Source organism: Platalea leucorodia, assembly GCF_965183815.1.
Source record: "Platalea leucorodia genome assembly, chromosome: W".
Taxonomy (NCBI): domain Eukaryota; kingdom Metazoa; phylum Chordata; class Aves; order Pelecaniformes; family Threskiornithidae; genus Platalea; species Platalea leucorodia.
The window spans coordinates 24,582,971-24,644,621 of NC_138859.1; the positions used below are offsets into that span (position 1 = coordinate 24,582,971).

A 61,651-nucleotide genomic window follows, 5' to 3' on the forward strand; every position below is an offset into this window, starting at 1 on the left:
TTTCCCGAAAACAAAGAGAGTTTGGACTTAGACAAAACAAAACAACCTGACACGAGATATTAGCTCAGCAGTTTAGACTCACTGGGCTTCTTGGAGGGATGGCGGCTATGGTAACAGATCCGAGGCCAGCTTAAATTACATACTGAATATTCAGATAGTTGTAATGAAAAAAGCCAGTCGCTACCACTGATTTTTCAGAATTGAAGGGAACAGTGTCACTGAGAGAAAACTCACTGAAGTATTGCTTGCTCCTTGGGGCCCAGCTCTGCTCTCCAGTAGGCAAAAGAGTGATTAACGTATTTTATTGCTTCTATTTCCTTGCTTTGCAGGGAAGTATAAAACAGGACAAGGCCATAACAGTATTTTTGCAGCTATGCCCTCCTGCAGGGTGCACCGTTGGGACTTCTTGAGCCAGAGATGGTATCTGCAGCTTGGATGGACTTTGCTGCCTTAAAAGTGTCTAATCCTGCTTCCAACCCATTGCCACATCAGGGAGAGAGTGTTAGAAAGGAGATGTGTTCCCACTGAAAAGACCTTTTTAAGTCTCCGATTTGGCACTTTTACATAGGATTTCCACCCACATAAACAGCAAGGCAGCAACTGTTAACAGCGGGGAAGGCAGCTGGAAAGGCAGGGTGTGTGGAAAACAGCTGGTATTTATGTTGTCTCCCTCCAGTTTGCAACTGCTGCATTTAATAAGCTAAGTGGTTGTGTTGTCGGTGCAAAATGGATGTGCTCAGACTGCAGATGCTCCAGGAAAGTATAAAAAAGGACAAGGCCATAACAGTATTTCTGCTGCTATGCCCTCCTGCAGGGTGCACTGTTGGGACTTCTGAGCCAGAGGTGGTATCTGCAGCTTGGATGGACTTTGCTGCCTTAAAAGTGTCTAATCCTGCTTCCAACCCATTGCCACTGAGACCAATGTCATTATGTCCGTTTTTTTTCCCAGTTTCATTAGGCACTGGATGAAAAAGGACCTTCCTGATGCACTTTTTTTTTTTTTTTAAGCTTCTCCCTGGTAATTTAACTTGTTGCCCTCCTGTACTTGGGTTGCAAGAGTGTGGATGCAAAATAGGCAGCTTGGGCATCAAAATGGGATCTGCAATAATCTTTTTAATACTGCACAAAAACATGCAGTTGCATCTGAGTTTTTGCAGATGCACCTTCTAATTACATGTAGATACTAACTATAAACTTTTACTCCTTGTCCTGGTTTCAGCTGGGACAGTTAATTTTTGTCTTGGTAGCTGGTATGGGGCTGTGTTTTGGGTTTAGGATGAGAAGAATGTCGATGATACACTGATGTTTTGGTTCTTGCTAAATAGTTGCTAAGTGGCGCTCACACTGGTCAAGGACTTTTCAGCTTCCCATGCTCTGCCGGGTGCACAAGAAGCTGGGGGGGGGGGGGGGGCACAGCCGGGGGGGGGGGGTGCTGACCCAGACTGGCCAAAGGGCTATTCCATACCATATGACGTCATGCTCAGTATATAAGCTGGGGGAAGAAGAAGGAAGGGGGGGGATGTTCGGTGTGATGGCGTTTGTCTTCCCAAGTAACCGTTACGCGTGATGGAGCCCTGCTTTCCTGGGGATGGCTGAACACCTGCCTGCCCATGGGAAGTAGTGAATGAATTCCTTGCTTTGCTTTGTTTGCTTGCATGGCTTTTGCTTTGCCTATTTAACTGTTCTATTTTTATTTTACTTCAATTATTAAACTGTTCTTATCTCAACCCATGAGTTTTCTCCCTTTTATCCTTCTGATTCTCTCCCCCATCCCACTGGTGGGGAGTGAGTGAGTGGCTGCGTGGTGCTTAGTTGCTGGCTGGGGTTAAACCACGACACTCCTGAGCATAGTTACACCACCTTTCTTTCTTTTACGGCAGTTTCCTTGTTTCCCTTCGCTGCCAGCAGCTACAAAACCCTGCATGCAGCCAGACATTTGCAATGTTCCTCTAAAGCTGGTGTCCACGTTGGAGGTGCATCTTTCCATGCTAAGCTTTGCCATCTTCATTTTGAGTGTCCAAATGGAGTTAAGAGTCTTGAGCAGGCACAAAGCTTTCTTACATCCCAAGACACACAGCAGCCATGGAAAGTTAAGGCTGCAGCTTTGAGGTAGGACCACAGGGATCACGGTGGGGAAAATTCAAACCCAGCATGAGCAGGTGCTATGTGGCCAACTTCAGAAGATCTGTAGCTGTTTATATCAGTGGTGAGGTTTGGCAAAAGCCATGAGATGTTAAAAGGCAGAATGGGTTCAATTTAGCTGATTCACGTGAAGCTTAATGGGAATTGAAGTCACAAGTACCAACAAGAATCTTCTCAAAGGTGTATTTGCTGCTCGTTGACTCACACTGCTTTGGGTAAGCAAGGCACAGTCAGGATTTTGGGTTACTCTGCTCCTGGGTTTTGTAATTTCTTTTCTGGGAGACAAATACCCGATATGAAAAATTAATTTTGTAGAGGAAAAGGGTCAAGACGGTTACTAAATAGCTGTGTGGTGCATGTGGAATACCAGCTTCACAGCACACCTCATACAGTACATCTTACTATTCCATTTATATGCCAGAATAAAGGCTATTAAAGACTTGATGAGAAATTATAAAAATGGAGGAAGGGGAACACATGAAGGATGAGGGGGCAGAAGGTCCCTCAACACTGAGGCTATGGCATGTTCATCAGGAGGAGTGGTGAGAAGTTGGACAGTTTTCCAAGTTTATTCCTGCTCTGGAAGAGGTCTGAGCCCAAAGTAATGGCCAAACCAGTGGGAAATGCAAATTGTGGTGGCTTGTGGGTGTTTTTTTGTTCTTTGGTGGTGTTTTTTTTTTTTCCCAAAAATACTTTTTTTAAATCTATATTTTTCCATAGGCCTTTTGTTTCATAGACATTCATACCAAAGGCAACTAAAAATAGAAAGATACTTGGTTTCTCTAAAACATAGTAAGAAGGAAAGAAATTCTTCTCTTTTCTGTAATGCTCCACACAACAACAAAAAGTGGTCAAGAATCCCAAAGTTTTCTATGAACAGGTTTTTTAAAAACTAAACCATTATAATTATAAGACCAAATGGATATGAGGACTTTTTGTCTTTGAACTCAAAAAATGTTTGGGCTAGCCTGAATTTTACTTTAGCTAACCTGAATAATCTGGAGTTTCAGTCTCTCAGAACTTCTTGAGTGTCACGCACTGAAGCTCTTTAAGGCCTTGAATGTGCCACACAACCCTCGGCTCTGCAGAAAGAAAAGTGATGTTTCTAGAAGATTAATAATATTGCAAGGGGCATGATTCAGTAAATCTCAACCCATTTATATTTTCAAGTTACCCATTTATATTTTCAATTTAAGTAAGCCTGTATGCCAGTTAAATGCAGGGGAAACACCTAATTTTGGGAATTGCTTGGCCATGAAGAACTCAGTTGCTAAGTCAGTGCTAAGCTACTGCATTTAATTCCTCTGGATTTTTATGGGGTGAGGGTGAAAGCCAAAAAGGATGGTATTTAGGAGTTTTGCTACACAACTAGTTGGTTTTCTGTTGGATTTGAAGTTGGTTCTCCAGCATGGTATTTCTTAGTACACGTGTTTCTTGAAGCCCTGATTTCTTAAATCCAAAAATTCCTGTATATAATTGCAGTGTTTCCAGGTCATGGGTTTCTTTCATAAGTCTTGCAAATTGCTGTGATGCTTTTCTAAAGCCTGATTTCTTGTGTTTGTCAGAAACTCAGCTTTCATTAAATAAACAAACAAAGCTCCTGGCCATCTTGACTGTAAGAAAAAAAAAAAAAAAAAATCTTGAAAAACATGACCAGAGTATAACCTGATGGTGTGGGTGGATCCTCCGCCCCAGGAAGGAAGCAGCATCCCCAGGTTTGCAGAGATGTTGTGCATTACTGCAAGGGGGAGCTGAACCTGTTGTTCAGATGTTGGGGATTGCTCTCTGCAAATAATGAATTGGGTTTTCTGGATCACCTTGAGGTGCAACAGCTCCCAGAGGAGAGATGGCTCCTCGAGTCCTGTCGTGGTTTAACCCCAGCCAGCAACTAAGCACCACGCAGCTGCTTGCTCACTTCCCCCCCCAGTGGGATGGGGGAGAGAATCAGAAGGGTAAAAGTGAGAAAACTCATGGGTTGAGATAAAGACAGTTTAATAGGTAAAGCAAAAGCCGTGCACACAAGCAAAGCAAAGCAAGGAATTCATTCACTACTTCCCATCAGCAGGCAGGTGTTCAGCCATCCTCAGGAAAGCAGGGCCCTATCACACGTAATGGTTACTTGGGAAGAAAAAAGCCATCACTCTGAACATCCCCCCCCCTCCTTCTTCTTCCCCCAGCTTATATACTGAGCATGATGTCATATGGTATGGAATAGCCCTTTGGCCAGTCTGGGTCAGCTGTCCTGGCTGTGCTCCCTCCCAGCTTCTTGTGCACCTGGCAGAGCATGGGAAGCTGAGAAGTCCTTGACTAGTGTAAACTCTACTCAGCAACAACTAAAACATCAGTGTGTTATCAACATTATTCTCATCCTAAATCCAAAACACAGCCCCATACCAGCTACTAGGAAGAAAAATAACTCTATCCCAGCTGAAACCAGGACAGGTCCCCTCCAAAGGGGGGACCTCTTCTATAGCCTCCCTGGCAAAGCTATCCATAGGGATTGAGGGAGGTATGGGTCAGCTGTTAAACCATGACACAGGGTAACATGCAGAATGTACCCATAGCCCATGGAGGGGAAAGCTACTGGGTTGGTAGTCTCCTTTCTAGTGTCTGTCTGGCAGCTGATAGGCAGGAGACATTCAATGCATTGAAACATTGATGCCTTAGAGCCAAAACTGCCTTTTTTACCTCCGTTGGTGGCTGCAAAGATGTAATGGAGATGTAGGAAGGGCAAAGATCTTGGCAGTCTCCTAACCTTCCTGGTCCTCATAGGATCCAGGTGCTCTCACCGAAGCAAGAGATCAAGACTCACGCATTGTTTCATCACAGCGGCTGTGCTTTAGGGAAAAACTCATTTCCTGTGAAGACTGGTAACTCCTTAGGAATTGAGAGGGGCTTGGAGCTGTTCCTTACCCAATCCTTTTGCCTGCAAGTATCGGTATCGTTAATTCAGAAAATACATGGGAAATCTGTTGTTGCTCATAGCTAGAGCATGATGGATTGTGGAGTCCTGCCAAACCTAGGTATGTGCAGTCTGGTAACGAATCTCTGTGGTGCAAAAAGGAATGTGCAAGATTTTCCAGGTAAAGTTTGGGAAGCAATCAGGCAGGAAGTTTGAGGCTGTGGACGCCTGAGGTCCTGTTGCATCTGCGCAGAGTGAGTCATTCCAACCTCATGGACTCTGAGAAGTATTTCACAAAATTCTTTCTTCAGCTGAACTCACCCCCTACAGTGACCCTTTTATCCTGGATAAATGGGAAGCAAATCTCCATATTATGTCTGAATTTTTAAATTGAAAAAAGTACTGACTTTTCTTGTCCAACTACCTTGGCATTTCTACTCTAAAATATTTCTGGACTTTCTGATTAATTTTTGTCTTGTATTGAATAAGAAAACTACTGTACTTTAATGTTATGAATACTTATTTTTGGTATTGTTCATCTGGAGGCCTTGTCAGAATTGGAAATTTATTGCACTCGATGCTGGGCAAACACATGGGGAAGTGTAGTCTTTCTCTTTAAAGAACTAACTGATTTAGAGATCCAGATTTGGCACAAGTAGTGTCCCAGAGGTGACTAAAATGGCCTGATGATACTTAGGGAAATGCCTATGTACAGTGAATGGACAGACACATCCATCACACACCTATTGACTTTGGTGTTTCACTTGGTCAAATGACCATCTGCTGCGATGGAAACATGACCCTTTGGCTTCACGTGGGCCATTGTGTCCTCCTGCAGGACACCTGCCAAATGCATGTATACCCATTCTGGCTGATTTAGAGGCTGAAGCTTGAAGAAGCATTTTTAAGAAAAAGTTTTAGACCTTGAAGTGATTAAAACCAACAAATAATCGCTATGTTTCTGTTGGCATGAAACTGGTACTGTGTTGGGGATGAGGAGGATTAGCAGTCCAGCAGTGATTCTTCATTTCTTCTATTCTTTGATCCCAGCCTTAATGCATTTCTGAGGGTTATGCTTTGGGCAACTGTAAGGTTTTGGCCCTGGTACAAGGGTGACTCGATGGACGGAGCCTTCCAGAGCAGCTTCCAAATTGTGTGCAGTTCAGCTTCATGTTTGGATGTCATCCACTGTAGGAGTAAGAGCCACCCACAGAGATCTGATCTCATTTTAAACTTTCCAGGAGTGTTCAGAGGATTTGACAGAGATTCTCAGTTGGGGTTTGAAGCAGAGGGATAGAATATATACATGAGCTCCATGGTCGGATAAATAGGATCCTAGCAGGGAAGGTCCATCATGACAAACACATATGCTCCTTCACAATTAGATATTCACTGGGGCTATTTATGTCTGTCTGATCATTTGTGCAAGTCCTAAAACACTCTGAAAAAGCAAAGGCTGCGAAGCAGGGTAAAGCAGAGATGCCTGGTTAACCTGACTCAAAATTACCTGCAGCAGTCCCAGAAAGCTGAGGAGAAGTTGGCAAGTGTCCATTGGAAAGAGGCTTTTAGGAGGACCACGTGATGGAGGCTGGATGGAGAAAGATCTGTTGCTATTGTTCTGATGCAGTGAGTTTCTATAGGCTTCCCATAAACAGAAGTTAGTGTTCCTGTTAATGTATGTACTTCATGTGTATGCTTTAAATCCATAACTCATCACCAGTTAAATTTTTGGCAGGAAAGAATGAGTGTCTTGACTGTTTCTAGATTGTCAAAACTCAATTCCTCAGGGTTGAGCTGTCTTTATTGTTGTTATTGCCTGTAGAAGAGACTATGCTCAGAGTCCCGCTGGGCCGTCCTCTATACATACACCAAAAAGAGAGTCTCTGTCCCAAACAACTTGCAGTCTGAATACAAGAAAGAAAATGGACAGATTGAGAGTGCCAAAAAAAGTGAAGATACACTTCTAGGCACAGCAATAGTGAGCAATCTACATCTGCTAACTGCTGAATTCCCCTTAGCAAAGATTTCTCCAGCTGGATCCCTGTAAGTCAATGCGGCCCGATGGGATTCATCGGAGGGTACTTAAAGAGCTGGCTGATGTCATAGCGAGACCTCTCTCAATGATTTTTCAATGCTCTTGGGAATCTGGAGAGGTCCCAGTTGACTGGAAGCTGGCAAACGTTGTCCCAATCTTCAAGAAGGGCAACAGGGGTGACCCTGGTAACTACAGGCCTGTCAGCCTCACCTCTGTGCCTGGCAAAATCATGGAGAAGATTATTCTGGGAGTTATTGAAAAACACCTGAAAGACAACGCAGTCATTGGTCCCAGCCAGCACGGATTCACGAGGGGAAAGTCCTGCTTGACCAACTTGATTTCCTTCTATGACAAGGTTACCCACCTAGTTGACCAAGGGAAGCCAGTCGATGTAATCTTTTTGGACTTCAGTAAAGCCTTCGATACTGTCTCTCACAGTATCCTCCTGGGCAAAATGTCCAGCATACAGCTGGATAAACACAGAATGCAATGGGTGAGCAATTGGCTGACGGGTCGGGCTCAAAGGGTTATAGTAAATGGGGTTACATCGGGCTGGCAACCAGTCACTAGCGGGGTTCCGCAGGGATCCATCTTGGGGCCAGTGCTCTTCAATATCTTCATAAATGACTTGGATGCAGGACTTGAAGGTTTGTTATCAAATTAGAGAGCTGGGCAATCACCAACCCTATGAAGTTTAACAAGGGCAAGTGCCAGATTTTGCACCTGGGACATGGCAACCCTGGATGTACATACAGACTGGGGAACGAGAGGCTGGAGAGCAGCCCCGCGGAGAGGGATCTGGGGGTTCTGGTTGACGGCAAGTTGAACGTGAGCCAACAGTGTGCCCTGGCAGCCAGGAGGGCCAACCGTGTCCTGGGGTGCATCAAGCACTGTATTGCTAGCCGGTCGAGGGAGGTGATTGTCCCGCTCTACTCTGCACTGGTGCGGCCTCATCTTGAGTACTGTGTGCAGTTTTGGGCGCCACAGTACAAAAAGGATACGAAGCTACTAGAGAGTGTCCAGAGGAGAGCCACGAAGATGGTGAAGGGTTTAGAGGGGAAGCCGTATGAGGAGCGGCTGAAGTCACTTAGTCTGTTCAGCCTGGAGGAGACTGAGGGGAGACCTCATCGTGGTCTACAGCTTCCTCACAAGGGAAGGAGGAGGGGCAGGCGCTGATCTCTTCTCCCTGATGACCAATGATAGAACCCGAGGGAACAGCAGGAAGACATGCCAGGGGAGGTTTAGGTTGGACATTAGGAAAAGGTTCTTCACCCAAAGGGTGGTGGAGCACTGGAACAGGCTCCCCTGGGAGGTAGTCACGGTGCCAAGCCTGACAACATTTAAGAAGCATTTGGACAATGCCCTCAGACATATGGTGTGATTTTTGGGGTTGTCCTATGGAGGGACAGGAGTTGGACTCGATGATCCTTGTGGATCCCTTCCAACTCAGGACATTCTATGATTCTGCTCAGCAGCTGTATCTGAAATGTTTTTATCAATCCAAATTATTCTTTCCCCTTCCTCTCATGCAATCATCATGATTTTATCTTTTTTTGCCCCTCAATTTTGCTGAATTTTGTCTCCTGCTGTTTCGATGTTTAGTATTTTGATTGTTTCCCCTTATCTCCCCAAGTCTTTTTTTTCCAAGACTTTCTGAATAGCCAGATTCCAGGTGCTTAAACTAAAGAGGTGGCCAGATGAATAGGCCAGCTCCTACCACTAATTCCCCAGAGTCTGGTGTAACCTGAGTCCCCAGTGCAAATTCTGGATAACAAACTCCTTGGGGTGGTGCTGTCGGACTTGTGCAGAGCCCGGTTCAGCGTAGCAAGCCCTTTAGCTGACCTATAAGTAATGGCAGCACACACACTGGATAATAATTAATAGATGGAGATGTGAATATCCCAGCTAGATTTTACTAAACCCCTGAAACTGTACTGAGACTATATTTTGTGGTATGGGCCTATTCCAAGCAAAATCAGAGAATACCAGTAATACAGGCAGTGGCTCTTGCCCAGTTTTGCAGGTTCAGGACATTTGGAGCGCTCAGGCTCTCAGATGCTGATCCAACCTTTACGACGCAGTCACTCTGGGGTGCATTTCCAAGCATTCAGGCAACATTTTTCAGATGCTCAGGATGTATAATGAGGGCCAGACTTAGAAAAAGCTCATATTGCATTTAGGCAGTTGGATAAATCTAAGCAGCTCCTTTTAGGATGTACCAGTTGCAGAACTGGGTGCTCCACCGTATGAGAAGAGCATTGGTTTTGCCAAGATCTGAGCTACTGCAGGGCTATGGCTCCCAATATATTGTCCCAACCAGTGCAGTGCTGACCTGAGAAAAGCAGCTAGATATGGGAAATCTGTGTCTCTACACTAGAAGGAACAGATGGATATTAAACAACCAGACTCCTCCAAACGTGTAACTGATAATATTCCAAATTAATGTTCCAGGTAGAAAGTCCAAAAGCAAACAGAGTATTTTATTTTATTTATTTTTTAAGCTCAGGAGAGTGGTCTCTGTGCATCAGTGTGCTGCTGGCCGGGGTCCAGGACTGGATGTCTCAGTTTTCTGCCTGTGTATTTGCACATGGTTTTAGATTTGGGAGGAAAAGCCCTTCCTCCTGTGACACAGCCCCAGCCTGTGCTGGATTTTCAGCTGCCGAAGTACTGCAAGTTGGAATGGATTTTAAAAAGTGTAGGTCCTGTTTAGACTGCTGAGGAAAGGCAACTTCAGTTTTGATCCTTTCAACCAGTTTTTATGCACCCCTTGGTATTTTTGTATTCCTTTCAAGATCCAGGGCCTTACTTTGATGTCTCAATAACTTTCTTTGCAGCTGAATTTGATATCGGTGGTCACTTTTCCATGTGCCTGGGCATCTGATGAATTGATGACTCTTCTTTCCTGGTACCTCTCTTATTTCAGTCATTTGTCATCCGAAACAACTGCTTTATATTTCCACATTGTCGTGGTTTAACCCCAGCCAGCAACTAAGCACCACACAGCCGCTCGCTCACTCCCCCATCGGTGGGATGGGGGAAAGAATCGGAAGGGTAAAAGGGGAAAACTGGGTTGAGATAAGAACTGTTTAATAACTGAAGTAAAATAAAAATAGAACAGTAGTAATAGTAATAATAACAATAATAAAAAAATAATAAAACCAAATAATAATAATACAATAGTAATACAAAGCAAGTGATACACTGTACAATTGCAAACCACCCACCAACTGATGCCCAGCCTGTCCCCGAGCAGTGATCACTGCTCCCCGGCCAACTCCCCCAGCTTATATACTGAGCATGGCGTCATACGGTATGGAATAGCCCTTTGGCCAGTCTGGGTCAGCTGTCCTGGCTATGCCCCCTCCCAGCTTCTTGTGCACCTGGCAGAGCACGGGAAGCTGAAAAGTCCTTGACCAGTGTGAGCACTACTTAGCAACAACTTAGCGCTACTTAGCAAGAACCAAAGCATCAGTGTGTTATCGACATTGTTCTCATCCTAAACCCAAAACACAGCCCCATACCAGCTACCAAGAAGAAAATTAACTCTATCCCAGCTGAAACCAGGACACATAGTGTTCACCCTGTTGAACTGACCTTCTCAGCTGTTTGACTGCACTTGACTTGTTTCTATCACACGGGAGACTGGTGCGAGGACAGATCTGAGTGAGCATAAATATATTTAGGAAGCCGATAAAGCTTTATTTTGAAATCCTCTCACTTGCTCCCTTGTTACATTCCCTGTTAGTGTTGAGGTTTTTCATGCGTGTTGACCACATCCAGCTTCCACCCTTGTCCTTGATCAACCTCTCATTTCTGGTAGCCTCTGGGCCACATCTCCCTGGGACTGTTTGGTTGCCCTATTTCATCATTTTCTGTCTGCTCAGCTCCCGCCAGCTGAGGCTGGTGGTATTTCTGAACCAAGACTCAAAATACCTTGGTTCCTACCATGCGCTTGCTTCCTTCTGTGTTTATTTTCTTGACATTTACATCTGTCCTAGCCTTTCTTGATTATCTTTGTGGCAGGGGGTTTAACCCTCTGTTTTAGAGTCTGTCACTTTGCCTTTTCTGCTCCATCTCGGCTTTTCCATGCTTTGCTCTTTCTTATCTTCACCAAGTAAATGAGGCCACCAATCCCAGCTCAACAAGCTGCTCAGGTTCAAATTAAGTTGTTTTGGTTTTTGGTTTTTGAGGGGTTTTTTATCCTTTTTGGCTGATGCCTCGCATGTTTTAGTGCTGTGTTTTTGCCACACACAGTATGACCTTTGAAAATCAACTAAACATCCCTGTAGGTATTTAAAGGATGCATAGACATGGCGCTTAGGGACATGGTTTAGTGGTGGACTTGGTAGTGTTAGGTTAATGGTTGGACTTGATGATCTTGATGATCTCAATGATCTTCCAACCTAAATAATTCTATGATTGAAGGAGCTTGGACCATTTCTGTAGGCGCCTTCTGGACGGGGGACCAAAATCTTCGTCCTTACCCAGGCAATACCAGCTGAGTAGTTGCGCATTGGTGGGAGGTGTTGCTCAAAAACTGAACTGCCACGTCCCTGGGAGGGGAAGACATTTAACCACCATCTTCTCTGTAAGTGCAAAATGTTTCTTTTCAGTAGGAAACCTGCAGTTTGTAAACACAGAAATTAGAAGCCTAAAAATGCAAGGTTAAAGTAATCTCCTATTCTCAGCTGCTTTTCAGTTGCTGTCCTTGCTTTTCCACTGAACCCTGACAGTTTCTTTATCAGATCTCTGAAACTGAATCATTAGTGGCTGGTTCCTCTACTACTGCTGGTGAGTGTGGTGTGTTTTTTGGGTTTTTTGGGGAGTTGGGTTTTTTTGTTTGTTTGTTTTAAAGATGGGGGATTTTGTAAAACCCTTCAGGAAGATAACTGGTGACCTGGACAATACCCTGTAGATCTAAAACTGGTTTTGTGACAACCCCTCTCACACACACATACACACTCTTGGTAAACTTGTTGTCATATCTTCACAAGCTTTTGGTGCCTTGTGTGGACAAATATGGTGACTAGGAATTTGGGCATGCAAGTTGCTGAGATACTGAAGTTGATATTCCTCTGCCCACAAAAACTATGTAGCATTGAGTATAGTTAAAATATCTTTAGAGAGGACATCTTATATTGCATGTGTGCTATACTAGCAGAACAAGAATATCATGGCAGACACCTATCACGTAGATTGCATCAAAGATTGCAAGCCTAAGGACAGTGATCTTCCCAATACCTGTTCCAGCTTTCAAAACTGGCTAATGTAAAAAGGATTTTACAGTTTTTCCCAGAGTAGGAGCTCTGTGGTGCAGGCACTTGACTTTTTAACTTCATGAAAGCACTTACTACCTAATAGGTAAAGAGTGAGTACAAGTCCCACCTAGGTTGTTATTTGGTCAATGTGACCTTTTTGTTGAATAAGAAATTCTTTACTTTTGCACGCATGTCACACGCTTTTTGTCTTAATTGTGCTTAGGGCAGTCACACAGAAATTGAGAAGCTGGGACTCTGTTTTGGACAACACGGCCTTAGCTAATGCTAAAAGATCAAGGTCAGACCTGAGAACTTAGTGCTGACTGAGAAGCAAGTGACACGTAGCAGAACCACCTTTTTCCAGGAGCACAAAAGCCAGAGTTTCACACCCAGCTGCCCATACTTAAAGATGAGCAAGTTCCTATATAAATAGTATATTTACTTCTGACAGAGTGGTATCTTAAAACATGGTTAAGGAGAACAACAAACAACATCACTTCTACCCAGAATGCCAAAAGTGCTCAGGAAAGTCTTCAGCTCTTCAGAGTATCAGTTACAGAGGAGATGACCAGGCTCAGGAGGTGAGAAGTCCTAAGGAGCTGACACTCCTGTGCAAACCTGCAGCCACCATCTTTCTATGTGGTCTCTGAAAATGAGAAGCAGCTCGCGGGGCTGATGTCCTCAGAGCCGCCGGTGAATACGGAGCCGCCAGCATGTGCCAAGTCTGGTGGTAAATAAAACTGAACTGCCCCTCTGCTAAGCCATGCATCAAGTAAACCTCCTGGGAATGGGATCAGTGACTCGCTTCAAATGCAAATCACTGTTCATCCCCAGCAGAGGCGTGGATTCACGTGCGCACACCACAATTCTTCTAGCCCTGAAAGCCAGACAAGACTTAAATGAGCAATAAAGTGCCTAATTGGACTTTGACCTCCAGCTGCAATGGGCCTGCGTGAGTCTGTGTGTGTGCATGTGTTTTGCCCTCCTTGGCCGGATTCTTCCCTTGGGTAGCTGCTGCTGTCTAAATGGTGTGGGTCTGTCCGTCATGGTCTGCTGCCTCTTGGCCAGGTTCCACCTGGCAGCCCTTCAAACAAAATAGTTCCTCTGTAAGATCTTTCTTATTTTCTCAGGGGCTGGGAGCAGCCAGAGAGGACCCCAGGATCACAGTGCTACAGCAGCAGTGAGAGCAGGAGAGGTTTGCACCATCACCCACCATGTGCCATGAGCATGGGTCTATCTCATTCCAGTTCTCTGCCCCCAACGCAGTCCTTGTCATGAGAAAAAGGTGTTTGAAACTTTAGCGAATCCCACAGTGGATGTTTTGGAAAAGAAATTCCTTGATTCATCTAGACAGAGAAAGAAGTTGGATTAGAGACAGTGTCAGTGTGTTGGGCTTTTAAAGGCAAAAATCCTTGAGTGTGCCCAACTTCTGCATTTCGTCTAAAACTCATGGAGATCTGGGGAAAACTCCTGGCAAAGGAGTTCCTCACGGTATCCATCAGTGAACGCACTGGGGAGATCTCTGAAAGAGAAATGGTGCCATCTCTGCTCCTCTAGGTGAAACCTTAGCAGATGTTCAACCTCTGCAGACCCACCAAACAAACCTGGTTGTCGGCAGAGCAGTGTGAAGAAGTATGTGCTTCACGCACAGGGTTTATCACTCCAGTTCCGCAGCAAATGCAGCAAGCCTTGCATGCCATCAGGGCGCTGAGCCTTCGGCTGACCCGGTGCTTCAAACTAGAAGGTTTCCTAATAATTTCTAAAAGACTTCGGTGTTTCAGGAACATTGCATGTTATGTTAGTGCTATGGGATCTTTGTTCTCTTAAGGCACTGCATGTGGACAGACCTCAAGCTCTTGAGACTGCCTGGAGGGTGCGGGAGGAAGGCTGTGCTTCCCTGGGAAGATAATTTAACCTGTGCTTGTGTGAGTAGGTATTTAGTAGGTACCGCAGGGGACTGGGAGCTATTGATGAGGTTTGTGACCTGGCTGATTCACCTCACTTTTTCTATACCTTTAATTTCCCTTCCCACACTTCATATGGCTGCTTTATGCAATGTGATCCCTGGGGAAGTGACTCTTTATTTAGTGGGTAGCTGTACAGCACCTGGTGAAATGGGATTTCAATCTATTTTGAGGCCTCCAAGATCTACTATCTTTCCCGTACCAATTAAATCCCCTGGAAGAAATTCTGCTCTATTATGCAAGGTGATCTACAGCCATCTCTTTATTTTCTCTGTATGCTGAGCAGCAGGAATAAAGAAAAACAGAGAAAACAAATAAGCCCTGCCAGAGCCAAATGGGCTTCATATGGAGTTAATTCTTGTTTTGCTGTTGCACACACTGAAGTGATTTTTGCCCTCCTCTAATTCATATCTCTCTCTCTCAACCAGCACGGGCTTGCACAGATACAGCTGAAACTGGAGTGAGGCCCATGGTCCATAAACATTTCAGCCAAGATGATTAAAGGTACTCCATAAATGCAGAGTATGGTGTTGTAAGGTGTTTCCAGATGAGAGAAAAATGGATTATCCTTCAACTCAGTCAAGAAAAATAACATATTGCAGAACCAGACTCTGGAAACCTGGTTTGAAACAAAACAAAACTGATTTATGAGAGACAAAGAAAAATATGTCTTGTTCTCCTTGGTAGCAAATGGGGTTCAAATGCTACAGTGTTTGATACAATTTCTTCAAGATTTCTTCTTTTTTTACTGCATAGCAGTGATGACTTTACTAGCTAATTCCTCATTTGCCCTTCCCCTGCTTTAAATATGGAAAACCAGTAGTTTTGCTCCTATTCCCAGTCTTCTGCCAATGTGGACCAGTTCACTGGCTTAGTGAAGAGCTGATCATATCTGCAGGTGACAAATAACCAGCAAACAGTAGTGGGCAAACTAGCTAAGTAAAGAGAAAAGTGGTGTTTTCTTGTGATGCTGAAGCATGCTTGATCATGACTGAGCTGTTGGGGAAGTTTCTTGTGTTTAAAATGCAGAGCAAGGATTTGGCACTATTAATGGTGGGCTCCCTGCTGCCATATGGCATATTTTTGTCAAAACAACCCTATTCATTCCTTTAAGAAGATTATGGGTTTGGTAGATAAAGGCAATATATTGATGTAAGATGCTGACTTCAGAAAGGTCTTTTTGTGCTACGTGGAAATTGATAAAGCTTTCAGTGCTGTTCCCAGTATCCATAAAGAAGATTTTTAAGTGGGCTGTAATTTGGGTGAGATAGAGGAGCCTTGGTTAAATTCCAAAAAGTTAGCTATTACATCCTCATCTTAGGTGTTCAAGCTGGATCTAAAATTTCACCTTAGGTGTTTAAGTTTGATCTAAAATTTTGCTGTCATAAGAGCTGAAGAGTTGACTGTGACTTTTTAATTTATTTTTTTTTAAGGAAAAAGGGATAAAGACCTCAATATAGACACTGCAGAGGAATTATCAGGGGTAATTGCTTTTTTTATCGTTGCATATAGTGATAACTAGATGGATATTTCAGCTCCACAGACCATACTCTACAGGATGTTGGTAATTTAGACAAGGTGCGTGCATACACCTTCCCCCTTCTACTGTGCTGGGGGCTGAGCGCACATGGCCCATGTAGCCACATGCTCCAAAACTCATCCTAAAGTGTGCTCCAATTTCTTTTTTTATTCTTCCAGCCTGGTTTCCATACCTGTCAGTGAGGTCTAAGGGAAAAAAAGAGAGAATATGTGCTTCTTGCAGTAGTCATCAGTTGTTTGGGGAGCTCCCTCAGGTTATGTTCTGTCCCATATGCAGAGAGCCCTGGCTGAGGGCAGGACCCCTTCGTGGTGAGAGGATGACAAGAACATGGTAGGAGGTACTCTCCACCTCGTGAGGCTCTTGGAACTCAAAGCACCTTTTTAATAATCTGAACTCGCTGATTTTCACACCAAAGGCAGGGCTTGCTTACAGTAGTTTGATCTGCTACAGTGTCCTCTCACTTTGCTTGGGCCAGTTTTTCCAGGAGGTATGAGAAAGAGGTCATGGGAGGGTTGACATAAAGTCCAGGTCCTGTGCAACAGGTGAGTGTAGACTTGAGAAGAGGATTTATCTATAGATCTAGAAATCTGGGGTGCTCCAAGACCAAAATTCCTGTGTATGTAGAAACTCCTGTGCAAAACCTGTGTTTCTTGTCTCTTGATAAGTGAAAGCATCAACCACAAAGTCCATAAAATGCCAAGTTTGGGCAGGAGCACTTGCAAGCATACTGGAGAACTGGTCTGGGGCCTCAGGTTTAGGTATGGTATGGTCTCCTCTGCTGTAGGAAAGGGCTTTTTTGCAGGGAGTATTACCACCTTAGATTTGGTTTCTGAGTGTTTTGAAGAATAAGGGACATGATAACAGCAGATGACGAATACAAAGGGGAGGTCATCAAGGGGCAAGTGGGGGGGTACATCCTATGCATGGCTGGGTGCATCCTTTGAAGACAAAGTGGCTGGTTTAACCCCAGCCAGCAACTAAGCACCACACAGCCGCTTGCTCACTCCCCCCACCCCAGTGAGATGGGGGAGAGAATTGGAAGGGTGAAAGTCAGAAAACTCATGGGTTGAGATAAGAACAGTTTAATAATTGAAGTAAAATGAAATAGAATAGTAGTAATAGCAGTAATAGTAGCAGTAGCAGTAGTAGCAGCAGTAGTAGTAGTAGTAGTAGTAGTAATAATAATAATAATAATATACAAAGCAAGTGATAGCTGTACAATTGCTCACCACCTGCCGACTGATGCCCAGCACGTCCTCAAGCAGCGATCACTGCCCCCCAGCCAACTCTCACCAGTTTATATACTGAGCATGGCGTCATACAGTATGGAATAGCCCTTTGGCCAGTCTGGGTCAGCTGTCCTGGCTGTGCCCCCTCTCAGCTTCTTGTGCATCTGGCAGAGCATGGGAAGCTGAAAAGTCCTTGATTAGTGTAAACTCTACTTAGCAACAACTAAAACATCAGTGTGTTATCAACATTATTCTCATCCTAAATCCAAAACACAGCACTATACCAGCTACTAGGAAGAAAAATCAACTCTATCCCAGCTGAAACCAAGACAGGAGAGCACACTCTGTTCCCATCTCCTTCCTTTGGCACCTGAACACCTTAGAAGTACTCAGCTGGGTTATTTTAGGACCCTGAACTGGACCATAAAGGCCAATATGGATAAGACCAGATGTGTTGTCATGGGCAGAGAAAAATGCTTTATATGTGGTCTTACTACACAAATTCTTCTTTCAGACTCTTTTGTGTCTTTGTCCTCTCTCGACTTTCTGTGTGATTAGAAAGTGGTTGAGCTGGATAAAGGATGAAATCCATTTTCCTAACTCTTCCTCGCTTATTTTGCAATGCCAGCTATACTTAGAGAGCAGTCCAGGAATGCCACTGGTCTGTAGAAAGTTACTCCCTTCCTAGTCACAGTCTGTCACCTCTTTGGCTTGCAATCTGGCAGCAAATGGCCCCTCTGATTTGATGCACCCCAGCCTGAACACCCCTAAACTGGAGGTGCTTGGGGAATGCATCCCTCTGCTGTTACCCAAGAGGTCTGGTCAGGGATGAGTGGAGCAAGTTGGTTTTACTCCAGTAACTGGTGGGAGGTTGCCCTGCAGCTTTACAGGATTAATAAGGGACCTCAACAGCAATGTTGTCTTTCTGGTGTGCTCCCTTGAGGGTGCAAGTAACATGCTGGGGACCAGATTGTACCCAGAAGCTGGGAATTCAAAGCTACCACTTGATGACCCAACATCAGGGACTATTTATTCTGCAGACTTCAATGAGGTAGGAGCTCTGATAACGTTCTCCCACTGTGGAAGAAGGCTGCAGTTGCCAAAATAAGCATGCCTTTTTTTCCACCCTTGGTCAACGTTGGTCCTTGATGTCACGCATGGGGTTGAGAGGGACTGTGTCTTTCTGCTTATTCTAACCTGTGCTTATACACAGCTGTGTACAGGATTGCCACATGGATAGCTGGGGTCGCACTTGGCACATCATAAGACATCCCTTGGTAGCCTTCATACACTCCGCAACATTGCCCTGCGTTTGCTGTGGATCTGCAATATTAATATCTGCAGTCTTAAGCCATCAGACTTTCAGCTCAAAGAAAGAAACCACAAGCTCAACATGGGACCAACATAAATGTTTGTCTTTAAATAGATTTCACCCTTGAAAATCACCTTCAACCAGGCTTGCTTGCTGGTTACATCCTTTCCCACCTCCCAAGCCTCAACAAGCAGCTCATGTCCAGACCTGAAGCAGTTTCACCTGTACTTGTGGACATTAGGTGCAGCGAGTTATGGGCATGCTGTTGAGGGATTTCTGAGCTGAAGACCTGAATACCTGGATAGGCTTCAAGCATCCTGCAGGAACAGAGACCAGCAACCTCAGAGTCCGGTTTTGACAGTTTGCCGAGGGGTTTATAGCATATTTGGTATGTCTGGCCTAGTCTGTGACCTTAAGGTTGTCCTTAAGTATCAGTGTTGATGACCAACCTTGGATCTACTTTGCTGTTCTGTGCTATAACCAGAGACCCTTTTTGTGGTCAGCCAGCCAGTCAAAATATTGTATCTGTGATTGCTTCAGTGTCATCTCCAGAGACTCTGGATAGTCAACAGGAGTCCAGTAGCCAGGAGGGAGATGCTTGGTGTGTATTTTGCAATAGGTCAGCTCTAATTGCAGTGGGTATGGAGACCATCTGCAGTTTAACAAGCACTGTGAGTTTTTTGTTGGCTCCTGTGACTTTCCCTGGACCTTTCCACCATGGGGCGGTGGATCCATTCAGAGCAAAATTCAAGTTAACAGCTCCTAAAATCTGCAACCCACTGGGCCCCAACTGCTCCATGTTAACAATTATTTTTTTTTCCCCAAAAGCAGGATGAAAAAGCTACATCAGTACATGCCCAAGCCCGGACTCAGTCCTTTGCTTTGTTTCTTGAGCTCAGTCACATTAAAGCTATGGGATGGGATGTTCTAGGCAGAGCAATCTGGGTAAGCTGGCACAAACAGCTTCCTGGCTTGTTGGAGCAACAAAATGCCATTGAAGCTGCATAAGGAGGTAACTCAGTGGGATTAGAAAAGCAGATTTTGCTTCTTTCTTAAATGAAAAGCTTTTTAATGGAAGTTAAAAGCTGATTCAGCAAAACTGGGAGAAAACACCACAGCAGGAATTTAAAAAACAGTTTCTGTCAGCCACAGAGTAGAACAACGTGCATCTTTGTTCAAATCACAGATTATGCAGGAATAAAATAATAATTAAAAGGTCTGCTGAATGGGGCTGACATAGTGTGCCTTCTGAAGGATACTGAATTAATAAGAGGAATAAATCATCCTTGGTTTACAAACAAACACTTGCTTGTGTGCCCATCTCCCAAGGTGTAAATCAGCTCCTGCTTGCCCCTGACAGTGAGCAGCTGTTTAAATTCTCTGGGTCAGGTCTGGAGCTGGTGTAAAGCAGGTGCTGTAGGTGGCTTTATCCTGCTTGAAAAAAATCAAATTGATAGAGTGAGCAGAGAGCAAAGCTCTGCTATTGTACAACCACCGTGAATTCCCCCCCTGAGCATGGCAAGGAGCCTGGCTGGGGAGGACACAGTCCTTCACCCTGAATTCCCAAACTGGTCACAAATTTAGGTAAGAGCTGGATACAGTCACCAGCAGATGATAGCTTAGAAGCACATGGGAGGAGAGGTCTCATCATATATATCCTTCCCAAGTTGCTGATATGACAGCAGAGCACGGGAGCCAGCACTACAACACCAGCTTATCTCATGGACTTCCCAGGAAAGGTTTCTCTTGCTGTGAGTAGTAGCTGTTTCTTCCAGATGCTCAAGCCAGGATCCATAAAGATACTGAGGAGGGAGCCCTGTAAATGCCTTTGACGTTCAGGATGTGCTGTTTGGCTCCTATAGCATCTTCTGGTGAGGGGAGGCTGATACTTGGCAAAGAAGCTTAACCTTTGGTGGCCTCCACCATGGCTGGGTGCACCATGCCTGCTGCTGTTATCACAGCTCCTGGTGGGTACTTCCACACCGTCTATAATGTGTTTATTGTGTTGGCTTTACAAGGTGGCTGACATGGCCAGCAGCAGCATGACCCAGCTGAGAGGGATGGGGCCCGGCAATGCACCTGTGCTTTCCACCTCTCTGTGGAAATTTAGCAGAGGTTTGCCTTTATAAGATGCAAGTGAGGAGGGACTCCTAGCTGTGCTGCTTCTGAAAAGTCCTAGGAGAGGATGCAGATTGAGAAGACCAAGCTCCAAGTGCCTCTGCACAAGCAGAGCTAAAAGGGCTGCATCTCCTCCAGCCTTGCCAGCACCCAAAGGGTTATGGCAAGGGAGCAGATGGTGGCCTGGCTGGAGCAAGCTCTCCTCCATCACTGTGTATGGACAAACCTTATAAAATCACTTCCCTGATCTCAGCTGCTTTGATGCATGGCTCTGGAGTTGCAGGGACATGGGAACCCATGTACACTGTCCACTTGCTAAGGCAATGTCATTGCCCATCTCATCCCAGGTGTTACTGGGGCCATGAGCGGGGTTTCTGCTCCAGGGTGGAAGCAACTCATCCTCAGGTACTTCAAAACTTGTCCTGGATGCTCTTCTATACCTGGCCATTCTTCAGCTAAGGAAGGGGAGAGGGCTCAAAGTCTTCCAGGAGCTACATCTGGGGGGGCTGAGCACATGGGAAGAAGATGAGGAGGAGCTCAGGATGTTGGCTGAGCTTTGGAGCGAGCTGACATGTAGGTTGTCTTCGGCTGAGCTCTGTGCTGTGAGGTTGCTTCTCAGCAATGGTGGTGGGAAGAACCTCCTGGGTAATGTTAATGGATGGGTTGGGAGTGGTTAGGTTGAGCCAGATGGATAGAGCATAACTTACTTTGTGGTGGAGAGGGGTTAAAAGCAGGTGAGTAATGGGAAACAGAGAAGGTGGAAGGAAAGAATGAGAAAGAGGTGGGGTTGGAGGGGGAGTTGTCCCCAGGGGTGACCCCAGCCATGATACTGCTGGTAGGATTGCACTGGCAGCCACTGGGGTTTTTAATTCTCTAGCTAATATTTGGGCCTTTGGAGGACAACTGTGGGCTCACTGTTTCTCCAAATGTAGGCAGCAGTGGAAGAAGACAATTCTTTTAAAGCTTGGCAGAAAAAGCAATGAGGAAAACTGATATGGATCTACTGGGGGAGAGGCAGTGGCTTGTGGGTGGGAGCCAGCCCCAGGATGTGGCTGCAGAAACATGGGTGCAGGTTGACTTTCACAAGCTGCAAGGTGAGAGGAGTTGTGATTATGCAGAATTAACTAAAAAAGTTGTCTTCTATATGGTTTCCGGAAACTAATGGTGAACAGCAGAGCTTGGCTTTGGTTCCAATGGCCTGTACAGGATGTGATTTGAATTAACATGGTCTTCATCAAAATGTTTTGGTTTTGTTTTTTTTTTAACATACAGTTTTGGTATAAGTGGAAGAATGGAAAATCTTTCTGGGTACTTTCTCCTGTCCCAGTTATTTCCAGTATTAGTGACTATTATCTTAAGGAGAGAGTATCTGTTTAAATATCATAAGCCTATTTGATTTTGTCCTTGCCTCCCCCCACTACTTAATAACTTGTAATAGGACTAGAAGAAAAGGAAACACAGATATTTTTTTTGTGGTTTTTTTTACTCTTTTTTTTTTCCCCTTGATCATTTGACAGCATTTCATTTACACAATCAGGTTCATTGCTTCTCCCACATAGTTGGCAGGTTTTCTCCACTTATTTCTCATGGTCTTCCAGTGGGGAAGGGGAAACAACTCTAAGGAACACTAAAATCACATTACAGAGCAGCAAAAGTTAATTGAGGATCTTTGGATCAAACTGCAAAACCAGAGCTTCTTTTGGCTCAGCTTTGTAAAGATGTACTAGATATAAAGTTCATCATGTCCTGTTAAGTAGCTGTCGGCCAGAACGCAGAATCAGTCTAGGTCAGGACTTTGATGTTGTTACTGGAGCTGACTTGGAGGCAGCATGTGGCTTGGACTTCAGACAGGAATTTAGGTCAGTAACTGAGGATGATGGGAAGAAGAAACAGGAAAAAAATGTGTATGAAGTTTAATTTTTCTAAATTTATGCCTTTTGCAACCAGTCTTGCAAAGTGCAGAGCATGTTCCTCACCTAGGCATTTTAGCAACAGGTCAGCTTCTGTCACCTCCCTGGACCAGCATCTCTTCATGGGTTAAAACCCACCAAACTTCTGCTGAAATCTGAGGAAAAGCTCCTGCAGATTTCAAAGGGAACCCAGCTGGAAGACTTGTGCACGTGCTTAGCTGCGTTTGTTGCGTGTGTCCTACCAAGCTGTGCCCTGGCAGGTGAACCTGAACTTGTGCGAAAGTGGCTGGTCAGAGTTCTTGAGATGAGGACTCTGGAGCAACCACCTTCTCGGCCAGGAGGAAGCTTTTCAGACACAACTCGCAGAAAAGCTAATGTGTCCCTGCTTTTGCAACTTTGGCTTTGCTTACTGAAATCATTAAGGCAAATTAAATATGCTGCTTCTTTCCTGAGAATAGATGTTCTACCGTGATAGTCATTAGGAGTGTCCTTCTCTCCCTTTTAATTTTCAGTTCCCTTCACCTTCTGGCATATTATATGGGGATGGGGTTGTAGACCATATTAGACCAGGCTGAACAAGCAGAAGAATGCTTCAGTAAGCAAAAGAAATTCTTCAACTATTTTTCTGTGCATGAAAACTGCTCAGAAGAGAAGACCATGCACCCTTCTGGTGTGTGTGCTGAGCAGTTATCCAAGGACAAGGTATGTGGGGTTTGTCTCTGTCACTGACTTGTGAAGCACTCTTAAGGCAAAGCTGTTAATCTTCTTGTGCTATCAGTTGATTTTGTTGTGTTTTAATTTAGTTATTTGCATGCTAATGCATTGAGGATTGCAGCCTTGCCTGATCATGGGAAGGAGAGTTGTGCTGCTCTCACTCCCAGGCTTCCTTGGTTTGTGCTCTGATGTTATTCACAGCGGTGCAGGTTAGTGATGACTATCAATCACGTGGATTTGTGTTCCTCAACAATAAAGTCAATGCTAATAAACTCTTTGTATAGAGAGCAGCAAGCTTTCTGAATAACCTTAGTCATCTGTAAGCCAGCCAGATCCACCGTTCTGAAATTTAGAGAGAAATTTCAAGCTTTATTATCCAACTGATATTTCAAGATCTGTCATTGGAAGTTCCCTCCATTGCAATGCATGAATAATATATGATCCAGCTTTTCCATGGGTGTTTAATGGGTTATTCAAAGAACCGACAAATTTGGCTGTTTCACAGAGATCTGCAGAGCAAGGATCATCTTCTCATTAACATCTGTGGATTTTATGGCATGGGAGTAAGATTGTTTCGGTATACTTGCTTAGCTCCAGCTAAGCTGAATGTGGCCTTTCTCTTTATAATTTGATAGGATACATCTGTTTTCAGCCAAAAACAGGATATGGAAAGCCATATGGAAAGGAGGAAAAAAAATCAACCAGATTTGCCTTAAGGTTTGGTCCAAGTCTTGTGTCATTTCTTACTTTGTCTGAACTGGTTTGCCTGTTTGCAATAATTAGGACAGCTGGCTAGGAGAGGTGGAACAGCATGGCCTTAAAAGCCTTACTTTTATTGGTCCCTTTTCCTTGTTTTTCAATCTTATTACAAGTCATGTCAGAAGAAAAGGATTCTGAACGTTTGCACTTTGCATCTTTTTTATACGGTTTGCCATAAACATCCTAAAGCTTTGAAACAACTGCAAAACAACCTAGAACAGAAAGGACAGAGATAGATAGGAAAAAAAAAAACAATCGAGCAATAAAAAGTGAGCTGACTTTTGTTTTAAACTTGGGTCAGCTCTGGGTCAAGCTGCTTTACCCATCCCTCTGGGCAGCGTGAGGTCTCCTGATGATACTTTTGCATGGATTTGCAAAAGTTGCCATGTTCTTTGTGTTTGCTGCTGGGCTGGATGGGATTGCTGGGAAGGCAATGAGCTGTATAATTTATGTTGGAATGTCAGCATCTGAACAGGCATAAAATTACAACTTGTTATCGTGGTCCAAGAAGCAGGATGTTTGGTTTCTTGGACAGTCGCAGTCATCTTTCCATGAGGCTGCTTTTGGGAACTGCTGAAAAGCTTTACCTGGTGGAGTGGGGCTGCCTCGTTATTTCAGCACGGGAAGCCAGCAAAGAACGTGCTGTCCTTGTTCCTGAAAGGACTGGCTGGTCTTTCTCTTCCTGAACACAGCTGTTGTGTTGAATTTATTCTGCTCAGATTTTTGTAGCTTGGAAACTGTTTATGTGAGACAGCTGGTACCTCCCATGTCAGGGACTTCTGCTGACCAAGCCACGATCTTACAGCACCAGCTGAAGGAAGGGGTGGTGTTACACTGGGAAATGGGGGAGAAGCAAACTCCAAACAGACTTTGTGTTCAACTTACTTACCTTCAAAAGCAGGGATGCTGGGGTGTACCTGGTGAAAATGCCCAATTGCTGCTGCTTGCGGGAGCTGATGCTTGCACTCAGATGCTGGAGCAGTCCCGGGTGGGGGGAGAAGAGGGTTGTGAAGCATTCCCTGTGTGGGGCATAGTGTTCCTCTGGAGACACAGCCTGATCTTTGGTGGGACCTGAATGGAATGGCTGTGAAAAAGAGATCCAGAATAAATTGGGGGGGTGGGGGGGGTGGGGGGTGGTGTCCAGGCAGCTAAGAGCACAGCGGTCAGCCCCACAGCAGGTCCAACCTGCAGCCTCAGCCCTGCCTGGCACAGATTTGGGGGGTGCCTGCTGTGCCGATGCTAAATTAGAGACTTCAGAAAAATGTCCCCTTCTCTTTGTTTTTTTCACTTGTCTAATGCACAATCAAACTCATAGCTGTGGGGAACTGTGCAGGGATGCATGTCGACGTGCCAGGAGGTGTGATGTTAGTCTCAATATTTGGAGCAGCAGGAGTGATGCATTTGGGAGCCCATATTTGCTGTGTGAAGGACCAGATGCCTGGAGGGGATGCCCATGCATGTCAAAGAGCTGCAGCCTGTTTCTCCTCTCTTGTGAGCTTATATTCTTCACCCTTTTCCTTGTAGAGAGCAGTTGGATGTGAAAGGGGCCAGCACCTGCTTGTCTTTGCAGGAGAATTGCCCTGCAAGAGGCACCAGCCCTTGCATGGCAGCTGTATCCAAGGGGTACCATGCAAAAAATGAGTCCCAAATGGTTGGACGCACTGCTTCTCTGATTTAACTGGGAACACATCACTTGCAGGAGTGCTGCAGCTGTAGTGCTGTAGTCCTGTAGCCCATCACTGCTACAGGAAGGGATCTCAAACCAAAATAAGCAGCCATTCATGTAAATGACTTCTGGTATCAGTGTCCCCCCACCTTTGCACAGGGTGGAAGGTAGCCCCACAGGAACACATCAGAAAAAAATCTCCAGCTCTGGGGTGCAGAATAATTAGGAGCCCTACAAGCATCAAACAGCCTCCCCATTGCTCTGCTGAATCTAAAAAGGTAGTTTTCTTTGCAGTCCAGCCATTGCTGGGCTTTTCATAGGAAAAGGTTAACTAAATAATTTCATGTAAATCTTCCCCAGCTTGGAGGTATTTACTTCGTTTGCAAAGTCCTTCTGTTGCTGCTGGATTTGTGTCACCGATTTGTGTCAGGGATAGGCAAAGCACAGAGAGGTTTCCTTAAATTTGATGGTGTGGCTGCTGGGAAAACCTCAGTTAGCAATCAGATTTGGGTAAGTTTTCTTAAAAGTATTTGCTAATGGGCTAACTATTGAAGTCAGGCAAAGGTGAAGCATTTCGGGGGGGGGGGGGGGGGAATTACATTTAATGGAGGAAAAAAGCATGAATGTAGGAAGTCAACAGAGAAGAGGGAGTTTGTCCTAACTTGTCCTGGCTAGCCTGGCACAGCAGCAATGGTCTTTCCAGAGTCCACTGTGTTCACTGTAATAGCTGTAGAGAGCAAGTAATACAAAATCTTGCTTTCCCCCAGCCAAAAGCAGTAGTGGTATTGCTATGGCTGAAAGAAAACAGGGTGGGAAGGAAAGGTTAATGATTTTTGGTAGTCTCCCCTGCTTAAGTATGTCTTATAGCCAGTGTGGGGAAGGGGCAGACAGCAAACCCCTCTACTGCTACCCAGACAGGGATTTTTATTTTGTAATATTTACTCTGCCAAAAAAGATGATCCCTTGGGCACTGTTGAAATCATGGTCTCACTGCTAGGCTAAAGCTAGAAATAAATCTGTAATGTTGTATGATGGGCATCTCGGGAGCTGCAACATGTGAGTAGATATAGAGTGACTTTGGTCCATTCCTGAAGATACTTGGTGCTGCATGGGTGGAGGGACCAAGCTTACCTTGGCAACACAGCCTGGAGAGGACTTGGAAGGAGGGTGCTGGATAAGGGCACCTACTTGCCAGCACCTACCTGGTTGTTCTGCTTTTGTGTCCTCTTTCTGCTAGTCTCAGTGACCTGCAGGAGAGGGAGAAGATGCCCATATGCTGCTGTTCTGGCAAGGCATGTCAAAGCTTGTGGTAGATCAATAACAAGACTTCAGTGATTTTTACAAAGCCCTTTATTTTTTTTTTTTGTCTTAAGGCTTATAAAAACTGTTACTCAAAACCAAAATGTTTAAAACTTTACATATGTACAATATGAGAAATAAATTATGTTTTGTCATACAAAAACTACAATATACAAATAGGGCTTTGAAACTACTCTAAGTATGGCACAGTGACAAGTCACACATACTTACCAAAGGCTTCAGTTATTGAAGCCTTTGCATAACAGGACTGCCCAGGGAAGTGGTACAATCACAGTCCCTGGAAGTATTCAAAAAACATGTGGATGTGGTGCTTAGGGACATGGTTTGGAGGTGGATCAGGCAGTTAGGTTAACAGGTTGGACTTGATCTCAGAGGTCCTTTCCAACCTTAACGATTCTATGATTCTATAGAACCATGGAAAAAAAGATCTCCAACTGTGCTTGCTTTGGTTGGATTGAAGCTCTACAAGAACTCAGAGAATTGCAGGCCTCAAAAGGACTTGCTAAGTCTTCAGAACTCAGTGCACCATTGGCAACACCATTTTTTGAGATTGCCTTTCTGCATGCCAAAAGTTCAAGAGTTGTTATACCAAGTCTCCTTCCAAAAAGAAAAAAAAAAAAAAAAAAAAAAATCTAATTCACCTCTGACAAGGTCCACTCTACTGTAGCAAACAGGACAGCTGTAGGGAGTCTGTCAAACAGTGCAAAGCCAAGTTCATCTGGCATCAAGGAATCCAACCGGGACATTGTGACAATGAGGGTAGGATGTTGTCTGTTTGGCTCAGTTAAGTACTTTGCACAAAAATAAGATCTTAATTATGGGTACTACAACAGCATCTGAACAGAGGTGAATGCATTCTCAGTAGTTAAAAGGACTGGTGCAAAGCTCTCCTGAAGCAGTACAGTTCATTACCTTCCTCCTCCCCTACAGTCAGTAGAAGGGCAGCTGCCATTTGCCTCTTACAAAAAGAGATCAACACATGGGACAGGACAGTCTCGCTGCTGACACTGACTAGGGAGCAAGGAGCAGCTGCCAACACCATCACCTGCCATCTGCACTGTGCTTTGCCCTAGGTACAGGGAGGATCGAGTACTACCTTCTTCAAAGGTAATATATAGAGATTTCAGTATCAGCCAGACACAGAATGAATTATCTTTAAGGCAAGCAAAGGACAACTTGAAGTTAAGTGGCATCGTGCTTATTCCCACCCCCCCCGAACAACCCTGTACACTTGACCTGTGCTGGTCTCGTCTTCCCACAGCCCATAGTGCTATTGGACCCATGGTAACTCCTACACTAGATGCTAATTTGTTCTTGGCAGCTCTGTCACCAACAGTCTGATAGGCAGTTAGCATGGTTATCTTCTCAGCTCCACTGGCAGGCAGACCAGAAGATCATTGCTGAGGTCTAGATCTGTGAAGATCTCATCTGTAGCCCTGATTAATGGGAGCAGGCAGGAAACGCAGTGTGTAACAGGTCAAGGTAAGGTTAAATGCACAAACCAGGCTCCTTAGGGAAGGGAGAATGTAGTTTTAGTTATTCTAGGTCTAGGACCACAGTCCATCAATTGCTCCTCAGTTTCTTGCATCTGATCCAAGATGTTTTGTCCTGAAGAGCTAGTTGCTTTAAGTGCTACCAAGCCAGATTTTTGTCAGAGCATTTTTCCACCTGTGTGGTCTTCATGCATCTAGGTTGCTCAGTTGTGAGTCTTTAGAGAAGTCTTCAAAGCAAATTTGAGACAGATCTGGGAAAAGCAGAGAGGAAAAAAAATCTAGTTAAATGTAGAAGTTAGGAGGAGTAATAAATAATTCCTAAGAACCTCTAGGACACTAAGAGCAGGTTTAGACAGTACAGGTTGGTATTTTATTCTGTCAAAGCAACACTTTGCCCAGTAGCTACTCAATGAGAGCCTGAAGCAGACATTATGCATGGAAGTAGGCTGCAAACAGAAGTTACAGGTCTTGATGCTAGACTCTGCCTGTTCAGATCCATTCAGGGTGGACAGATGTTTGCAGACTCAGTCTCCAAGTAGGGAGATTATAATCTTCCAGTAACTTGGCAGGAATGAAGAGCTGAACAGCAAGTAATTGCTCATGATCTCTGGGAAGAAGGATCATTTCCTAGAAACCATAGTGCTTTGGAGCTCAGATCTACTCCTCTGCCTCATGCAAAAGCTGTACTCCATGAGTAAAGCAGGAAGGGCACATCTGCCAGCAATTCTGTTTTATTAAAGAGTAGCATATCAAAACAGCCTTTTATTGTATCTATCTGCAGGAATAGTTACTTGATCTTTCAAGACTTGTGGCAGAGCAACAAGTTATTGCACAGGGGTTTCATTCACAGAATTGTTTGCTACTGTATGTAGTACAGCTTCCTAGTTTCTGCCAAACCTGGAACGGTACCAGCTTGCATTTCTGAGCTGAGCTCTTCCACCCAAGAGGGTTGTGCAAAGCATGACTTCCACAGGGCTTTGCTAGCCCTAACAAGCACTTTGTCTCCAGATTAGAAGCTACAAAGTTCTAAGTTTACAAACTGAAATTTAAGAGGCCAAAAGGCTGGGCTTCATCTGAAGGAGACAATCATTTAGTCAAATGAACAGGGATTCATTCAAAACATGACTAGAGGCAGTCTGAAGCAATCAAGCTGTTACTGCTGGGACCAGACTTACTGGAAATCATGCTCTGAGGACTGATCCTAGGCATCTAGAAAGTCCCCCAGAGGTTAAGCAGGGCTGAGATGCTCTAGCAGTGGCTGAGTTTGCACTCTCCTGAACCAGAAGAGATTAGCCTAGCTGGAGATGAAGCAGGAGGAGTCAGTACTGTAACATCGTGGCAAGTCCTCAGCTGTGTCTTGCTCATGTAGTTGAGCCCAAACTTGATTAAGAGATTTCTTGGCAGCTTAAGATCTTCTACTAGGCTGAGACAGTCTTTGAGGCAATCCCCTGCACTCCCAGCTTTCCTCTGTTTTACAGGGCAGTTAATAGATGCCTCTAATTAGCCCTCCACTATTGCAAGGATCTTGGGTATTGTTAGCACCTCATTTTTAGCATCTACCACAATAGCAAGCAGACAGGTTCTTTAGGCTCAGGGATCATGTTATACTAATCTGGGAGTAAGCATGTAAAGGTACAAGATGACAAACCAAGATCAGAAGTGAGGATAATATCACCTAGTTAGTGATGGTCATGGCATACATGAAAATTAAGTCTAATAGCTGGGAATCTTGGGCTAGACTTTATTAACTTTTTTTTTTTTAAAGAAAAAGAGGTTCCAGGAGTCTAAACAAAAAAACCTGGCTCCACTCATCCCAGCACAGCCATGTGCATCAGACAGGATTTCTCTTAGCTGATTTTCCCTACCTTTTTTGCTATTCCTCTGTGCACTTTGCAAACCAGAGCTCTTTACCAGGAGTTATACTGGTCAGCTGGGAATCCTCCACACAGAAAGCAAACCTAGGAGGAGGAATCAGAAGTCAAAAGAAGGTACCTGTTGTGTCCATGATTAACAAATAACATGTCCTAGAATTAGCTGCAGTCCATATTACAAGTTGTTTGATTTGACATCCTTCCTGTGGAGCATCTTGATACACCATTAGCCTGTTGAATGGCTGTTTTATTTCCTACTTTAATATTTTATTTGGGGATCTTTGCTTCTACTACCCCTATGTTTCATAGATTGTAGAAACTAGGATGCAGAATACCTTACAGATAATAGGTGATGCTTATTTAAAGCTCTGAAAAAGGTGGGAAAATTGTCAATATCAACTGCTGTTCTTTGACAGATCTGGGTTACCTTCAGAACAACATTAACACAAGATTTGGGAGTGCAGTGCTACATGCTTGGCAGCTTTACTTCTTGTTGGTTGCTCAGGTAGCTTTCCAATTACAGAGATCTCAAAAGGAGCAATATAGTGCTTAAGGAGTTGGTGTCACCATGTTACTGGTTGCAATTTTAGGTCTAGCTTGTTGTGCCAAATCAGCACATTATGTATGTAAATAATAGCCATACCCATCTATGTTTCAGTATTTTTGGCGTTGTCAGTACTTTAACCCTTCAGGTATGATCTAAACCATCTTGAAGTAGGCTAATCTAGTTCCCAAGGGCAGGCAAGACAGTGTCACAGTATCTAAATAAAGCAAAAGAACATCTTGGATCTGATCTGCAGCAACTAGTTTTGCTTAAAGCCTAGTTTGCAACCTCCTGCTGGCAAGTAACCCACTCTCCTACGCTATGAGGGAGCATTAACTGAAAACACCAAAAAGGAAAGACAGTTCAAGGTACCAGTTAAGTTCAAAACACCAACTTTTCTTGCTAGACTCTGAACATTTCCCCTTTTGATCGAAGTTTTGAGTCATCTCACATACAGTCTAACACAATTATTACCTCTGTTGTGTTTCCCCAGATTTCACACGTATACGTCTGACATGCAGTTCCTGGGCAGACTTCACAGGCCGATACCAGTAGCTCCTCAGCTCTTTCCACAGATCATACCATGACTGAGATGTTACCTCCCAGGTGAGCTTTATTTTTAAAAGTTCACCCATATCCTCTTCAGTATAGACCAGGAAAGTGTTAGTAACATTTAGGCCAATTTGATCAAGCCTGAAAGACAAGCAGAAACTCAACATTTCTTCCTTATGGAAGTATGCCAGATGCTCATTCATTCCATGCAAGAAGTTAAACAGAGCCCTTTGCAGCTTATCAAGTGCTCCACATTCAGCTGTCACCAGTTAGTTACTGATGATGCTAAAGAAAGTGAGCTTGGATAGCTGGTTCAATACAATGCATCATGTATTCATCTCAGCCATCCTTCCATAGCTTAAAGGTGAATTTCATGCCTTGTGTTTCTTCTGGGAGAGGCTAAAGGAGGTCAACAATGCCTCCAGAGATACAGGTGCTTTCAGACTATATCCAAATGGGGATATAGGGAGGAGTGGCTGGAGAGCTGCCTGGCAGAAAAGGACCTGGGGGTGTTGGTTGACAGCCACCTGAACATGAGCCAGCAGTGTGCTCAGGTGGCCAAGAGGGCCAATGGCATCCTGGCCTGTATCAAGAATAGTGTGGCCAGCAGGACCAGGGAGGTGATAGTGCCCCTGTACTCGGCACTGGTGAGGCCACACCTTGAGTACTGTGTTCAGTTTTGGGCCCCTCACTACAAGAAGGACATCGAGGTGCTGGAGCATGTCCAAAGAAGGGCAACAAAGCTGGTGAAGGGTCTAGAGCACAAGTCTTATGAGGAGAGGCTGAGGGAGCTGGGGTTGTTTAGTTTGGAGAAGAGGAGGCTGAGGGGAGACCTTATTGCTCTCTACAACTACCTGAAAGGAGGTTGTAGCGAGGTGGGGGTCAGTCTCTTCTCCCAAGTAACAAGGGATAGGACGAGAGGAAACGGCCTCAAGCTGCGCCAGGGGAGGTTTAGGTTGGATATTAGGAAGAACTTCTTCACTGAAAGGTTAGTCAGGCACTGGAACAGGCTGCCCAGGGAAGTGGTTGAGTCTCCATCCCTGGAGGTATTTAAAAGAAGGGTAGATGTGGTGCTCGAGGACATGGTTTAGTGGTGGACTTGGCAGTGATAGGTTAATGGTTGGACTTGATGATCTTAAGGGTCTTTTCCAACCTTAATGATTCTATGATTCAAATGGTAGAGGGGGGAAAAGCAAAACAAAGTACTTCAACAATGAGCCATGAAGGCTAATACAGAGAGGACTGGGCATATTGAATTGCTTTCTCAGCAATAAATTAAAATTAAGTTAGTGGATGAAAAGGTTTTTGAATGGTGATGAAGCGAGGCTGCTAGGCTCAGATGCAATGCTAGTGTTACCAGAGGAGAAAGAGTAATGACACCTTGTCTAGTCCCAATGGCTACCTTACCTAGAGCAAGCACAACAGGCCAGCTTACTTACATTTCTAAAGAGAGAGGTTCAGAGTCTCCATTGGTGCCATGAAGGGTGACGGAGAAAGTGGGGTCAGCCTCCCCCAAGCTGTTGTAGCTGAAGACATGCATTTTCATCTGATAGTGGTAGACTGGAGAGAAACAAGGAGAGCATAGATGGAACCAGCTTTGCTGAGAGACAACATTGCTCAGCATCGCTCTTTGTGAAATAGTGTTGGCTGGCAAAGGCTAGACCCTGTATTTATTGAGACATCATTGATCACTTTTTCCTGCCCTTACTGATTACAAAGTTGACATTTACACAACAGCAGCAGGTCCGCTCTGGGGAGGGCTCCCCAAACCTTACACTGCTCTAAGGTTGGGGTGGTCTTGCAAGTATGACATGCATAAGCTGTAGTCCTGCTCAAAAGGCAGGGCGTCCTTATGGCCAGAGCCCTGTTGATTTTACACAGAGGAAGGAGCACAGCAATGCAGCCAGGTAACAGCAAAAGACTAATGCCTGGTGCTGCACTGCTTTGAGGTGATGCTACTCTTCTACATCTTTCCCAACATTGACTTTGGGAGTCTGCTCCTAGAGATGAGTTTATGCTCTTTTTAAGAGGGAAAGTGTACCTTTGAACGGCATGTCAGCTCTTGTTTTTAAGTACATCTTGCTGTTTCTTTTGTTCCCTGTTTTCCTAGCATTGTAGCCAATGATGTTGCAGCGGTTCTTCCGGCAGCTCAGGCAGATGCCCTTCTTGAAGCGACTGGAATCGGTACATTGAAATGCGAAGCTTTGTTTATCTTGGTTCACAAGGGAGTCCACGAAGAGGTGCACAGACCGCTCGTGTTCACATTTAACAACTTCACCGATTGCTAGAAAAGCAGAGTTGCAAGGGATACATTTTGTTTAAGCATTTGTCACTCCAGCAGCTGATAAGATACAGTGAGCTATACCTTTTTGTAGCCCAACATGAGTTGAGCATGGCCAAACTTGAACATTTTTCAAACACTAGCAATTCAAGAGGTTAGTGCAAGACACTTGAGGAGGATTTGTCATTTAATGTCTACCATGAAAAGAGATTTAAAGAGGATTCTAGACCTAGCATAAGAAGACCATAGTTTATGATCAGGTGTTAGAGTGAGGACATGCTACTTCAGAATTAAAAGCAGGTCTAGTTTCTAGCAACTATCTTGAGTAGTACAGGCAGTTTAGAAGGAAAAAATAGTTTTCTCTGCTCTTGTAAATCAGATCACCCCCGCCCCAGCATCAACCCAAGTCTATTTGTGAGGAGTCTACACTGACCAGAGGCAAAATAAGTAATGAGAACTTACTCCCATAGGCAATTGCTCCCAAGACATCACTTAATCCACAGCCAGGCTGGAAGTCTCCCCCATTGGGGTAGATGTCAACATGGCCTACAGGCATCTGGATCCCAATGCTAACACCTAGTGTTTCCCTTGTGTAGGTGTGTAGGACATCCACAAAGTTAGCATCATCAGGGGAGAGGTGCTTGCTAGGGACCACTCCTTCAAACATAGGGCCAGCTGGATCTAAGCCTGGTGTTAGAGACAGTACACAAGATACCAGGTAAGAAATTGGGTTATTTCATACAGAATATAGCCAGGAGCCTGCTGCTAGCAGCCCTTCTAAACAGGTGCTACGCAGACAGTCCCTGCCTCATTGCAGATACTGTCCCCCAAGATTTCTTCACCATGGGCTCACTGAGGGAACAAACAAAGATGTCCCATACCACTTTTGGTGTAATACAGTCCAGTAGTAGCACCAGTTTGCTCTACAGTAATGGCTTCAGATTGCCTGTTGGAAGCCATGAGTCTTTGCTAGATCACAGTGAAGAGATACTTCAAGAGGTAGCAGATGACTGAACACCAGAAGAGGTCTAGCACCCCACAGAGACTGTTGGTAGCCAAAGCTGCCTTGGCTACATTTAGTCTATTTTCAGACTGGACATACGGAGGGACTAATACAAGTTTAAGCAGCAGCCAGGTAATTCCTGCATCTAAGATCCCATGATGGGTTTGGGACTTTCTATTAACCTCTGAGCCTCACCCACAACCTGAAGCTGTGCTCCTGAGCCATTCCCCAACTTGACTGTTAGGCAATTTTCCTGCTTAACTAAATACAGATATTTCTTGCTAGGCTCCGAGGAATTCTCACTGCCAGTGTCACATTTAAATGCTTAATGCAACCCCTTGTACTATGCCCTAAGTTCTCACACGTTGAAATCAGCTTTCCTCTGGAGTCAGAAGCACTCTCAAAGATATTTTCAGAATGAGGGGTTGGGTTTGGGTTTTGGGGTTTTTTTTTGACCAAACATCCCATGGGACAAACTGCACCCAATAGCTCTCACTTCCCTTAGTTTATGAGCTATAATTACAAAAACAGTATCACTCAGAGGCTTAGGATTTGGATAGTAAGAGCTTGAGCTGAACTTGTTTTGAACCCACATTTAACTTCAAATATATTCAAGATCAGGTTGTCCTCCGAAAGGTTTTTTCATTGAACCTCCCCTACATTTGGGGTTCAAAATTAAGATACTTTCTCATGTCAAGAGACTCCTACTCCCTACTGCTGCCACAGATAGGAAACTTGTCATTTCTGACTAAGCAAGCCCAAAACAAAATCGCAGCAACACAGGAAACGAGCCTCTTCGGGGAAACTCGCTGCCTCTAAGGAAAGGTAAGAGACTGCTTAAAAAGCCACTCGCCTGTAATTCTGCCTATTGTCCCATGGATGTGGTTACCAGCAAAGCCAGCAACGTGGGCACCCAGGCTGTACCCGATCAGGTGGACATTCTTGAGCTGGAAGAGCGGGTTCTCCTGCAAGGAAAAAAAAAAAGATATGATAATTTGCCCCCCCACCTTTCAGGGCATCTGGCACCGCTCCTATCTGCAGGACTCTCAAATCCAATTCTAAGAATAGATTGGAAAGATGGGGCAGACAAGCATGCTTCGTTCTTTATTTTGTCAAGACAAGTAAAAGTTGAATGGTTTGGATGGCACTTGTGGTGTGCCCTCAGCTTCCAACCCCAATTATGATATTCTTTGTTTAAGCAGCATCTGGAGCAGCCTTTCCCCAGGGAGCTGCCAGCAGACCTCAGTACTGGCCACAGACTTAAGTGCCAAGCGTAGCACCGTGGACCTTTTCCTTCTCCTTTTCCACCCTCTTTGAATGCCCAACTCCTAAGTTCACATTGCTCAGACAGGACTCCTAAATTTGAAGTCCGCTTCAACATCACTGATTCGAGCACACTGCAAAGCAGCATCTCCTAGGAAAGGTCGCACAAGGGCTGAGCGCAGCACCTTAGCTATGAGCCATTGCCCCACCAAGCCTTGAGCTTTGGATTACACCAGAGCCTTCCCCACTCATGAGCGTTGGAGCTGGTGTATGCTCTGTTCTCTTGTGCAACAGTCCCTCATGGAGCATTACAACAGAAACTGTTCTTAACTCGCATTACCTGTAACCAGTCAAGCAGCCTGGCTATACTTTTTCCAACAATCTGTGTGTTGTTCACAGCATCGGTATAGAGCTGGTGGGCAAGCAAAAGCCAATCCACCACAACCATGTTGGCATCCTTCTCCCTCTCCTGAAGAGCAGATATCAAGCTGCCCAGCCAGGTTTCCAACATGCCACTCATCTAGAAAGAGATTCAGGTGGTAGTTTCCAGCTCACAGGACCCAGATTACATATTCACAGTTGTTACTTGTATATCATTTACATATTGTGCTCCAGCTATATGCTCCTCTGCAAACCCCACTACTTCTCAGCACTGCACTAACGGTGTAAGAAAAATGGGTTTTGAGAGACTCTTGATGTAATTAGCCACCTTGCTTTTTAAGGCAGGAGGGAGAGGCATTTGTTACATGCCACCTTATTGATCTTTTTCTCAAGAGTTTCAGAAATTCTGATGGATTGCACAATTATTTTCCAGTCCTGCCACCACCGTTTGCAGGTAGAGTTGCTAAGTCCCCTAGTGTCACATGCTCAGCCACATCAAATGCAGAAGAAGAAAATTTGATAAAGTCTTCCCTCTTTCTTTATTGAGGAGCCCACATAGCAGAAGTCAAGACTGCAGACACACAGCTAAGATTACAGAAAGTCTGTGTGTCAAGTCACGTGGTCATAGTATAGTGGTCAGTTAGTTGGATTTTAGGGAAAATATCACCTTCTCTTTACCATGTTCATGTTATACAGACATGAAGTGATCTTGGGCAGTTGTGAATGAGTTGGGTGATTTCACAGAGTTCTTAAGTATGACCCACATCACTTTGCTCCAGAGACCTCAGGTGCACCTACTAAGAGGCCATAGTACTCAAAACATGAAAAGTTGTCCCAAATCCTACATATTCTAGAGATTATTGCACACAGACCATTTCCAGGGCAGTTTGCTCTCTCCAAGTGGATCGATTGAACACTAAGCGTTGCCTAGAGCCATGCAGGATCCTCCATACTTACTGTCCAGCTGTGAATGATGAAGAAGATCTTAGCTGTCACATTGAACCTGCAGTCCTCTAGACATTTTTGCCAGCTGATGGTGAGCGTGCAACCGTCCTCTTCAGTGTCCAGCGAGGAGCGGAGGTTGAACTTCACCTGTGGCTTCGGTACCGGCAGAGGGCCCTGTGTGTCCTCCAGCAGCTGGGCTATGGTGGCATCTGCAAACCAGTGAAGGAGGAAGGGTCAGCAAAGCGCCGCTGGGCTTCAGCCTCACCTGCGAGAGGGGAACCTGCTCCGCGTACCCCGCCGCGGCTCCCCGTGTCTCACGTGGGACCGCGCTCACCCACCTCCTCCCACCAGCGCACCCTCCGCCACCCGCGAAGCGCCTCCTGCCGCGATGCAACAGGTCACGCCGGTGCACAGCAGGAGGACGAGCCTCCTCATCGCTCGGACGGACGGCGGGCCGGAGCTGTGAGGGCCGGCTGTGCTCGGCGGGGCGCTTTAAGGGGCCCAGCGGGGCGGTGCTCGTGGCCCGATGGGGCCGGCCCGCAGCGCCGCTCCCATTGGTCACGCCCTCCCTGACGTCACGGAGAGCTTGAATGGAAGGGCCAAGCGGGGGCGTGGCGTGGTGCGGTGCTCACGCGTGGTGCCGGCCCGCGGGAGCGCTCGGCGTGGGTAACCCCGCGGTGTGTTGCGGAGGGTGCCGGGCCAGGTGGGGGTGTTTGGGTGGGTGAGCCCGCCGGGGTGGTCACGGGTGGGTCCCGAGGGGCAGCGGGGACGGGCGGCCCCGCGGAGGCACGTTCTTCGGGTGGGCAAAGTGGCAGCGGGACACGGCAAAGGGCCGGGTGGGCTGGCAGCATTCCCCCTCTGCACCCACCGCCCCAGGTGCCAGCATGGGTCTGCGGTTTTCAGCTCCACCCGTGGGAACCCCCCAGCTCTTTGCCACTCGGGATGCTCTGGACCTAATGGGTACAAGATACTTCCCGAAGGGCATCACCATCAGCTTCTGCAGCCACGTTAGCAATACTGTAAATAGTTTTGAACCCTCTGTTGTGAAAAACTAACCATTTATTCCTACTTTTTTATTGCCTATATTTTTACCAGTTACTGATCCATAAGAAGATATTTCATTTTATTTTGCTGCTGCTGTCTCACCACATGTGGTGTAAGGAGAAGAGGTAATGCTCTGGGACATATAGCTTTCCTGGTCTTTCTTTCTTCCCCTTCCTCGGCCCCATGGCTCCTTCCCTTTCCCTCCAAACTCACAGCGGAAAGCAAGGATGAGGCACCAGGGTCTGTGATGTATAAAAATGGCAGGGGAGAAGGCAGGAAAAAGGTGCAGGCAAATGATAGGCAGAAACGAGGAGGAAAAGATGGGAGGCCTAAAACCAGTCAACAGCAAGGGAAATAATGGGAAATCGGGTATGGGCATTGCTTTAGCCCTCACTAGTAGATATTGATGGAGAGAATTAATCTGACTTTCCAGCAGTGCTTTCCCAGAGTGCTGAGTTCGTACTCCACACCCCTATGAGCCTTGCTCAACCCAGCCACCTCCTGACTCCACGTGGTCAGTCAGTTGGACTAGATGATCATTGTAGGTCCCTTCCAACTGAAATATTCTATTCTATTCTATTCTATTCTATTCTATTCTATTCTATTCTATCCTATCCTATCCTATCCTATCCTATCCTATCCTATCCTATTCTAAAAGGTTTTCTCATAGCTCTCGTACATGCAGCAGGTTGTGGCTGGGGACTGCTGCTCTTCTCTTGGGGATCGTTCCCAGAACCTCTTAATTTCTGACTCTGCAGAATGAATACATGTTCTGGGAGCTATTTGAGCACCTCCTGTTTCAGGAGGTTGGAGATGATGCTAACTGCTTCTCCCCAGGGAGCGTGGGTTTGAGCAGAGTGTCCTGAGGACGTAGCCTCTCCCGCAGTTGTGTGGTCCCTCTCGAGGAGCAGCATCCTGACAGCAGTGGCCTAAAAAAGACAGGACAGAGGTTTCTCAGCTGCTGGCCCATGACGGGACTTACTCCTGCAGGAAATGAATCAGCTAAGCCTCATCACCAAACACTTAATCATTTTAAAAAATTCCTGGTGCCAACAAAACCCTGCCAGACCGTAGGTCACTGCGACGTCTTCTCATTCTTCCTCCCATGCCTTTGCATTCAGCTGTTGCCTCTTGCCGTTGTAAAGCTGCAATGGGTGGGGACGTGTCCTCCTTTTGTCTGTGCAACGCCAGGCTCTGGGAGGGGGGTCCTAGTCTTCGCCTCTGCCTTCCAAGAATGACAGTAGCAGTAAGAATAGCTTAGCAACAGCAAGGAAGAAGTGCATCAAAATAATTCCTGGATGCTTCGGCCAAAAGGTGACGATCGTCCAGGCAGATGCTCAGGAACTGTTGTGATGGGCATCGTATCAATGCAGAGATTGCGGCTCTGCACTGACCTCTCTGTAACCCTAATGGCCTGGGAGGAAGAAGGTTCCCACCCAGAGCTGCTTGGAAAATAACAGTTCATTAAGCCCAATAATTTTAAGAAATTCTTAGTTTTGGTTAGTTTTTCACTGGGAAAGATTTCATGGCTCACAGATGGAATTTCTGGATATTGTAATAAATAATAAACCAGGGTAAATAATCTGCCTTAAAAGAGCTAGAAGCTCAATATATACAGCACTTTTAGGGTGTTGGAGGCTTTGTCCCAGCAGCTGGTGTGAGCAGGGCAGTGCCCGGGGAGATAGCGGCTATTCTTGGACACGTCTTTCTGGCTCTTATTCTCTCCATCCCCACTGTGACTTCCCAAAGATCTCAGTTCAGTCCAAAAGCAGAACAGGAATGTTTTTGAAATCATGAGTGTTTTTATAGAAAATAGAAAAAAAATGTTCCACTCAGCTGTAGTCACAAGCTCTTTGCAGGTGGGTGCTGGGTGGCTGAGGCTGGTTTCTTAGTAGCAAAAAGCTAAAATTGGTATGATATGCAAATTAATATGCTAAAATATTTAAAGGTCTGGAGGCTGCTGGTGATCTTGGGGAAGGATTAGGCAGGTTTTTCAGCAGCAGCATTTAATTTGAGAGGTTTCCATGTCCATGCATCCAGCAATGAGACCCTTTCAATGCCGTTTCCGTATGAGCAGAACATCTCAGACCCGGGTTATGGTCAGTATCTTCTGCAGGAGCTCAGCATCTCTGATAGAAACAGGCTGTCACCATCCTGCGCAAGGAAACTGAAATCAGGAACCTTTTGCAAAATAATTGTCTTTAATGCTTCTGTTTCCCTGTCTTTAAAATTAACGTACTGACATGTCCTTTCCTTGCAGAAATCACAGCAAGAAGTATGAATGAACCACACTGTCGAAGAGCTGAGTGTTAAGGGAAAAGGGAAAATCCTTCAGCATCACACAACCTCTTTAAAGACCTGTAGAGGTAGAGTAATTCTGGTGTGAGCAGCTCTGGAGATCACAAGGAAAATAGACAGCAGCCTTGTGCATGAACAGCACTGCCAACATTGCATCCCACATTCTCCCAGGGATGACCCATCATGGAAATAGCAGCAGAGTGTTTTGCTGCCCAGGACAGGGTACCACCGCCTCGGTGAGTGGCTGCAGGAAGGATTTGCAGAGTATTCCTGCGGCTAAGATTGCATCCCGTCGCATTCACATCGCTAGGAAGGCACAAGTGGAGCACTTGGCTTGAGTGAGCCCTCCTGATGGGGAAAAATTGTGGCTCTTGGGTTTGTGGGGTGCTTGTTACTGAAAGCAACAGTACAACAAGAGTCAAAGATGCTCCTGTTAAGGATTGCTCATTTGCACAAGCCAAAGATTGATTTCATTGCTTTAGGTCAGATATTCAGTGTCAGGGAGTGATTATCGCTATTCTGCAAATTTTAAATTCCACATTTAGAAACCTGAGAGTGTTTTACACACCCTCCATTCTTCCTGCCTGTTTTTTCTCTATTTTCATTCCTTTTCTCCAATGAAAGAGGGAGTAGGATTTGCAGGAGAGGAGGAGGAGGGGAGAGAGAGGAATTGTTCTCTTTTTTTTTTTTAAGTTATAAAACAGTTTTTCTTTTCAATTATAAAACACAGCTCAGGCAGTAGAATTTAATGGGACTGGTATTAGTTTCCCTCTTGGCTCCTTCTGCCTAATTTGTTTCTGAGATGCTGGGGGAGGAGGGGTAGAGATGGGGCTGGAGAACAAACTGAGAGAGGGAAGGGCTGCTCAGACGGCAGCAACCTCAGGGTGCACCGAGCTGGGGCGAAGGCCCTGGGAGGACCCATCTATCGGATGGGCATGCAGAGCTGACTGCACCCCAAAAGGTCTGCGGTCCTTGGAGAGGTGGCTCTGCGGTGAAATAACATCCCGGGTTAATCCTTGCACCACCCTGTGCCTGCTCAGCCCAGGACCTCTTGGTTTGTCATCATCCCATCACGCCACCAATTATTTTATACTTAGTGCTTACTGCAGAGGGGGGAGATATTACTTATGTGGCACAGTTTCTGCTCTGGATATTTTGTTCTGTGAGTATCAAGCTTGGGGCATTTCTTTGTACTCATGTTCCTGCCTGTGATGTACAGACATTGCCGATATTCATTCCAGGAACTCCCAGTCCAAGGACAGACAGGCAGACAGACTAAGGTCAGGGCACAGGAAAAACAAGAGGGCTTTTCTGTACAGGTCAGTTATATCCTGGGCTGCATCCGAAGAAGCATGGCCAGCAGGTCGAGGGAGGTGATTCTGCCCCTCTACTCTGCTCTGGTGAGACCCCACCTGGAGCACTGCATTCAGCTCTGGGGTCCTCAGCACAGGAAGGACATGGACCTGTTGGAGCGGGTCCAGAGGAGGGCCACAAAAATTATCAGAGGGATGGAACACCTCTGCTATGAGGAAAGGCTGAGAGAGTTGGGGTTGTTCAGCCCAGAGAAGAGAAGGCTGTGGGGAGACCTTATTGCAGCCTTTCAATACTTAAAGGGGGCTTAGAAGAAAGATGGGGACAGACTTTTTAGTAGGGCCTGTAGTGATAGGACAAGGGGTAATGGTTTTAAACTAAAAGAGTATAGATTCAGGCTAGATATAAGGAAGACATTGTTTACACTGAGGGTGGTGAAACACTGGAACAGGTTGCCCAGAGAGGTGGTAGAAGCCCCATCCCTGGAAATATTCAAGGACAGTCTGGATGGGGCTCTGAGCAACCTGATCTAGTTGAAGATGTCCCTGCCCATTGCAGGGGGATTGGACTAGATGACCTTTAAAAGTCCCTTCCATCCCAAACCATTCTCTGATTCTATTCTCTGATTCTATGATACGCTTCGCAGGGCAAGGGTGATATTTTCTAAGCAAAGCACGATGTAGGAGGTGTGAGCAGAGACCTGCCAGGCAGGCAGGACAGGGGAACAGTGGCCGCAGACCTGCCCAGTCTGGGGTATGGGTGCAGGACTCGACACGCAAACCACCTCCCTGCGCATAACATTCCTTCCTTGCATTTGCAATGCAACTCCATGGCCCATGTCTCCTGTCCCGTGCCCATGCAGTTGGTGTTGTGTCCCCGCATGCTGCAGGTCCAGCACCTGACTGAGTCACGGGGTGACCAATGGCTGTTGGATGGGGTGGGAGCTGGAGGTGTGCTACCTAGCGGGGTCCCGTGTTCAGCAGATGCCTGCTGCAGCCTTGCCCGGCAGTCCCTACCCATCATATGACCTTCCCGAGCACCAGCATGTGATTGGGCCATGCCCCCTGGAAAAGACCATGTGGAGTGGATAGGAGAGGTTGGAGAGGGGGAGGGTGGCTCAGCTAGAGAGGATTAGTAAGTGTGGACAGATAGGGAAAGCTTTGAAAGAGGGATTTGTGTCAGAGTTGTTGCAATAGGGAACGGGGAGGTAGCTGGATGATTGGAAGAGGGAGGGAAGGAGGGAGCCAGGAGGGAGGGACAAAGATCCATCCAGGGGGTTGACTAGGGGGAGCCAGTCAACCCCACGCATTACAATGGCCACTGGTAAGAAAAAAAGAAGGGTAACTGTCATAGGCGACTCCCTTCTGAGGGGAACAGAGGGCCTGATATGCTGACCAGACCCATCCCATAGGGAAGTCTGCTGCCTCCCTGGGGCAAGGATAAGAAACGTTACCAGGAAGCTCCCTAGGCTGGTAAAAGCGTCCGATTATTACCCGCTATTGGTTGTTCAGGTTGGCAGTGATGAGGTAGCCGAGAGAAGTACAAAGATGATCAAAAGGGACTTTAGAGAACTGGGGCGACTGCTTGAAGGATCAGGAGCGCAGGCAGTGTTTTCCTCCATTCTGTCAGTAGCCGGGAGGCATATGGAAAGGAACAGGAAGACCCATCTCATTAACACGTGGCTCAGAGGCTGGTGCCAGCAGTGGAATTTTGGGTTTTTCAATCATGGGGCAGTTTACATGGCACCAGGCCTGCTGGAGTCAGATGGGGTTCACCTGTCGCAAAGGGGGAAAAGGATTCTGGCTCAGGAGCTAGCAGGCCTCATTGAGAGAGCTTTAAACTAGATTTGAAGAGGGAAGGGGATAAAACCAGGCTTGCTAGGGATGAGCCTAGGGGTGGCATGCCTGTGTTGGAGAAGAGATCTATAGCCCAACTGAAGTGCATTTACACCAATGCACGCAGCATGGGCAATAAGCAGGAGGAGCTGGAAGCCATTGCATGGCAGGAAAACTATGATGTGGTCACCATCACGGAAACATGGTGGGATGACTCACACAACTGGAGTGCTGCAATGGATGGCTACAAGCTCTTTAGAAGGGACAGGCAAGGAAGGAGAGGTGGTGGGGTAGCCTTGTATGTTAGAGAGTGTTTTGACTGTATAGAGCTCAATGAAGGTAATGATAAGGTTGAGTGCTTATGGGTAAAGATCAGGGGGAAGGCTAATAAGGCAGATATCCTGGTGGGAGCCTGTAATAGACCACCCAACCAGGATGAGGAAACAGATGAAGCATTCTACAAGCGGCTGGGAGAAGTCTCACAATCCCTAGCCCTTGTTCTCCTGGGAGACTTCAACTTACCAGATATCTGCTGGAAATACAACAACAGCAGAGAGAAAGCGGTCTGGGAGGTTCCTGGAGTGTGTGGAGGATAACTTCCTGACACAGCTGGTAAGCGAGCCAACCAGGGGAGGAGCCCTGCTGGACATCTTGTTTGTGAACAGAGAAGGCCTGGTGGGTGATGTGGTGGTCGGAGGCTGTCTTGGGCTCAGCGACCATGACATGATAGAGTTTTCGATTCTTGGAAAAGTAAGGAGGAGGGTCAGCAGAACCACTACCCTGGACTTTAGAAAGGCAGACTTTGGCCTGTTCAGGAGCCTGGTTGACAGAGTCCTTTGGGAGGCAGTCCTGAAGGGCAGAGGAGTCCAGGAAGGCTGGATGTTATTCAAGAAGGAAGTCTTAAAGGCATGGGAGCAGGCTGTCCCCATGTGCCAAAAGAAGAGCAGGCGGGGGAGAAGACCAGCCTGGCTGAACAGAGAGCTTTGGCTAGAACTCAGGAAAAAAAGGAGAGTTTACCACCTTTGGAAGAAGGGGCAGGCGACTCAGGAGGACTACAAGGATGTTGTGAGGTTATGCAGGGAGAAGATCAGAAAGGCAAAGGCCCAGCTAGAACTTAAACTGGCCACTGCCGTTAAAGACAACAAAAAATGTTTTTATAAATATATCAGTGACAAAAGGAGGGCCAGGGAGAATCTCCCTCCTTTGTTGGATGCGGAGGGAAACTTTGCCACGAAGGATGAGGAGAAGGCTGAGGTACTTAATGCCTTCTTTGCCTCAGTCTTTAATAGTCAGACTGGTCATCCTCAGGGTTTTCAGCCCCCTGAGCTGGGAGATGGAGATAGGATGCAGAATGAAGCCCCGGTTGTCAAAGAGGTGGCAGTCACCGACCTGCTTCTCCACCTGGATGCTCACAAGTCCATGGGGCCAGACGGGATCCACCCGAGGATACTGAGGGAGCTGGCAGAGGAGCTTGCCAAGCCACTCTCCATCATTTATCAGCAGTCCTGGTTAACCAGGGAGGTCCCAGATGACTGGAAGCTAGCAAATGTGACGCCCCTCTACAAGAAGGGTCGGAAGGAGGATCCGGGGAACTACAGGCCTGTCAGCCTGACCTTGGTGCCGGGGAAGGTCATGGAACAGATCATCTTGAGTGCCATTATGCGGCACGTGCGGGACAACCAGGGGATCGGGCTCAGCCAGCATGGGTTTATGAAAGGGAGGTCCTGCTTCACTAACCTGGTCTCCTCCTATGACAAGGTGACCCGCTTAGTGGATGAGGGGAAGGCTGTGGATGTTGTCTACCTGGACTTTAGTAAGGCCTTTGACACTGTCTCCCACAGCATTCTCCTGGAGAAAATGGCTGCTCATGGCTTGGATAAGTGCACTCTCCACTGGGTAAAAAAACTGTCTGGATGGCCGAGCCCAGAGAGTGGTGGTTAACGGAGTCAAATCCAGTTGACGGCCGGTCACGAGTGGTGTTCCCCAGGGCTCAGTGTTGGGGCCGGTTCTGTTCAATATCTTTATCGATGATCTGGATGAGGGGATTGAGTGCACCCTCAGGAAGTTTGCAGACGACACCAAGTTGGGGGGAAGTGTTGATCTGCTAGAGGGTAGGAAGGCCCTACAGAGGGACCTGGACAGGCTGGATAGGTGGGCCGAGGCCAACTGTATGAGATTCAACAAGGCTAAAAGTGCCGAGTCCTGCCCTTGGGTCACAACAACCCCATGCAACGCTACAGGCTTGGGGAGGAGTGGTTAGAGAGCTGCCTGGCGGAAAAGGACCTGGGGGTGTTGGTTGACAGCCGGCTGAACATGAGCCAGCAGTGTGCTCAGGTGGCCAAGAGGGCCAATGGCATCCTGGCTTGTATCAGGAATAGTGTGGCCAGCAGGACTAGGGAGGTGATAGTGCTCCCGTACTTGGCACTGGTGAGGCCGCACCTCGAGTACTGTGTTCAGTTTTAGGCCCCCACTACAAGAAGGACATTGAGATGGAGGAGCGTGTCCAAAGAAGGGCAACGAAGCTGGTGAAGGGTCTAGAGCACAAGTCTTATGAGGATTGGCTGAGGGAGCTGGGGTTGTTTAGTTTGGAGAAGAGGAGGCTGAGGGGAGACCTTATTGCTCTCTACAACTACCTGAAAGGAGGTTGTAGCGAGGTGGGGGTTGGTCTCTTCTCCCAGGTAACAAGCAACAGGATGAGACGAAATGGGGTCAAGTTGTGCCTGGGGAGATTTAGATTAGATATTAGGAAAAATTTCTTCACGGAGAGAGTGGTTAGGCATTGGAACAGACTGCCCAGGGAAGTGGTGCAATCACAGTCCCTGGAAGTGTTCAAAAAAGCGTGTGGATGTGGTGCTTAGGGACATGGTTTAGAGGTGGACCTAGCAGTTAGGTTAACGGTTGGACTCGATGATCTCAGAGGTCTTTTCCAACCTTAATGATTCTATGGCCTCAGAGGGGGGATCAAAGTTGGGAAGTCTGTGTCTTGTGGGGAGATAGATGCTGCAGTCATCAGAGCAGGAGAGAGCAGAAACTTAGGGTAAAATCTCTGACAATAAGAATAGGAAGGAATGAACACAGAAACCACATGCTGGGATGATAAGCAAAGGTGCTGGAAGGGTTGCTAGAGACATTAACAGAGGTTTGGAAGAAGGGAATAGATGTTCATGGCTGCAGCTTCTCACCATGCCATGAACAGAACCCTATCTGCTGGCTGAAACTTTTTCACAGGTTGTGTTAATAGGCATCATCCAGCCTCGTTTCCTAGGCTCTGAGCAGATCTCTGCCTTGGTTCAGCACAGAGAGGGCTGCAGGGGTGACAAAGACAGGTCCTGCCTGCGAGGACCGTTCCTTCCCTGGCTTCCTCCGTTCTGTGTCTGCCAGCAGGGAGGTGGAGGTGCAGAAGCCCCTGAAAGAGAAGAACAGGTTTGATTGTGGTTTATCAGCTGATCCAGAGGAGCTCTTGAACAAGGCAGCCACAGAAAGATAGAGCAGATAATAACAGAGGAGAGGAGGCAGCTTCTTTGATCTATCTTGGTTAGGAGATGTAATGTGACAAATGGATGGAGTTTGAGGCTGTGTTTCATAGTATAGGGCACACTCAGCTTTAGAAATGTTGACAGGATTCACAGATCAAGAAGAGCTGAGGTTGGAAGGGACCAATGGAGATCATCTAGAGCAAGCCCCCTGCAGCTCAAAGCAGGGTCAGCCAGAGCTGGTTGCCCAGGATATTGTCCAGATGGTTTTTTAATACTTCCAAGGATGGAGACTCCACAACCTCTCTGGGCCACCTGTTTCAGGTTTCAAGCATCCTCACAGTAAAAAAATTTTTCTCTTATGTTTAAACTGAAGTTCCCATATTTTAATTTGTTCCTAAATTGTGGATGCAAGTTGTGGGCAATATCCCTGATTCCAGGGATATTTTTGGTTTCATTAACCAAAAGCACATTTAAAGCAGTATTTCTCTGTTATGAGCTAGACAGGTTAGAACAAATGTAAGCCCAGGATTTAATTTATCCCAAATAGTGTTTATAATCAGGCACTTACATGATGTCTTTACTGCCTTACTCATCAAGGCAATTGGCTGGTCCATTTCTGGCAATTAAAGCCATGAATGAGCAGTCATAGACCTGCGCAACCTGTGTAAATGGTTTGCTGCAAGAAATACACTGAATAAACACAAACTTCAGCTACAGCATTATTTAATCACATAGGAAATTTATTTTACCGGTGCTTCCCTCCCAGCTGGGCGTGCAGAGGGTGGATGAATCCATTGCTCTAGGACAATATGCCAAAAAAAGTTGAGTATTAAGACAATCTCACCAATTGATGTGGGTTTTTTGTTTTGACCACGCTCCTGGCTGGCTGGTCACCAGCAGCACGGGGAAGGTGCTGTACCTGCTGCATCACGCTTCAGCAGTGGTGACAGTAAGGACAGATACTCCGCTGTCATGACGCCAAGCTCCTTTGGCCATTTCCTCACCCCTGGACTGGGTACAGCATATACACGACAGAAATAAATAGACTGTGTAGCTAACCTCTTCCTGTAAAGAATTGCCTGTGTTTTAGGAATTGCCTGTGTTTCACAGGGAATCAAAAGCATTCCAGTTGTTCACGTTTTAGGTGATGAACTTATGATGATTTATATATGTACACATATATACAGATATATACACATAAATATATATATATGTATAAAAATAACTTTATTATATATCTGCTTAAGTAAGGAACTTTTGCCCCCCTATGGAAGCAGCTCTTCTTAAAAATCACAGGGAGGAATATATAACATAATTGAGCTCTTCAAGTGACCAAGACGGAATTACTGATGCAGAGCAAAACTCCTATAGTGTCTTGTCCTGCTGACGATGGTCAGTCCATATTCTGGAGATGCATTTCCTTCTTTTCCAAGCCCACAGATCTTGCTCCTGGGACTCACTGCCTGGGTCAGTAGATTTTAGGACATGGTTTTGGAGAGTGACTTAGCTGGAGAACTCACCTACCATGTGTCCAAATGTCACTGTTTTGCTGACTGTGGGAGGAAAAGGCAAATAATGGGAGTGAGCTGTGCCTCTGGAGGAGCCACGCATCTGGGAGGAGGAGTGCAGGAGTCCGTAGGCTGGTCAGGAGAGAGTTGTTCAGGGAAAGAAGGTGCAGGCAGCTGTCTGAAGGCTGGAAAGCTTCAGTGTTTCTAGCATTCAAGCTGATTTCAATTTAAAATGTCTTTGTTTTCAAGATTTTCTGCTTAACCATTAGGACAAGCAACCCATTTATATGTAATTTTGTGAATGACAGTTAATATCCCCACATAACTCTTGGGCTGCAAAAACTGGGTCTGTAAGAGAAATGCCAAGAAATCTACAAAAAGTTTGAGGAATTGGCTTCTTTTCCTGTGCAAAGAACAGGTCAAAACCCCCTCCTACAGTATGGCGGCCACGCAGTGTGTTTTAGCAAGCCAGAGTTAAGCTTGGCCAGTCAGCCCCAATGGATCTATCTGTCACGAGGATTTTAGTACGGACCCTCCTGTTGCTCCACCTGCCCCTCTGTTAGGAATTACTGTCCCCAAGCAGGGCGGCAGAGGCAGATGTGTGACTGAGCCGACAGTCAGGCACTAGAGCTGCAGCGGAGTAGGGGCTAAAAGTAATGCCTTGGCCTCTGAACCGGCTGGCTGAGGACAGGCACAGGTTTGCTTCTGTCACATCTGCTGTGGCGGTGGTTGAGCTCCGGCAGAGCTGCTGGAAGGTGAGCAGGGGGGTCCTACGGCTGGAATTGAGCTCTCTTTTTGGTTCCAGACCTGCCATGAAACCATAGCCCTGTCCAGTCTCAGAGCTCACCTCTCCCTCTGGCCAGGAGGGATGGTGGCTATCAAGGGTGTTGACTGATTGTCACTTAGGATGACATTTGGCTTGGAAATTCCAGTAGGACTGATAAGGCCACTTGTTTATTCACAGCTAAATCCACAAAAGGACTTACGTGATACAACATTCCTGTACCCATACGCTCCCCGCTGCCTGCTGGGCTCTTCCACAGCAGGTTAATGGGTGTAGCCCCCTTCCAGCCCCAGGAGCACATCCAGAGGAGAGGTGTGAAGCCAACACATTGCCAGCTGCTCAGCAGAAAACCTGCAGCAGGAAGGGTAGGAACATCTTTGTCACGGAATAGCCTCTGGCCTCCTGGTTAGGATGTGGCTTTGAAACCTCTCAAGGGAAGGAAATTGAAAGTGGGTCTTCCATGTCCTGGGAGTGTGCTGTGGCCACCACACCGCTGGGTTAAGATGGGCACTACCGCTTTCTGCAGGTTTCTACCTCAGGAGTTGGTAGAAACCTTTGCTGCCCTTGTGATGAGCCCTTCCCAGGAGGATGCTACCAGCAGGAGTTTCCAAAGCACAAAGTAGAGGAGCGGTTCAGGTCTGAACACAGTTGGATCCTTGCTTTCAATGCCTGCTGAGAGAGTGAGGTCTTCCTGGGCGTGCACAGCACCATCACCAGGGCTGGGTGGTCTGGACAGGGGAGCTAAGAGGGATGGCACCAGGGGGGTTTAAGGTAAAATCCTATGGAGTTGAGATTCCAGTAGGATTAGGAGGCAGCTGCCTCCTACACAGGAGTTTTCGGGAACATGATTTTGGACTTATGTGCCTAAATTTTCTGCTTAGGCTCCACAAGCTCTTTTTGAATCAGCTCATGCAAGCTAAATATTCAAGGCAGCTGGTGCACTGGGGGAATAATCTGAGTAAATCTCAACAAGGGCATGTGCTCAGCTGCTTCAGCCCCGATCTCAGCACCAGATATGTGCTAGGCTGCCTCTGAGAGCAGTTGTTAACCCCCCAACAAAGATGAAAACATGCATCTCATTTCCTGACACCATCCGCAGAAGCTCCTACCTCTACACTTCCACCACTCCAAGCCCTCAGTGCCTGATCATAAACAGTTTCATGTGTCGGGGAAACAGAAAAGGTAAGTAACATAAAACACGCCCTGTTTGTTTTGGATTTGATTGATGAACACAATGACCATGTGATAACTCCCACCATGTGTCAACTACTTATGTTTCACATCTCTCTTCCAGCTTTCTCTGAATGTCTTGTTGCTTCTGTTCTCTGCTGCTAAGAAGCAGCTGCCTGTAAAGGTGCTTCCCATGGAAAGGCTGGTTTCCTCCACTGGCAGTACACAGAGGCAGGTGCAGAGGGGAGGGCAGAAATGACAAAGGAGGAGAGTTGCATTCACACGCGCTGTGAGAGGAGATTCCCACAGTATGGTGGGGAAGGCTACGGAAGTGTTTGAGGACCTCAGCTTTTGCTAGTTTTAATTTATTGCATCTGGAAACTTAGCTCTCTTGGAAATATTACGGTTCTTGTTCCATAGGAAGGAGAACTGAAACACTAATAAAGTGTTGGAAGTCATCACTGAGATCTCTTTTTACATATTTACTGTTTCCTTGAAGTCATGAGACCCCAGAGGGGGCACTTTTTCTTGTCTGTTTATTTTTCTCTAGTAATGCTTGACTTTTAGAAAGGCTGTCATGCGTGTATTTTGGCGGTGCTGATCCTTCTTCACATTACCGCTGTTCTGAGATGGTTGTGTGTACTGAGCAGCTTCTAATCCCATGGATGATGATGGAAGTGCTAATTGGCGAAAAGGCATTTTGAGTATCTCAAAATAAGCACCTGTGACCAAAAGCTAGTGTGTGTTCTTGGGTGTTTGGGCTCCTAACTCTTTTTTTCACAGGAACTTTGTATATAAAAAGAAGAAATAATATTTGCCTGCATCCCAGCAGGTTTCCCAGCTTTGAGATCGGTGCTTAGAAGTTATTTGGAGACTTTGCAGAAAGCTTTTCCTTGAAAGCAAAGTAAAAGGCACCTTTTAAGGCAGGTAAATGGAGAGCTGCAGTCAGAACTAGAGCTCTACAGTTTCCAGCCATGTAAATATTTGTGATAGTTCAAATATTTTCCTCTTCACATCTAGGTGAAATCCTAGCTTCAAAGCTTTGGGTTTTTTTAGTGTTAAACAAGATCCAAAAATAGCCTCCTGGTCAGAGCATTGACACGGGCAGTAAGTTCTTGCTCTGCTCTGCTTGTTTCTAAACACAGAGTTGAACCCGGACTCTCTCGTGCCAGGGGGGTGCCTGGACACCAGGCTACTGGCTGCTCAGGAAGATGTTTCTCTTTTTTTCCACTCTGTCACACTTTTCTCGATGAGCCTTTTGCTGTAACTGGGTACCACTTTCAGGCAACGTTTGTTTTATTGAACCGCTGCTTTGTCAAATACCCTAAGCAGTTCTAGTTGCAAATGCAGCCTAAAATGGAAAAAAAAAATCTTTCATTTTAACAAGTAAGTCTTTTTTTTTTTTTTTTAATGGTGCAATAAATACCAGTTGCAATTCATAAAGATGAATCTCTTTGGTCTCATCTCTTGGATACCTCTGCTATGCGATGTGCTCCTCTCTATTCTCATCCTGAACTGCCACCTAGCTGCAGCACCATGGGCTTGCTCCTTGGTCTAGTCTCAACTGATTTCTAGTCTGCAAACAACACTGGCCTTGAGCTGAGGGTTAATAAAATTGTGTCTTGGCTCCAATGTCAGCCTTTCCTGAACAAAAGAGATCTCTTCCCCGGACAGCAAGGGATCTGCCGGGGCTAATCCCTCAGGTCGGCGGGCCCGGCGCCATTTTGCAGGGGTAGGCCCCGGGCTGTGGGGAGCCCTGCATAGGTGCGTGTCTGTGCCCACACTCCCGCACGCAGACACGAGGACGTTTGCTGGTGCACACGCACGCTTTATTTTCACACACGGAGGAGCCGTGTGTTTATTTCTCACACGCAGGGCTGCGCCGCCCTGACCGGCCCCTCGCCCTCGCCGCTGCCCGTTTGTCGACGGTCCCTCCAGCGCCCTTCGCCCTACTCTCGGCGCGGCACCTCCGCGACGCTCCCTGACCGAAATCCCGCCCGGGCTCTCACGAGAGCGGGCGGCTCTACCGTGTCCCGGCATGCCCTGCTCTTCCTCTTTCCCGCCGCTGCCCTGAGGTGAGGGAGTCGTGGCGGTCAGGGAGTGGTCCCAATCCGGTCCCATCCTGCCCAGGGCGTCCTGGGGAGGCGATGAGGGCTCGGTATTTGTGGGGCTGGCGCGGGGGAGGACGGATAAGGGATGCAGATGGCGGATCTTGGGGGTGGTTGGCGGGTGTGAGGTGGAAGCAGGCCCTAGGGAGAGGCCATGGCTGCGGTGATGACTTTCTTAGGACACCTTTGGATTTAATTGTGAAAAGAAAGCGTAATTTCTGAGCAGCTTTCAGTTCGCTATCAGCAGTAAAGTAAATAATCTAGGTTCTGTATATCTGTGTTAAAAGCTTAATATGTGGATATTTTTTAATTGCTTCTTTGTAGTTGAGCTCCAAAAATGGTGCGCTACTCTCTGGATCCGGAGAACCCCACGAAATGTGAGTTGTTTTGCCGTGGGTGTTCGTGTAGGACTTCACTGAAGCTATTCAGGTTTTCATTCCAAAAGTTGGTCTTTTTTCTCCGCAGCATGCAAGTCACGGGGATCCAACCTGCGAGTGCATTTCAAGGTACGTGGTGTGTGCATAGTAGGGAATGCAAATTCATTTGTTTTGGGTTTTTTTTGTTATTTTTTTTTGTTTTTTTTTTTTGAAAGAAGTGTTTTGTACTCTCCTGTATCCTTACATAGTTACTTAAGGGTGGTAGTGTAGGTTATGGCCTGTGCTTGCTTTAGCTGCTTGTAATGGTTTTCATCCACAGGATCAGAAATAAGATGGTGTGTCCTAAAGAGCTTCCTGACTAACATAGATAATAAAATACAGTAGGAAAACAGTTGCAGTGAATTTAGCAAGAGGAATTGGGCTAGTGTTAGATGAGAGATTTGTTTTGTTTGTCTTACTCTATCTTTTTGGTAGTTTGGAAAGAACATCGGGGTCATCTGATCATGCTGCTGGTCAAGAAATATGGCAGGGGAGGCTTGTGGTATTTGGCATGAAGACTGCACATGAGGACATAGGTTTCTCTGGGAAAGGTCTAGGTGTGGCAGTGAATTCAGGACTCATTCGATTTAACCACAAAACCCAAAGCTGAGCAGATGCTTTTCTGCTCGGTGTTATATAGTGCAGGTGAAAAGAAATTTCAGTTATTTTGGTTTGCTCTTTTATTGTTATCAGGTTGGAAAGACCTAGCTATTAGGTCTAATAACAATAAAGGTTTAAAAACCTAGCTATTAAGTTTAAAAACAATAAAGATGTGCCAGAGCTGTAAATTCAGTAATGGAAGTCATACCAAGGGTTAGAAAAGTAGGTATCAATAAAAAAAAAAAAAAGCGTTGCTAATTATTTTTGATTCTTTATTTTTTTGTGTGAGTGCTTCTTTTAAACTGAGTTTGTAGTGAAAAGAATAGGATCCAGGAAAAGGAGAGGAGTGCTTTTTCTTCCGTTGTAACTTGGAAAGATCTGCTAAGAGGAACTTTGCTGTGCTCTGTGTTGCCAGAACACTCGTGAGACCGCCCAGGCCATCAAGGGCATGCACATCCGCAAGGCCACCAAATACCTGAAGGATGTCACCCTGAAGAAGCAATGTGTTCCCTTCCGCCGCTACAATGGAGGAGTCGGTAGATGTGCCCAGGTGAGGTCTGAGATGAAAATGTGGGAAGGATGCTGTGGCTGGTGAAAGAAGAGAGAAAAGATGATGTTGAGACAGTGTGGAGAATAGTCTGTTGATGTTAATGTTGTATATAACTTAAGAGGGAGAAGAGTTACTCTTAATTCCAGTACAGCAAGCATTGCATCTACTTGCAGTGTCAAGTAATTGATCAATTTAATTATTTTGATATGCAGTCTTAATAAAAGGGGATGTAATGGCAAGTTAATGGTGCATAAAGGGCAAGTTGTGTTGTACCAGGACAAAAAAGGAACTCTCCTTCCAGGCCAAGCAGTGGGGCTGGACACAGGGACGCTGGCCTAAGAAAAGCGCGGAGTTCTTGCTGCACATGCTCAAAAATGCGGAGAGCAATGCTGAGCTCAAGGTAGGTTGCGTAGACGTTATTAAATGCAAAGTGTTCATATCGTGCTGTGTGTCAGCGCTCCTGAACTTGATGTCTCTGATATGGAAGACCGGCTAAGGCCTGCTTTGTAGGTGAGACTGAATTGTATAGAGGCTTTTGGTTTACTGTTCATTTGAATTAGGCTGCGTGCATTTTTCAAGTTAAAATGTGAGTAATAATTTTTCACAGGTAGCTAGTTTGTGTATGGTTATCAACTGTTTAGAATAAGTGTGGTTTAGATCTCTTAAAATCTACAAAACAAAATCTGTGGACTCGGTCATTTGTATCTTTGTAATATACTTGGTGCTTAATTTGGTAACTTTGATGGCGGTGATGACTATCTTAGGACACCTTTGGAACGACCATGAAATAATTCCTTCTTTCTGAGCCATCAGCATCATTTTAAGTTTGTTGTGAGGTGTAGAAGTGTGGTTGGTGTTTTTCTGCCTTCAGCTGGAGCTTGCTTGGTAAATACTCAGTTCTGTGATGTTGCCAAGTTAAGCTGTTCTATTTGCCAGCAGTGATGTGTGTGAGGGGGTGGTTATTAATGTTTTTGCTGTGGAGATTGATTATTTGAAGAGAAAAAACAAATCACAAGTTTTATCTCCTAGGGTCTTGATGTGGATTCTCTGGTCATTGAGCACATCCAGGTCAACAAGGCTCCCAAAATGCGCAGGCGCACCTACAGAGCACATGGTAGGATCAACCCCTACATGAGCTCCCCCTGCCATATCGAGATGATCCTCACCGAGAAGGAGCAGATCGTTCCCAAGCCAGAGGAAGAAGTTGCTCAAAAGAAAAAGGTACCAAAGCATCGTATCCTTAGTCCTCTTTAACATCACTGTCAAGAAATTTGAGCGTTAATGCTTCACATGTTTTGGACGGAGGGGTTGCTGTGATGACTGTCTTAGGACACCTTTGGAATACCCATAAAAAAAAATAGGAAGTTATTTCTGAGCAATCTCAATATTTATCATAAACAGAACATTGAGAACTTAAGAAAGTACTTTTCAGTGGTTTATATCGCACGGATGGTTTGTTTCTCCCTTCCCCAGAGCAGTTACAGCATTCCCCGTCCGTGCCTGTAAAGGTGTGATGTGTTACAATAAAATTTAAGTCGAGTTGATGGCCTGTAAGCAACGTAGTACTTAGAAGGACACTTAGTTACGTGCAGGTATGAGTAGTGAAGCATTTTGTAAACAGATGAAGAAATTTCTAACGATTGTCAGTACTTCTTTCAAAGGATGACTTTGTTTTTAAACTTATTTCTAAGATGTTTTGGGAAGGCATAGACTATCCCTGTTTTCTCATTTGTGTGTTTGTTTTTCAGATATCCCAAAAGAAGCTGAAGAAGCAAAAGCTAATGGCTCGGGAGTAAATCTGATGCAACAGATGTACATAAATAAAATTAAAAAGTTAAGATTTATTGTGTGTGCTTCTCTGCTCTTTCAAGGCTTTTGCTGTAAGTGGTGCCTGGTGGGTCTGCTCAGCTTTGTGTTACTTAGGGCCACCGCAGGAGTCATGGGCAGTAAGCACTGCTGCAGCGGTGGGAACAGTGATGATTCGCGAGCGCTATTCATACATAAAACCAGACAATTTGGAACAAACAGTGGTGTTTGTTTTTCCTTACCCGCTGTCCTCGCCTGGGCACAGGCCAGCAGCAGTTCTGCGCCCCCAGGCCCGGTGCCGTTCGCTCTGTACGTCCTTCCCGGCTGGCGGCGGCCGGGGCGGCTCGGCGACCGCCCGGCGCCAACGCGGCTCCTGGGGGCGGGGCGTGGGCTATGTGACGCACACCCCGCCTTCTCCCATTGGCAGCGAGTCCGCGGTGCGCGTCAGGCGGAAGCATGGGGGCTGTTTCCGGTGCGGCGGTGGAGGAGGCCGCGCAGGCGGTAACAGCGTTGGGTCGCTGCCAGCTGAGGTGAGTGCGGGGCGGGCTCTGTCTCCTTCGGCGGGGCTGGGGCTGCTCCCCCGAGGGTCCCTTCGTGGTTTGCCTGTCCTCTGTCCCGGCCTGCGCCCGAGCGTGGCTGCCTGGCTGGAGGCGTCCGCGGAGGTCGACCTCGCCTCGCCGTTTCTCTGTGGCTGGAGCGGCTCCTTTAACCGGGAGCGAACGGGGTGAATCCTGAAATGTAACAGGTCATGCCGAGGTGTGGAGCTCTTTGGTCTCAACGCGTGTTTGAGTGGAACTTTACCGATTCGGAAAATCTCTGCGCTCCAGCCTTGATGTCGGTACCAGCGGGAGGGGGAGATGCCGCCGGCTGCAATAGCTCATCGTTTGCCGTAAACTGGGAAGGTTGGCCTGGCTTCTGGGGAATATTCCAGCCTGAACATCCTCCTGTAGAGAAAGCAGAACTGGGATGTGTTATGTAAACTAGCCTTTCTAGACTAGGTCATCCTTTATGGGGAAGAAAAAAAAAAAAGCCCTTTTGTCTGCGTAGCCTTTTTTTTTCTGTTTCCATAATAATAGTTGACTAACGACCGAGTTAAAAATGGAAAACAAAAACCAAACGTACTTAAATTTGCAATGTCATGCATGTTCTCTCTGCCGACCCTAACGTATGGTGGCTTACAGAGATAAACAAAAGCTTGGATCATGGGAAATAAGCTTGCTATTAAAATTGGACCATTTGCCCTTTTACTCTTTTTTTTTTTTTTTTTTTTTTTTCTTCCCTAAAAATTAATTGCCTGCTAACCGGCCAACAGAGCATCAGCAAATCACAGAGGAAACTCGTAAATGATATGTAGTATTGTAATGTATTAGGACTGGTGTCACGTGTCCACTGACTTTTGCATCTGGCAGAGGTATGACTTATTTTTCAGTCTGGAATTGAGCACAGACACTCGCTGTTATCTCAGAAAGACAGCCTGGGATGTTTCCTCCAGCCCTGTTCTTCAGCTAATGGATGAATCCACGACATCTTGCCGAAAATTTAGTATCTAGGAAGTTCTGGCAGAGAGAGTACATGAATTGTCTTTTTGAATGGCTTTAATGGACTTCCTCATGCATGTTGTCTCAATTCAAGATTCCTCTCTGACTTCAGAGATGAGCAGATCCTGTAAAACTAGATCTGAAGTAGTCAAAACTACACTTGGAAGTAGTTAACTGGAAATTAATATTCTGTTGTTCCACAGGGCCTGGGGCTAAAAATCTTTAGCTTAAAAAAAGTGAAACTTCTGCCTCTTCATTCTCCATCCTGGAAAGCTTTTGTTTTGCTTCTTAATGTAAGAATTCCGATGTCAGCGGCCTAGAAAGGAGGAATGTGAAGGGCAAAGCTGCACTGTGCAGCAGAACGTATCTAGTATGTTGCTCATCAGCACTGAAAGAGCTGGCTCTAATCCCACTTACCTGCTTCCTCTCCCAGTTGTACCTTTCTGCCCCTGCACTTTGGCTTTCTGCTGTTTTCATCACAGATTTCAGGCTGATGTTTTTGAAGACTTCTCCCTGGTTTTAGAGAGGGAAGGATTCATTTTCTAATAGTTTGGCCAATTGTATGGGATTGGTGTGGGATCAAGTGATTCCTCCTGTGCAGGAGGAAGGAAGTAACCCATATTTTCCTTTTCTCAAATCCTGACTAGGATTCTCTTCCCCCCTCCCACCAAGCTGCCCTTCAGTGGTAGCGAGCCATTAGATTGATTGGAGTCCTGCTATTTAATTTCACCTTAAATAAAAAGGAAATGGGAAAAACAAACCTCTTGGACCCTCTGTTATATTATAATAAGAACTGGGCTAATATCTGCAGCTCGCTGCTTAAATGTTTTTTGTGTGGTTTAAGCAAAAACTTATTTTCTGAATGTGCTTTCGAAGTTCTAGCTGTAGGAATGATGAATTAATGCAAACTCTACTCCTTTTTTGTTACAACTACAGGAATGTTTCCCTTGTTGAGAACTTTATAACATTGGAACGTACAGCACTTTTGAAACTTTAACAGTTAATCTATTATTAAATAATCTCTTATGTTTGAATATCAACTACAATATTCATTATTTAAGACTGTTTTCTTAGCTCATGGCATACAAACGCTGTCATCCTAAGTTGTTGGTTTTTTTTCCCTCACCAGCTTTGTCACAGAACAAGAGGAAGCCATGGTGTGCATTCCTTGTATTGTCATTCCCGTTCTCCTCTGGGTCTACAAGAAATTCCTTGAACCGTACATCTATCCCATTATTGCACCTTTCATTAAGCGTGCATGGCCTAAGAAAGCTGTGGAAGAAAAAACAGCCACAAAACAAGGTCAAGGAGGCAGCGCTGGAAATCCATGGGCACCTTCAGCCACAAAAAGAGATCAGGAGGATGAGTCTGGAATTCATAAAGTAAGATTAATGCATTTAGCTAACCAGGGAAACTCCAGATAAAACACCCAGCAATAGTTCAGGGTGGGCACCACAAAAGAGTAAATAGTTGGGTGTTTTTATAGAAGCTTTTGTGGCTATTTTCTTATGAAAGGGAGTGACCAGTACTGAGCCAGCTTGAAATAGCAGTTACTCGTAGACAGCTTCTGGTAGGTCTTGGAAGGACAGGAATTGCACTTGTTTTCTGAAACAGCTTAGTTAATTTTATGGTGTGTGTTTGTGGGGTTTGTTTGTTTGTTTGTTTGTTTGTTTTTTAAATGATCGGCTATTCTTTCAGAGAAGGAAGAAGTCAAATAATTGGTACATCACACCAGATGCATGAAGCAGAATTAAAAAAAAAAAAAAAAACCCACAAAACACACCACTCTTCAGCTAGCTCTGCCACTCATAATGGGGGAAAATGTTTAACGTGTGTAAATCGTGCATTTGTTATTTATCTCTTCTAAGAAAATTCAAAGATTTGTATATGTTGTCTCTGCCTTCACTCCTCCCCCTGCCCCCTCGAAGCAAAAATTATGTGTAAATCTAAAGAGACGCCATCGCTTTGCTTCTTCCTGCAGATTTCTTCATAGATCTTCACTGGCCTTGCTTCTAAAAGTAATTTTCATCACCAACTGTTACTGTTCTTGGTGTGGAGTCCTTTTTTGACATCCCATTAATGATGCTGTCTTCTATTTGCAGTTTGAAAGCAATGGTGTCGCAAATAGAATTGCTGCAAAGAGATCCACAGAAGTTTCTGACAAGAAAACAGATTAAAGGAATTCATTCATAAGGATTTTATTCCCTTGTGTCCAATATGAACTGGTGATATTTCTCTCACTTTGAGACTTTTTTCTTTGCACATTTTAGCTGAATAAAAACTTATCACTTATAGGAGAGGGTCTCTTTTGCCACTAAAATGGCAGCTAGCACACTTCTTAATTTAAAATGTTTGAAAACTGAAGTTCTTTATTTTCCTCACTGGAACTACTTTTTACCTATAATCTATTTGGTGTGATTAGAGTTTAGATTAAATAACTGTCCTGGTTTCAGCTGGGATAGAGTTAATTTTCGTCTTGGTAGCCGGTATGGGGCTGTGTTTTGGGTTTAGGATGAGAACAATGTCGATGATACACTGATGCTTTGGTTCTTGCTAAGTAGTGCTAAGCTGTCTCTAAATAGGTGCTAAGTGGCGCTCACTCTGGTCAAGGACTTCTTAGCTTCCCCTGCTCTGCCGGGGGCACAAGAAGCTGGGAGGGGGCACAGCCAGGACAGCTGGCCCAGACTGGCCCAAGGGCTATTCCATACCATATGACGTCATGCTCAGTATATATAAGCTGGGGGAAGAAGAAGAAGGAAGGGGGGACATTGGGGATGATGGCGTTTGTCTTCCCAAGTAACCATTACGCGTGATGGAGCCCTGCTTTCCTGGAGATGGCTGAACACCCGCCTGCCAATGGGAAGTAGTGAATGAATTCCTTGTTCTGTTTTGTTTGCGTGCACGGTTTTTGCTTTGCCTATTTAACTGTTCTTATTTATTTTACTTCAATTATTAAACTGTTCTTATCTCAACCCACGAGTTTTCTCCCTTTTACCCTTCTGATTCTCTCCCCCATCCCACCGGGGGGGAGTGAGCGAGCGGCTGCGTGGTGCTGAGTTGCTGGCTGGGGTTAAACCACGACAATAACTTACATTTACCTTCCAAAGCTAGATTTATTCGTATCTTAGCATCTTAGTTTCACTAACTGTTAGTGCAATACTTTAGGCTTTCACCTTAAAAGCTATAGCTATTCTTGACCTTGCTAAAGAACTATGAATTGCATTGTCATATGCTTGTCAATGCATAAGCATCATGGTTAAATTATGAAGAATATAGATTTTTCATGTTAAATCTGTGGATGAGCTAAAGGAGTTATGCTATATGCAAAATTTACTTAGCTTATTAAAAGCACAAAGTCTTGATTTGATACTTCCATTAGTTCTTTTCCTTGAAACATTGCGCCTTTCTTTCCTGAGAAGGAGCAGCAGGGGCATGATGCAAGAGAATTGTTGCTTTATATTCTGTTGCAGTGGTTTAAAATGGTGCAATTCTGTCTTTTTTTAAAAACAAACAAACAAACAAACTAAAATCTCTTTAACATGCTTGTGTAATTTGAATTACAATAAACCAGGATTTTATTGAAAAATAAGTTGCTTCATACAATTGTTCTTAGGCTTCTGAGCTATAAATATTTAGAGTGGTAACAAAATCTTTGAAAACCTGTAGACAGTCCTCAGGAAGAAGGAGGTCATAAAAGTACTGACTTCATGATAAAGAAAGTGAACTTGGAAAGTCCAGTGTTGCCTCCTCCTGGGAAGATGCATTCTGGTACTGACTTGCATCCCAACATGACAGTGCCATTGTGAAGATGTCCCTGTGCTTAGTAGGGAATAGAAGTGATAATTCCGGCTTTGTCCTCTCTGCCAAACCAGAGCGCTCTTAAAAAAAAATCAAAACAAAACCATTCCAGCAGTTTTGGATTGCTATTTATGATTTACCATTTTCCCAAAAGTCCTACCTAAGGTATGCCTAAAAAGGCATACCTTTTTATATATGCAGTCCTTG

The 61,651-nt window shown here is 45.6% G+C and overlaps 3 protein-coding genes across 4 annotated transcripts; 2 read left to right on the forward strand and 1 right to left on the reverse strand.

The window, feature by feature from the left end:
* Nucleotides 1–28,212: 28,212 nt before the first annotated feature.
* On the reverse strand, nt 28,213–37,637 carry LOC309601561 (endothelial lipase-like; the record flags this gene model as incomplete). The annotated part of the gene is made up of 10 exons (XM_082334625.1): nt 28,213–28,613; nt 30,228–30,320; nt 31,252–31,470; nt 32,769–32,889; nt 33,371–33,613; nt 34,073–34,297; nt 35,467–35,578; nt 36,217–36,396; nt 37,215–37,411; nt 37,541–37,637. 9 exons carry the CDS (start codon nt 37,635–37,637, stop codon nt 30,236–30,238), a joined length of 1,479 nt encoding a protein of 492 aa, XP_082190751.1. The 3' UTR covers nt 28,213–28,613; nt 30,228–30,235.
* Nucleotides 37,638–52,669: 15,032 nt separating this feature from the next.
* On the forward strand, nt 52,670–56,193 carry LOC309602048 (large ribosomal subunit protein uL22). Its single transcript, XM_082335349.1, has 7 exons — nt 52,670–52,703; nt 53,061–53,113; nt 53,202–53,242; nt 54,168–54,302; nt 54,604–54,702; nt 55,332–55,523; nt 56,051–56,193. Exons 2-7 carry the CDS (start codon nt 53,074–53,076, stop codon nt 56,096–56,098), a joined length of 555 nt encoding a protein of 184 aa, XP_082191475.1. The 5' UTR covers nt 52,670–52,703; nt 53,061–53,073; the 3' UTR covers nt 56,099–56,193.
* A 379-nt stretch (nt 56,194–56,572) lies between these two features.
* Nucleotides 56,573–60,663, forward strand: LOC309601676 (UPF0729 protein C18orf32 homolog). 2 transcript variants are annotated; one of them, XM_082334842.1, is made up of 3 exons: nt 56,573–56,638; nt 58,776–59,028; nt 59,749–60,663. In XM_082334842.1, the coding sequence occupies exons 2-3, from the start codon at nt 58,801–58,803 to the stop codon at nt 59,821–59,823; spliced, it is 303 nt and encodes a 100-aa protein (XP_082190968.1). In that variant the 5' UTR covers nt 56,573–56,638; nt 58,776–58,800; the 3' UTR covers nt 59,824–60,663. The 2 variants fall into 2 exon arrangements, with proteins under 2 accessions (XP_082190968.1, XP_082190967.1); XM_082334841.1 differs by lacking the exon at nt 56,573–56,638 and adding an exon at nt 56,707–56,864.
* Nucleotides 60,664–61,651: the final 988 nt, after the last annotated feature.

Excerpts from the sequence above, each read along its gene's own strand:
- LOC309602048 (XM_082335349.1), top strand. The coding sequence starts at position 53,074 with ATGGTGCGCTACTCTCTGGATCCGGAGAACCCCACGAAAT. Across the intron at positions 54,703-55,331 it reads AGAGCAATGCTGAGCTCAAG|GGTCTTGATGTGGATTCTCT; the intron begins GTAGGTTGCGTA and ends TTTATCTCCTAG. Across the intron at positions 55,524-56,050 it reads AAGTTGCTCAAAAGAAAAAG|ATATCCCAAAAGAAGCTGAA; the intron begins GTACCAAAGCAT and ends TTTGTTTTTCAG.
- LOC309601676 (XM_082334841.1), top strand. Across the intron at positions 59,029-59,748 it reads ATGAGTCTGGAATTCATAAA|TTTGAAAGCAATGGTGTCGC; the intron begins GTAAGATTAATG and ends TTCTATTTGCAG.